This window comes from Candoia aspera, chromosome 1 (assembly GCF_035149785.1).
Source record: "Candoia aspera isolate rCanAsp1 chromosome 1, rCanAsp1.hap2, whole genome shotgun sequence".
Taxonomy (NCBI): Eukaryota; Metazoa; Chordata; class Lepidosauria; order Squamata; family Boidae; genus Candoia; species Candoia aspera.
The window spans coordinates 318839246-318911334 of record NC_086153.1 but is presented as its reverse complement, the minus strand read 5'-3'; the positions used below and the strand labels follow the sequence as shown (position 1 = coordinate 318911334).

The 72089-nt window shown below is 40.9% G+C and overlaps 1 protein-coding gene and 1 long non-coding RNA gene across 2 annotated transcripts; one reads left to right on the top strand and one right to left on the bottom strand.

Moving 5' to 3' along the window:
- Positions 1-16501: 16501 nt before the first annotated feature.
- Positions 16502-19353, bottom strand: LOC134488158 (uncharacterized). Its single transcript, XR_010066942.1, has 2 exons — positions 19109-19353; positions 16502-18864 (listed from the first exon to the last, which is right to left on the bottom strand). It is a non-coding gene; the product is annotated as an uncharacterized LOC134488158 (long non-coding RNA).
- On the top strand, positions 19308-70952 carry RHOJ (ras homolog family member J). The gene is made up of 5 exons (XM_063290440.1): positions 19308-20038; positions 67734-67792; positions 68553-68717; positions 69080-69175; positions 70371-70952. Exons 1-5 carry the CDS (start codon positions 19819-19821, stop codon positions 70515-70517), a joined length of 687 nt encoding a protein of 228 aa, XP_063146510.1. The 5' UTR covers positions 19308-19818; the 3' UTR covers positions 70518-70952.
- The last annotated feature ends 1137 nt before the right edge of the window (positions 70953-72089 follow it).

The following is a 72089-nucleotide window of genomic DNA, read 5'->3' as shown; positions in this document are numbered from 1 at the left end:
TTTAAAGCAGAGACAGAGCCCCATTTAGGAGGGGGAGTGCTGCTGAATGTATGGGGCAGAAGGAAGAGGCGCGGAGTGACTATTCAAGACCAATAGTGCAGTTTCGTAAATCAACCTAAACGAAGTCATTTGTCACCTTGATGTGTTTTATACTTTCTAAAAATTCCATATGAAGTGGGAAGAGGGAAAAGAGTAAATATTTTTCTGCAGCTTTCTATTTCCATTAAAACTGTGTTTATATACTGTGCTCACCACCACCCCGCCCCAATTAAAGTCCGAGGGTGCCAAGGTGTGACAGGCACATATGGAGTTGTCTGCCTGAGCACCAAGCAAGAACCACCCACGTAGATACAAAAATATTTCCATCTTTGAGCGGGGAAAATGCAATCAGAAATGCTCTGAGTTGCCCTATATTCTAGTCAGCAGTTTCTCAGTCTCAGAGGAAAATAAAAACAAAAACCTCAAACCCATCTCAATGATATATATATAGTCTGGACAGCTCCAAAGAGCACCATGCAGCATATTCAAGAGAGCAAAATAAAGCAAAAATGAGGTGAGGAAAAGGGAGAGTGATGATTGCTCTTCTGCATCGGCAAAAAAGCCCCCCCCTAAAAAAAAACTGAAGACATCACCACAACACAGGAGTGCACCATAATCCTAGTCTCCGTAATAGTGCCAATGGAAACATTGTAGGGACCGTTCTGTCGTGGCCTCACCTGAAGTGGGGCATGGGCACTCCCCCATTGCCAGGAAGGGTTTTGCATCACCAGGGACCATGGGTGGCCTCGTGAGGATACTAAATAAGAGTGGGGAGCACATCAAGCCCTGAGGAACCCTACAAGCATTGGCCTCATGCGCAGTCTCTCCCCCACTGGAACTGACCCAGAGGAAGGAGGAGTACCACTGCAAAGCGGGGCCCCCATTCCCAACCTCTGCAGTTGGTCCAAAAGGATACCAGATCACTGGCATTAAAAGCTGCCTAGAGATCAAGCAGGACTAGGTGACTCACACATCCCTATCCCAGTCCTGCCAGAGGTCATCCACAAGTGCAACTTGTGCCATTTTGATACTCTGCCCAAACCTAAACCCCGACTGAAAAAGACCCAAATGATCCACTTCCTCCAACAGTGAAGGGCAGAAGGGAGGTCATTGGTGGGTCACTGTGTTTGTATGTGCCTTGGTTTGTAGATGTACCCACTGAATTCTATCCCCGCCTTCAAATTCCACCATCACTAAAGTGCCCTATCTGGAGTTGAAATCACACAATTGACATCTGCTGCTCCCAAGAATCTGATACAGGCTTGAAACAGCTAGCAGGGCAGATTGTCTATAGAAGTCTGTGAGTGATTTTTAGAAACATTTATCAAGCAAAAAGCTCCACAACAGCCAGAGATTGGCAAGCAGTGATTTGGCTGGTTATTTCAAATCACTATGAGAATTTTGGCCTTCCTTTGCACTTCAGGTCCTGGCTAGGTATGCTGTTCTTTTGCCAATTCTTCCTCCCCATTAGCATTGCCAGATAATCAATTTGGCATTGTCACTCTCAGTTTTTTTCTGATTTTTCTCAGAATGGCAGAAATGATCAACAGTTCCAGCCATTAGCTACTCAATCACAAAAGTGCACTACTGCAAAGTAGAGCATCTTTTCCACCAATGGGTGGAAGCTTTACAGTGAGAGATCCAAACTTGAAGTAAGGAGGAATTTCCTGGCTGTGAGAGCTATTAAGCAATGGAACAGCCTGCCTCCTGAAGGCGTGGGTGTTCCATCACTGGAGGTTTTCAAGAAAAGAGTAGACAGCCATTTGTCCAGAATGGTATGAGGATTCCTGTACCAGATGGGGGTTGGTCTAGAAGACTTCCAAGGTGCCTTCCAACCCCATGATTCTATGAGTCTATTGATGACCAAGGCTGCACTCAACTTATGATGGTGGAGCTTAGATTGCACAGTAGGAGAAATTATCTCACAAATGTATACAGGGCTGAATTGGGGAAAACTTTCAAGGGTTTTCTTTTATCTGTGATATACAGTACATGTTTTAGGGGTTATAGTTTTCATGTGCCTACCCTTACAGTGATGAATGAATATAGAGAATCCATCCAGGGGTGAATATAAGGGAGATGTTAAAAAAAAAGACAAGATGGCAGTCATGACTTGATGACCAAAATGCCACCCCCTTTTTGTTTCTCACAGGCACCTGAAAAAGGGGCAGGACTTCAATAGTGCAGTTGTGACTGCCATATTAACTCCTTTGACTCCCCATGCCCTGAGTCCATCTGAGGCCACCCAAAGGTTCTCCAAGCCGAACTTCTTGTTTTTCACATCAACCAACCAGATCCTTCTGAGAAACATAGAAGTAGGTCAAGAAGGTAACAGACTTCCCCTCTGATGCCCCACAGGCAGTGTGGGGATATACTGCCTCTGAATACTAATGTTCTATAACAGCTCTCAGAGTAAACTTGTGCAGGTAGACCTAATCTCCATTAATTTATCTTTGTGCCATTTCAACTCAACTGAGACAGAGATCAACCCCACACACCTTCCATGGATCAAGGCACACTTTAGGAATAAGTACTTTTTTTGGTACACAAAAGAGAGTCAAATGGAAAAAAAAGCAAACGTGTCTTCACACTATCTAGGGGTGCTGCTGGCATACAAGCTCCCTTGTGCAGAATTCCACTTAACACCCCTCCCCAAACACTGTTTTTTAATATTCTAGCCTGTTGTACTCACCTGCTGTTAAGAACAAGTTTTTTTTTAAAAAAATATTCCAGCTGTGTGCATCCCTGTTATTTATTTTTCCTTGCAATCAGCTGCATCCCTGTGCAGCACACAATGTGCCCAATGGTTTGTAGCAGCTGTGACATTCCCTATCCATATTTAAATAATGTACATATCCTAATATGTGATGATGTCCCCTAACTTCAGCAACATTAAAATCCTCATTAGCTAAGCATGGTTATAGTAACACTTCCACATTCAGAGACAGTATATCCTTGAGTACCAAATACACATGTGGAAGAAGATAAATTGAGTTATTCCCTAATGAATTTGAAGCATAGTTAGAAAAAGGATGCGCTGAGCTTTAGTATCATGGTAATTGCTGGACTGGCCTCTACCTTTTTGTTTGTCTTTTCTTTTTCTTGTTATGCAATTATTTTGAGATTGTTCAGTCATTTTCTGCTGCTATTTTTATAACTGTTTTATATTTGGCTATCTGAAGTTTGATGTTATTTTAATTGTTAAAACTGCCAGGACTTTTTATTTGATTACAGAGATATGCAAACATGATTTTTTTTATATAAAGAGTGGAATTTATGGTCAAATCAAAACATTTTTTTCTTTTCTTCTTTGGGTTGTTGAAAAGGTGGTTAAAGCAAGTCTGGGCAAAAAGACTTTGAACATTGACCATTCTCTGGATGGGTATGAGCAGGAAGGGGGTCTGCAACAATGGTCATCCACTTCAAAATGGCAGGTGCAACTGGGCAATTGAAGCCCCACCCCCTTTTATATTCATGCAAGGCATGCTTAAAAGGGGTAGGGCTTTAGTCACCCAGTTTTGCCCACCATTTTGACCATCACTGCTCACACTCCTGAGTGAGAGTAAAGCTACTCCACATTGCCTCCCAAACTGGAAGAGCTGAGTGTCTCAAAAATGGTGGCAAAGAGACTGGGGAGATCCATTCTTTTCTTCAAAACCTTGCATGCCTCACTGCAGCACAAGGCTTTTTGCAGGTTTTTTGTTGGCCACACTTCCTAGAATGCTTTGGGAATGATGCCACACCAGAAAGCAATTTCCATCTCAGATACAGTCTGGGCATTTGAGGAAAAAAAAGTTTAGCTGAAAACTAAATGAGACCCCTTCTGCCAACTTTTAAAGTTAAGTGATATAACTGCAATCTACCTTGAACAAAAAACATATCCAAAAATCCCCATTTTCTTCAGGGGAGAAGCAATTTAGAAACACATTTCATCCGGCAAAATATTGTTGAAATATGTTCTTTGTAGGAATATTTTTTAAAAGTATGCTGAAACTTCAGTGGGTTGCAAAGTATGGTCAGAAGGGGCCTGTTTCTGAAGCCCTCCTTGTGAACGATTTATGGAATGAACTCTTTATGGTCTCTAGAATATCCCCAGGTATCAGTGTTAGACTGACTGACTGGTAGTTTGCTAGATGTTACTTTTACCTCTTTTAAAGACAGAAACATGATTTGTCCTCCTCCAGTCATCTGGTACTTCCCCACTTCAGGATTTTCTGAAGAGAACACACTGTCTAAAGGTACAACCAGATCATCAACAAGTTTCTTCAGGGTTCTGCAATGAAATCCATCTGATCCTGTAGATTTAAACTCATTCAAGATAAAAATAGATTCCCTGATCATATTCTATTAATCATAAATTTCACTTCTGCCTCTTCATCTTGCCCTCCACAATTGTCTTCTGGAGTGCATGTCCTCTTCTTGGAGAAAACTGAGCCAAAGTAGAAGTTGAATAATTCTGCCTTTCTTTCTTACCTGTTTGCATTTGCCATTTTCATTTAACACCTTTTCTCTTCCTTTTACTTGGAACCTATCTAAAGAAACCCTTCTTAGTATTCTTCACATTCTTCACCAACCTCAGCTCACTCTGAGCTTTAACTTTCCAGACGTTTTTCATCTTTTCTTTGGGCTGGACACACCAAAGTGTAGAAGAGAACTTTATTGTAACACACACCCTCCCCAACGATATGCTACATGGCTGTTTAAGTCGCTACATAAATAAGTCTCTGATGCTCAGGCCTTAAAGTTTCTAAAGTGGCATTCAACCTAAAGTGGCATTTGCCTCCCTCCAAAAGGTCTTGCATCCGTTGGGATGAGGTGCTGCCTCAGTGTGGTTGCCCCTTTTCTGATTGCAGCCAAGCTCCAGGCCAAGCTCTAAGCTCTGCTCTTAAGCAGTGTGGCTTTTGAGCAACCCAGCTGAGCTCCCAAGCCAAGCTCCAGGCAGGAATCACACCAAGATGTGCTGCTTACTGTAGCTTGTAGTTCTGGCAGCTGACTGACAGCCCTCTTGCTTGTCTGTAATGGTTGTGATTGGGAAAGTGGGGGTGGGAAGTGTTTCTGCCTGGCTGCAGCCACTTTAATGCTTTCAGTGCTGCTTTTCACAAGCACAGAAAGCAGTCTTAGCTTCAGTCCCTCACAGAATCCTGTCCCTGCTTTCATTTCCTATGTGTGTGCTTTTTCACTGTACAGGTAGTCCTCGCTTAGCGACCACAGTTGGGACTGGCAACTCCATTGCTAAGCACCATAGTCACTAAGTGGAAAATCATGTGACCACAATGGGCTTATGACCTCACTTCCCATTTGGTGTTAAGTGAATACTGTGGTCGTTAAGTGAGACATCACATGACCACAACTTGTGATTTTTACATTCTCCATTAATGCTGCTTGTCGGAAGTCAGTCGCAAAGCGTAAGAATAGTGATCACATGACCGCAGGACGTTGTGACGGTCATAAATGTGAGGATTAGTTGCAAAGCTGGGGGGGTTTTACACCATTGTAACTTTGAATGGTCACTAAATGAGGCAGTCAGTAAGCAAGGACTACCTGTATATTTATATACACACACATACATACACACATCTAGGTTCACGTGGGCTTCTGCTGTAATCCAGAGTGATACAGCTGCAAAAAAAGCAAATGTAATCCTGGCTACATCATAGAGGTATAAAGTCAAGAGCAAGAGAAGTCATCCTTCCTCTCCAGTATGCATTCATTAAACAGTACCTAGAATATTTGGTCCAGTTCTGGGCGCCACCTTCTAAGAATATGCCCAAGGGAGAGCCCTTTTAATATAAGCTGGATAGCCACAGGGATGCTGCAGTACAATAGTGGATTCCTGTAATGGGCAGAGCCGTTGGACTAGATGATCTCCAAGGTCCCATACTCTATGACTCCTCTAACATCTGAAGGAGAAAGTTATTAGATAATTTAAAATGTCCTGTCACTACTATTTCATGTCTGTCTGAAAGAGCTGCAAGTTATTTTTAGAAAGCATCTTCCCCATCTTCTACTTGGCTGGGCAAGTGAGAGTAGACACCTACAACAGCTTTTCTTCATTCCTCCATTTCTTTATCCCAAATTCTGTCTGAAATATGGCCAAATTCATTCACTTGTATTTCTGAGCAGGTGTGAATACGCCTCCCCATCAAGGACTTTAGATGTTAGGATGGTCTTAATCTCTTAACATTTATTATGACTTGAGTATTTCCTATTGTAATGAGGATGATTGCCTTTATTTATTTATTTAGTCAATTTATATAGCTGTCCATTTCAGCCAATGACTCTGGGCAGTGAACAATATTTAAAATAAAAATTAAAACTATTACAATCACCACCACAAAAATTAAAATACATAGCAGCTGAGAAAAACACAGCTATCACTAACACAACCAGGAGATGGATCCCTTCACACACTCAGGGCCCCCAGCCCTAGGCACAAAGCCAGTCTTTTGAGCCTTAGAAAAGGCCAGCAGGGTCAGAGCCAGCCTGATCTCTGGGAAGATGATGTTCCAGAGGGCAGGGACCATGGCAGGAAAAGCTCACCTTCTGGGCCCTGCCAGCCAACATTCCTTAGCTGATGGGACCAGGAGTGTGCCTATCCTGCCAGACCAGATAGGACAGATAGAAACAATCGGGAAGAGATGGTCCCTTAAGTAACCCGGTCCCAAGCCATGAAGGCTTTAAAGGTGACAAACAGCCCCTTGAAACACATCTGGAAGCACACTGGCAACCACTGCAGCTCACAAAGTAGTGGTGCTACAACTGGCAAGTAGCCAGCGCCATTTACCACATAGTCTGCACCAGTTAGAACTTCCCAATGCTCTTCAAGGACAGCCCCATGTAGAGCACATTGCAGTAGTCCATTTAAAAAAAAAAATTAATTAAACATTTTAAATGTTTGTGCTGAAGGCTACTTCAGTTGTTCTGTGGCTGGAAAAGCAGATTATTGATAAAAACATACACACACACACACATATATATACAATGTTACTTTCTTCTGGTGTACCAACATTATGCAAAGCACAGAAAGAGAGAAATACTAAGCAAAAATAATTAAAGGCAGAGAAAAAGTGGGAAGGGAAATACAGCTAAACCTAGCTTATACCAATAGCATTCACTATACCTCTCCATACAACTGAATCCATGCAAAGCACCCTTAATTTCACTACACCCATCTGCCACTGTATACATTCCCTTAGAACATCATCAGAAACAAGTATCCTGATGAGACTCACAGCCATTACAGATGCAATTCTTCCAAGTCACATTTTTAACTGACAATGTTATCTGTTGAAATCCACCCTTTTCTGAAAGTTGAAATACAATTCACCATTTTAAAAAGTCCTTGTATAATTGAATGCATGTAATAGATAAAATTAAGTGCAGAATGCATTAGAATTCAAAAAAATTAAACACCCAATGTATATACTAGGCAAAATTGTGAAGAAAAATGTCTGTCTTTGAAGAAATGTGTTCAAAAGTATTTACATACTGTATATCAGTACTAACTTCCTGGTAAGAATTCTTGAACTATTACAGCAAAGGGACAGTCCAAATTTAAGACTAGAAAATGAAAAATGGAGAAAAACAGAAATTGAAAAGTTTACCCATCCATACTAAATTCCTGGGATCTCCTGAGCTAATGTGTCATTTCCATTTCCTTTTTTTAAAAAATCCCTTCATCCTCTTGATGAAGTACTGTACAAGATAATCATGGGATCTCCTGATAAGTCATCTCCCTGTTGTCTCCACAGATTCTAATATGACTAATTAACCAACACAGGTAGTGTATTACATTTGCTGTTCAGCTGGATACTGAATAACATGTAAATGATAACTTACAATGGAAATATAGGCCCATAATAGGGAAGCTTCCTGTGACCTAAGTTTGTTTCTTTGAGTATTTTCCTTAATGGGTGTTTTCCTTAAAAGCAAGGAGATTCATCTCAGAATATTTGGTCTGGAATGAATATTCCCCCAAAAAATCAATAATAAGAACACCTAACCAGTGGTATGCTGGCAAATATTTAAGAACCAGGTGTGCCAGCTTCATTGGTTCTCCCATGCTACTAGCCTGTGGTGGCCGAAACCTGGCTCACCTAAAGCAACCAAATCACTTTGAAGATACAACATAATTTTATTTGCATGCATACAAGCAATAATACAGTATATAATGGATCCCCAGCAAAGTTTTGACGCATTGCTGAGCGGCCATGAGCAAAAGCAGAACCAGGGCTTATGTGCCTTTGGCCCACCACATTGCAAAGCAAGACAAAGGAAAAAAAAGGCAGACACCGTGGAAATTTTAGCGTGACACTGGAATATTTTAGGTAAACCCGTTTATCCCCTCCTACTAGGTCAGCATGCTAGCCAGGCTGTCTTTGAGATACGGACAGTGAATAGAAACCTCCTGGTTTCCTGGGCTCCAGGTTCCTGGCGGAGTCTTCTCCCTGTCGTCTCTCAGGGTCTCTTCAGCTTGCTGTGAAGGTTTTCTTACAAGGGCACTTTAAGCAGTTCAGATTTTTTTTGGGGGGGGACCTCATAGGTTTGGTAGTGAATGAAGCTCACGTGGGTGTGTGTGGGGGTACCTTTTACCACCACACCAACACCTGATTGGTGTGCTAGCTGTTGTGGCTCGGCTCTCACGAGCCACTGCAAACTGGCTCCAGCACACCTCTGCACCGAACATAATAAAGTGCTATCAAGGATGTATTTATTTATTTTGTTTTCTATCCTGCCTTTATTATTTTTATAAATAACTCAAGGCGGCGAACATACCTAATACTCCTCCCTCCTCCTATTTAGTATGTTATTTAGCTGTGCTGCTTACAATAACCCTATTATTACAATAACCCAGCCTTGTGCCCCCATACATCTCCCTTCCTGCCCACTGGGTTCTGTTCCCCATTGACTTCCTTTTCAATAAAAAACAAGGAGTTACATAGGTTCTGCCCAGAAGGGGCCGTGTTTTGCCACTGTGTCCTGTCCAAGCTGGCATCCCACCAAAGTGAGTGATCAGGAGTCCTTCTCTGAAGAGGCCATGCTATGCCCACCTCTCCTGGCACCCATAACATTCACTTACCAGAAGCAACCAAGCAGCAGAGCTACTTTAAAGAGTGAATGAGTTTCAGTTTCATACTAAGACTTGGCACCCCAGAAAAGCAAGTGGAAGAGGAAGAATTTATTTTTAAATTGTTCACTGAAGTTTCTGCATCAGTTCAATCAACACAATTTGGAGCGTGCACTAAACAATGTGGAGGCTGCTGTGCTCTCCTTCCTTCAACTCTGCTATCTCTGCCTTAAAAGAAGCGCAGGAGAAATATTTCAACAATTTAGGATAGTGAAATCCTCAACGATATTCAGCTGAAACTTGGCAAGGTTAATGCCCTCGAAAGGAGCTACCATCCCTATTATTTTCATCCGATTCTGAAGCGGCTGTGGGCCTCTTGACACCTCCTCATTATACCCTAAGGGCATTTTTAAAAATCAAATATTGAAGCAGCTTGAATCAAATTTGTTTGTCTTCAAAAATCAGATCAGAAACTGAAATTGAATCATACCTTCCTCAAATCTTGATTCTCCAGTCTGAAGCAAATCAGAGTCCTACCGGCCTAGCAAAAAGCGTGGTGTGGAGTTAGTTTGTCTTCAAGCAAATGGTTGTTTTCTGAGAGGTCATATCCACCATGGAAACCAAATGTTCCCTTAGCTCCAAAAGATTGCCTATTCAATATAAATGTGCACTCTGACTCCTAGAAGGATAACATGGCATAGATTGACTCATCCTTTCCAACCACAAAGAACAATTATAAATACTTTCTAATTAAAAAATAGGCCAGAGGGATTGCATTTTTTCCTCCTCCAACCTCATTTTCCATATTCTATTGTCTTTTTTGCACCACTGGCTTGAAGCCAGAGATTTTTTATTATTCGTCTTTGCAAGTCTCTCTGGAAACTACTTTAAGCTGAAGAGCAAGCTTTTAACAATGCTTTAATTTATTTGCCAACATATTTCAGAAGGGAAGGGAAGGAAAGGGAAGGGCGTAGCCTATCTGGGAGCCGAGGGATGGACTTTCCACTCAGGAAGCTGAACGTTTTGGACTATTATTTGCACATTGCTACGTACATGTGCGCACACTATCACCTGCTCTAGGCAGTGTAAAAGAAGCAACAGTGGATAAAACCAAGCAGGGAAATAGTTCAGAAACTGTAAAACGCTCTATATAGATACGGATGTATAGTTTGCTAAAACCACTGTATGTATCAGAAATAAGTGCACATTATTTACCTAAAAGCACTGTAACGAATAAATGTCACTGTAATTTAGAGTAGAATAATGTGTGTGTGGCTGGAAATTTCCTGTCCCTTTTCCTACCTTCCGGCACTATTTATACTCAGGGCATTTGAGAATTTCTCTTAGGGATGGTTTCAGTCCACGTTACAGTTAAGGATCACATTTGGTGTTCTAGCTGACTTTAGTCTTGTTCTCTGTTACATGCTTTTCCATTATTTTAAAGCCTCCCTGAGTGCCCCCATTTCTCAATCTGAAAAAGCCCTATGGGAGGTATTCCCTCACAATGTCTTCCTTTGGAATTTAAGGGGAATATAAAATGGTAGAGGTTTTGGGCTGTGGGGGGCACTGAGAGAGAGGATGTTCATAAACACCCCTTCACTACCTCCTAATTAAAGAAATGAAATCTCTCAGAATTTTACCCAGAAAATCCAGTGAAATCTAGATAGTCTCCAAGGTAAAGACTGAACTTGACAGATCTGCAACCAAGTTGGAACTTTTTGAAATTACATTCCGCAGTAACAGAGTTTCCATCAGTAATTAAACCAAATTTCTCCCATTTTTAAAATAAGATGATCAAGGAATGGAGGACAAATATCAAGAACCAAATATGGTTTCCATCTTTTTCTTACTTTTAGAGTGAATTTAAAGCCTGGGTTTGAAGTAACAGATACTAATTTCTTAATGCCAGACTAATATCGTCCCAACCAATGGAATCCAATGTAACTCATTTTTTAAGCACTGAACATTATTTGAATTCTTAATGATATCATTAAGGGCTTTAATGAAAAGGCATCAAAATAGTATGTCATATTTGGTAAGCCTAAATTTTCTTTATAGTATATCTTTGGATTTCCATTCATTGTTATAACTGAAGCCATCGTAATTAATGGGCTCACAGCTCCAGATAGATATTACAGATGTACTTGAGCAAGAATCAGTGTGCTCATATCAATGGCACATTTGCAAGATGAAGGGACCAGCATGAGAGGTTCAAGAAATCAAAATTTGAGCTTAACAAAAATAGAGAGGTTTTTCATTATTCACAGGAAATGAATGTATTGCAGCATGTTACATGTTTTTCTTGTGTTCAGTTCCAGCAAATCCACTAAAAGTGATGCTATAACGCAAGTGTACTTTTGTGCATATGTGTTTGTAAAAGACACAGAAAAAGACCATATCTCAATAATAATGTTAAGTTTTCTTCTGCAGTTTTCAAAACGTATTCATTGATGTATACAACAACGGGTGTGATGTTGGAAGCCCTAAAGGACCAAGCTGGGGACAGATCATCCTGGACAAAATCTATGTGTTTACTAACAGTTGCCACAGATTTGATGGCACATAATCAATCAATCAATCACTCAGCAAAATTGTGCTGCTGAAATTTAGCATCAAACTACAGTGAGGCAATTTTTCACTTAGGTTTTACAATAATAATCAGTAAGATAGAATTGCAAATTCTGTCCTTGTTCCTTTCAGTAACCTCATTGCATCATTACGTTGCCCACAAAAGTCTTCCAAGGCCAAAATAAAGTAGAAGTAATCTTACTGGACCCAGAGTTAGAGCTGGAGCTAAGAAGCTGCTGAGAGTGGCACCTGAAAAGGAGCTGGACGTTTGGAAGAAGGCATTGGTGTTGGTAAGTTCTTCAGCCAGTTTTGATAGAATTGGAATAAAGCAATATAGATTTAATATATGGAAAAAGAAAGAAGAAATAAGCATAACAGAGAAAGAGAAATAAATAATATAAAAAATGCACATACACATACACCAGAATACAATGTGCCACAATCATGCTCCACCTCTAAGCTATAATCTTTTCCAAATCTTTGATCAAGAAAGGGGTTTCAGCAAAAGCACAAAATAATTATATGGGAAATAATTACAGATTTCTCCTTACAACCTGTAAAAACTTTCTTCCCCCCCTACCCACTTGATTTCATTGGTTTCAAAGCAGGAACCTCTGGGATTGTTCAGAATTTTCCTTATACAGAAAGTGGTAGCAACTGAAGACTGCATTTTACTTTGTGGTATTTATTTATAAGGCTTCTAACACACTTTTCATTCACAAATTTCCCTTGAGAAGCTTCTGTCAAGCTTGATGTTCTCTCAAGAGCACACATTACCAGCTCTGTTTCAATTTGTGGAAATTACCAAGGTCAGATTCACACACTTTATTAAACCATTATTCCTTCCCAATTTTTTAAAAAAGTATGATAATGCCAAAGAGGTAGCAGTGACTTGGTCATTGTTCCATCTTATATCTCTGAATGTATACCATGTTGCACATGAGATCTACAAAGAAAATTCAGGTTTGGGTTCCAAAATTTGTAAAAACAAGTTCTTACAGTTTAGAGCTGCATTTTCTTTTTGTTTTTGGTTGAAAGCAGAACATTATCAATGGTAGCAGACTGTGTACATAACATGTTTCACATATCTATTTATTTAGAGATATGAAATTCTGAATAACTTATGCCTTGTGGCTTGGAATATTTCTTTTTAGATTGAATTTTTTCAATAAAAACAGCATTTAAATTAAGATTTTAGAGGTTTCCTAGGAGGTTCTTTTCTGCAGCTATCTCTCTGGCCACAAGGGGGAGGAAGAAAAAAGTTGGTCTCCATGATAGGATCTGCATAGCTTACAATATTAAGCAAATATTATTTTATATTTCAGCAAATAAGTTTGATCAAAGTCAAGGAAAAGAGGCTCATCCAGCAGGACAAAAAAAAAACCCTTGTTGATTTCAAATATTCAAAATAATTCTGGAAAATAGGCAAACCCCTTTGAGAGCAGAAGTCCTCTAGAATTTCTACTCCTTTTAAAAACAATTGCATAAGAGCAAAGGCTCAGTCATATGCATCATAGAGAAAAAGTCAATGTCTGAGTCATTACAGTGAAGGCAGTTCTCATGTAGCTTTTGAAGTTCCAGGTAAATGAACCCCTCTTAAGCTCAGTTAGTGCTTATTATTCCATTGGCATGATCCCAGTTCCCAAGCAAGTGATTACATCTAGGCCCACAATCTGGCACACTTTGCTAACTTGGATTCAAAGACTATAGAGCTGCTTCAGGATCACGGACTGGACCTGTAGGGTCCATAAACACTGAACCCTTTCCAGACTCCATGCTGTGACCTGAGTCCTTAGGCAAGGTAATATACTTGGCTAACTATAATATACTTTTTCTCTGACACCTTATCCAGGGCATTCATGATGCTTAACTCCTGCTTAACTCCTGATAATGAGTGGCCTAGGAAAGTAAGGCCTTACCCACAACACAGGGAGAGGACATGATGACTTTCATGTTCCGCATGAACTGAAATGCACTTCAGGTACTCATAATGTTCAGCAATTACACACCTGAAAAATGTAGTGTAAATCATATGTAGTGTATGTGTATGTGTATGTGTACTGTATATAGATTTCAATCTATTGATCATGTCACCAGATTCTCAGAGTCTGCCTGGACAAGTCCCTGCAGTTTTCTTGAGAGGCTTTTCAGAAGTAGTTTGCCATTGCCTCCTTCCTAGGGCTGAGAGAACGTGAGCTGCCTTTGTGCCTAAAGCAAGTCTAGAACTCCCAGTCTCCCAGTTTCTAGCCTGATGCCTTCATCACTACACCAAACTGGCTCTCAAATCTTATTAACTTAATTAATTAATTAAGCTTAACCTAATTGAAAGAAATAAAGAAATCTCCCCCAAACCAAGGGGAAAATACTACCAATTTTACTTCGTTCTCATGCTCACTACAGCTCTCAATTTTCCAGAAAACGCTGAATGCAACCCCTGGCCTCCAGAAGGTTGCCCACTCCTGCTAGAAGATAGATTTGAGTCCATGCTGGGGCTTTTTTGACAGCAGTATAGAACTGATTTCTCATTTCTTTTTTCTGATGATGTTACTTCTCAAGGTCTATAGCCCTTGGGCATCCTAGTGGTCTTTCATCCAAGTACTACCTAGGTTTGATTAGTTTCTTGAGATCAGCAAAAACTGTTGTGCATTATCATCTCAGGAAAAGACATTGCTTTTTAAAGAGTTGCAGACAAGCACTATGTTCACACTGGAAACTGAAGCCAGTTTAGTGGCCTGCTAGAACCACTGAAATGGAGCAGAGCTTATAGCACAGCTGAGAAGCCGGCACAGAAAAAGAAAATTATCTTTGATAGCTTCAATTAGCATGCCAGAGAAATACAGGTTATTGATCTTACACACTCAGCCCTCCCAAGCATAAAGAATCACATGCTTAGACAGATTAGGTTAAGATAAGTAAAAGAATTTCTTACTGACTTTATTGTTGCTTCTGCTACATCCATCTTGGTGGAAAAGATGAAGTTCCTTTGTTCTTCTTTTCTTTCTAAATACTTAGTTTTGCCCTAAACTCTCAGCCCTACAGCTGCCAAGAGCTGCGTGGAAGAAAGGAGAATTCCAGGCCCACCACATGGTGCCCAGAATGGAGATGAGCAGCACACTCCCATGTGCTTGCTTCTGGCGGAGAAGAAGGAAGGGGGGAAAAGGAAGTGGGAGTGGCAACAAACAGCTTCCTCAGAGTTGCATTGTGGGACAATTTAATTTATATGTTAATTCACATGCAAATGAGGCATGCTGGATTTGCCAGAACTTCCAACAGAAATGAATCTAAAGCATAGCACAGCACTAATGCTTCCCATCCACAATGGATTTCTTCAGTGTGTGAATGCTGTAAAGCAGAGAAGCTATCCACTTATTCCTGTGGCTTTTTTTCATGGGTAATCTTTTGAAATCTATAGGAAGCCTTCTATCTGTATGCACATGGAGGCAAAAATCCACAGAGAAACAAACACTTTTCTTCTCATGGAAAGCAGTTACTATTTCCAAGCCTGCTCTTTAAAAAATTAGAATCTCTGTGAATGATTTAAATCAGATGTATGCATATGTTTTGGTCACAAAGCCAACTGGGCAGTTTTGATGCCAAAAGAAGGGATTGAGAGAGAGTGAGAGAGAGTCTGAAGTAGTAAAATATTATATATTTTTTGCCAGACATTTACTTTAGAACCTAGTTTACATGCATTTAAAACAGCTTCCCCAATCTGGCATCCTCCAGATGTTTTGGGATTATAACTCCCCAGACTCCCAGTCAGCAGAGCTTTAGTCCCAACACATCTGGAGGGACCCAGGTTGGGGAAGGCTGCTTTACAACATCAGCTAACAACTTCCCTCGACTGATTAAGAAGAACAGCACAATCCATTGCAAACTTTTCATGTTGTGTATACACAAATATGTGTATCAATGAAGTACAGCACATTCCATTTTTCACTTTGCAGGGCAGATTTCCATGCTGGCAGATTCATGTCTTGGCCTTTCAGCAGAGTTGAGAATGCTGTATAATCACAGCTGATGGGCCCAGTTTTATTGCCCTGTGCTACCAAATTTCTTTATCAATAGGTAAACTCTAAAAAGCAGAGACTTTGGCATAAGTGCTGTTGCTAACAAAGATGACCAAATTTAAGGGGAAAAAACACATCTGAGAATATAACAAAATAGAAAGAGGAAGCAAGTCTGAAGCTAAAATGGAATTGAGAGCTCTGGTGGGAATCCAAGAATATGGACATTCCCACAAATACTGTGTGCACTCAGAGATCCCAATGTGTCATCACATCTGCCATGGAAAACTAAAATTAAAACTGTGAAGCTATGAACAAAGCAGCTGGAACTGTTCTGCTCAAGGGGCAACAGCTGTATTTTGTGAGCAAGTAACCTGACACAGCTCATGGTCAGTATAATTCAGAAATAACTGCACATTAATAAGCTAGGTTTTCTTTCCTCCCTACTGGTTTCATGCCCCTTCAATCCCCACTCAAATTCGTATGCAGTCATTTTGCAATTCACATTATGCAATATTTGCCTTTGGGAGAAAACAACATACTTTAAAGATGAAGGTAAATCAGATGTGTTGCCAAATGACATTATTATTCCACTCTATGAAGGGATTCTAAATTATTTGCCTGCAAGTATGACTTGGCTGTTGTAGGGGGTTACTTACTTTCCTCCGTAAGACTAGAGTCATCAGGCTGCATGAATAGCCAGTGACCGGCAGGCCACATGGCACCCCAGCCTCTCTTGTGCAGCCCCAGAACCCTTCCACATTCCCCCCCGCACTCACAACCATAGATAGCAGGGTTTTCAAAATTAGGAAGTAAAATGTCAGAATTCAGCAATACGATGTTTCTTTCTTCTTTTATTAACAGAAATCAAAAGCAAAATTAGTGTGCAGCCTTGCCTAAGCCTTCCCCTAAAAGATGAGCTAATACTACACATGGCCACAGAAACTTAGTTTTGGATGTTACATTCCATTGTAATAATGTGGTTTTGGATTAATCTCCCTTTCAAAGGCCCTGCTTGAATTGAGAAGAAAGTTATTCTCTGCTACACAGTGAGAGAATTCAAGCTTGTTTGAAAACACATTTCTCAGATCATAAGTGGGTTAATCACCCAAGAACAAGCAGCTTGAACCTAGTGAAATAGAAATTCCTGATTACTAAGAAGCATTGTTTCTGATGAATGGGTTTATGGGTTTTTGTTTCTTTTCAGTTAATGGTTAAAATGATTGAAACCTTGATAAAGTAAATAATCAGAGAAATAAGAACTCTTTATTCAATATTTGGGGTGAAACTTTACTATCCCTAGAGAGTAAAGGAGGAATAAGAAATCTGCCATGAACTCCTGTGGGAAAAAAATTCTAATTTTTGCAGAGAACTGCACTGAACAGAATCTTAACCTCTGTTTTTCTCAGGTCAAAGATCCATGCACACACAAAAAACATTTTGTTTGTGAGAGAAACATCAGAAAAGCCTGTATGTTTCTGAAAGCTGCATTCAAAAAGTGATCATTTCTGCAGCTAAACATAGGGGAATTTTATGTTCTAGGGTTGGAAAATTTCCTTTAAAAAGAATTACATCATAGAAATTTGGATTTAAAAAAATATTTCTCAGTGAATTCACATTAATAATTAAATACATTTTGGAAAACTGTAAAAATTTCTTATATATGAGGAGATACATGATGAGAAATGAAAATGGCTGCATTGGCATTATAGGCATTTATGCTGCAGGACTGTATAAGAGAGGCCTTTAGTATAATCCAGCAAAGTTTTTCTTATGGTTTTATGCTGTTATATTTATACTGTTGTTAGTCATGATTTCTCTTTTATCATGAAAGAGGAAGGGAGAATTCTTTAGTTAGACCAATGCTGTCTGATGTGTACCTCTATCCCTGAGAGTTTGGGAAATTCTTTTAGAAAACTCTTACAGCCTAGTCCAGACCGGAGACACCAAAGTGCTTACATCAAAACTGACTTTTAACAGATGTATGGATTGAGCTGGTAAAGAGCAATTTAATTTTTATATACTGTTCTGTTTTCAAAGGGGAGACTCCCTTTTCAAACAAATGCCTGGAAAAAAAATACCATAATCTCATTTAATGAAATACTATCCTAAATACCCAACTCTAACATATTAAGTATGAACACTCTACTATATCCATACACATAGCTAACGTAGGAGTTGTCCTACTGACTGTGTTCATATGAAGAAATTTACTGGCGGGTGCTGGGCCTGTGAATCAATTCACTGTGCAGACATCAGCCGAAGTAAGCCTGTTTCTTGACTCAAATGGTAAACTGGGGAATTGTCTAAGCAAACATATGTTTTTCTTTCACTTTTATGCTGCTTAATAAAAGAAGTTCTCCTATCTCATACCACACCTACAACAAACACTTCCACATTTAAAAAGCAAGCATCCCAGAGCAAAACTTAGGACCTTACCAGATGTGGCATGAGAAGCAAACTGAGGAACTTCCCTGTCCCACCAATCAATTGAAAGCTTTGCTGGTTGTTTTCCGTTGCACTTCTTCCTCCTGTGATGATACCAGAAGCTTTAGGAGTAACCTGCTATCTCGTTCAATGGAAAGTACCCAGTAAAGTCAACAACTGCTCAGAAGGGGATTCAGCGTACATCCATGAAAGGTTTAAAACTGCATCTGCCTTTAGATCAGAGAAAAAGCACCATATTGGAATAGCTTCTAAAAGCTTTAAAGATTTCCATCTCTGATAGTCAGTGGCTACTCTGCCATGGAAGTTTGAGAGATGTATGCCCAACACACTGACAGTACCAGATTGGAGAAGGCTGCTGTGTGGAGGTTAAGCTTTAGATGCATCTTAATTTGTTCCCCCGATTTTATATCTTTCTTCATGCAGATAAGAAATCACAATCCTTGCTTTCTAAACACAATGTAGCTAGAATAGGGTAACAGGTACCTAATTCCAGAGGAAGTTTAACCTGGAATGGACAAGAACAAACAATTAAAAGGTCAAAGTCATGTAATGTCAGTGACATATTAAGTTCATATTATACTACTTGAAGTTTGGTTCTTAACTGCAGAATTGTTGAACATAAACAATAGCTGATAAAATGTCACATATTTGCTTACTCGGTGAGGGCAGCTGAGCGTTTTCTTCATCCCCATGCCTGTAGTTTAACAAGGAAATTAGAACAGCCATTCAGCATTCCTGGTAGGAAAAGGAGAAAAAGCAGAGACAGATAATTGTGGCCAACTGATGGCAATTGGGGAGGAGATAAATTCACAGTGAAGTTTGAGGAAAGGCAATCTGTCTGAGTAGTAAAAATTTTAAGAGTTCAGTAGAAGTGTCTTGAAATAGAAATGATGACAACTATTCTTAATTTGTCCCAGATGCTGCCAATCACTCTCACAGAGGTCAATCCAGGGGTAGCTCAATATAACATAGATCTCACCAAGAATTCTTTTATGTGTGGGTGCTCCTCAGAGAAGGGTGACGATGATGTCCAGATGGTTCTTTTGGAGCAGGAAGCTGGTGAACTGCAGTCTGCAGTGAGACCTCTAGTGTTTTTCTTCTTCCACATCCTGGCAGAGTTCCTGTAAAGTATAAACACACACAGAGCTTCTATTGTTTGCAGCCCTTCACGAGCCCCACTGATCCTAATATGGAATTCAGCAGGAAACCCATGATTTCCTGACATACAGCAAACTGGAGAAAATAAAAGGATTGCATGAAATAAAAAGAACAAGAGACAGAGAGACAGAGCCCCTCCATTAAATTGTCCCAGTTTCCACTTTCTCTTTGGAAATGCAATGGAAAATGGAATGGATTTAGCACGAATCCCTGATTTTTCAGGCCAAACTGGAGCAGAGGAGCAGACATTCAGCTCCTCAGATTGCAGCTATTTTTAAGCCGTGTGAAATACCACAGTCTCTGTTTCCAAGATGAAGATTTCCTGACTTGAACTAACGACACGCGTGTCGATTGTCTATTTATTCCCTCACAGAGTTCTCTGTGGCTTGAAGAGATCAAGTGTGCAAATTGAAGTTATGATTTTGTGATTGTCTACCATGCAGCAGCAACAACAATAGCAACAAAAAACCTCATTCAAGAAGAAGCCTGCTATCAACAACTGCAATCTTCCTTTGGGCTCTGTGCTCTTTCATGTGTGCTTGTGAAAGCTGGAAGGAAAAAAGAAAAGCAGGAACAACCAGGATGAGTGGCAAAGAGGAAGAGCCCGGCTATTCAGATGGCAGCATAAAGAAGATGCTCAAGTGTGTGGTGGTTGGTGACGGAGCTGTTGGCAAGACCTGTCTGCTGATGAGTTACGCCAACGACGCATTTCCAGAAGAATATGTACCAACAGTGTTTGACCACTATGCAGGTAAGAAGAACTCACTCTGTCTTATAAATATGTAACAGAAGTGTACAAAGACTAACTTATTTCCTCCCCCACGTATGTGCATTTACATACATTCACAGACCCTATCAAAACTAAGTATGCCTTACACAGCGAGAGTAGACTGAGGAGCTAGAATTCCTAAGGGGCGTAACTGTGAAGCCTCCCCTCTGCAAAGAAGTTCAGCGTGTAATAAATTAGCAGACCAAGGCTTTACCATGCCTTTCTCTACGAACGACAGGTAGAGATAAAATTTGGAAGGAGAGACAATTCTAAAATACCACCACTCTTATCTAATGGTGTTGGCTGGCTCTAAAATTCTACACTAGTGATAACTATTTTTTTTCCTTTTCTACCATTTGAAGAGGTGACCCCAGCCTAGGGTTGCCCAAGGCATGAAGAAGTCCAGCCTAGCGCCAGAGGATGGTTGCCATGGTGATGGAAAGTCTCTCTCTCTCTCCCCCCCCCCCCCGCCCACCCTCCCCACCTTCCCCACCAGACTAATCAGTGTTTTGTTTGGTCTAAAGCTTCATTTGTCTCTTGACTGGTTCAGAGGCAGTATGCCAGTCCTACACCAGTGCCCTCTCAATAAGACAAGCTGTCTGCAGACATCATGAAATGATTTTATTTATTTACTTATTTATATTTCCAATCCACTCAGTATCAGAGATCCTGGCATATTACAAAGCTGTTATTAGAAAACAGTACCAACAGAGTGTGTGTCTATCTGTCTTTGTACATGCATGCACACACACACCATATATGCTATAAATCCAAATGTATCTCAGACACAGTTCTGCCACCTCTTTAGGAACGGGATCTAAAGGAAGCATGGCTATTTGTTTCATCCAAAATGAAGATTAAAGGTGTGGTGTCATTTTGCATAATCTTCGCATATACTTATTAATATATATGCATGCAAAACTAGATCTTGGTGCTAGGACTGAAATAGAAATACAACCTATTCTTCATAGTAGGGAAACCTATAACTGTGATTGCCTATTGCTCAGTCTGGTATTTTCCCTGTTTATGCTTTAAACAGCCCTTGAAACAGAGGAAGGCTTCAGGGTATTGTCCCGTTAGGCAGGAAACTCATCTACAGTACTGGGGAGCTAAATTCTATTTCAAAGCTCAAATTATATATCAATCAGAATCTATCATTTATAACCCAACTGGGATGCTTCTGATTCCAAGCCATTATAAAACATTAAGAAAATCCATTACAAAAGGACTAGCTAAAGTATCTTTGACTTCCCCTGAAAACTTAGTTCAGAGAAAAGATCTGATTTTCAGTGTATGAATCATTTTCCACAAGGGATAAAGAATGGCTTTAATAAAGAGTGGTTTCGTACATGGGTATTATAGATTTCAGGGGCTGCTGGGAACTAAAGTACTGGCCAGTTTTGAACTAAATCTGATTTGAAGGGTAAATTCATTGACCTTGATTTCTCTCTGGGTTGTACTTTTAATAGGTGGGCAGTTGTACTGAGAGATAAAAGAATAAAACTGGGGTAAGAAATTGGAGATTTTCCTGAAATTATTGGACTACAGGTTATAGATGGGACTTCGATGGAATGAATTGTCAGAACTCAAGTCATTATTTGAAGGCCATGGTTTTATGGCTAAATGTACTGGGTAAACCAAGCCAATTAGGGCTTATTCAATAAACCATGGTTAATCAAACCATAGACTATCCAATATGTGACTTTAGTCAAACTCTCTTAGCCTAATCTACTTCCAAGGGTTGTTGGGAAGAAACAGAGAGTTCAGGAGCAAAGAAAGAACACTGCCCTGAGCTTCTTGAGGGAAGAATGGAATAGAAAGGTTGTTATAAATTAGCATTGCAATTAGAAATTAGACTTGCTTAAATGGATAAATAATTCTGCAGCTGCTCACATAAACAATTTATATAGGTAAATACAACCAAAAACAATCTCATTACTAGCATTCAACTTAAGAGAGCAATCTAAACAAACTGTGTAGTCCTGCAATTTCGATAAAGCAATATAAAATCTTTTAACAAATACAACTCAGCACCATATGTCAGTCAGAAAAAAGAGTGAAGTAGGAAGTTTTCTTAAATGCAAACCAAGATTGTCCCAGCATTTCACTTAGGGTGGAGCTACCACTGAACCTTTTGCTGTCTCCAAAAAGCATCAAGAACAGAACACAACTTTCTAAAACCAGCAGAAAAGAGTTGTGGCCTCTTCAGCATGGATGTTCTTTTACAAATATCCCTGTGAAATAAGCAGGCGCCCCAAAGAATTGCTGTTATCACAAAGGAAAAGGCAACTTGTACCTGCAAAAGCCAATTTTATAAAGCACCAAGGGATAATGATGATAAATGGGAACTTGGCCAACCATACATTTGGGAGCATTATGAACTGTGCTTCTTTCAGCCATGCTAAAAATTACAGATTGGCAGATCTTTCTCGGATCATTCCACTCCAAGTTCACAAGCATTACCATCTTTTGCATTCCATAGTGCAGAAGGAGTTACATAATTACATTTTCCAGTTCCCAGCTTGAATTTTGAATTCACAGTATAGTTTACATGAAAGATTTCCCTGGTGGAAACTGCATATTTCACAGAAGTAATGTCATCGGTAAACTTTTGCACTTTGGGGACAGTATCATGGAACTTGTTGCTGCTGATATAGTTATATCAGTTCAAAGCTATCCCTAGTGGGGATGCATCTATTCTTTAGCTTTGGTATATTTATTTATTTATTTATTTAATTTACTATTCCCTTATATCTAAGTTCAGTGCAAAACCTATTTTTCCCGCACAACAACCCCATCAGGTGAGCTAATCTGAAAGTGAGTGACTGGCCCAAAGCCTCCCATCTTCCATGGTTGAGACTAGAATTTATTTATGTGTTTATTAAACTGATATGGCTGCCCATCTCACACAAGGTAACTCTGGAGGCGTACAATAAAACCAGCAATTAAAACATATTGTAAAACCACTTAAAACACTTAGATAATTAAACATAAATAAAAACAAGATTGCAAGAGGGTTAAAATCAGAATGTTATACATGGAGCAGCCAACACATGGGCTCCCTGCTGTCAGGGGATCCCCAGGCCTGATGAGAAAGGCACATTTTGAGGGCTTTCTGAAAGACCATAAGGGTTGTGGCCAGCGTCACCTCAGGAAAGATCATGTTCTAGAGGCCGGATGCCACAGCAGAAAAGGCTCACCTCCTAGGTCCTGTCAGATGGAACTCCTTAGCAGACAGGACCCACAACATGCCTCTCCTGCCAGATCTGATGGGATGGGTAGATGTAATCTAGGAAAGGCAGTCCCTCAGACAACCTGGCCCCATGCCATGTAGGGTTTTAAAGATCAAAACCATCACCTTGAACTGCACCCAGAAGCAAACTGGTAACCAATGCAGCTCACACAGAAGAGGTGTAATTTGTGCCCTCCTAGGGGCACGCATAACTTCCCATGCTCCTGCATTTTGCACCAGCTGAAGCTTCCGGATACTTTTCTAGGGCAGCCCCGTGTTACAGTAGTCCATTCAGGAGGTGACCAGGGTGTGCGTAACTGTGAGAATCTAGGCCTTTACACTCCCAGTCAAACACTTTAACCACTACTCCACACTGGTTCTCATAACGAAGCAATAATTATTGTTACTATAGCATAAGGCTGAGCAAGCTTCAAAACTAATTTGAAAGAAGTCCTTAGGATCTCACATGAGCACAATATTTCTCCTATTCATTAAACAGGCTGACATTGTGTTGCCTTAATAGTAGCATAAAGAGGTACTATCTTGTGTCACTTAAGGGAGATCCAAAATGCTGCTTCTGAATTGTTTTCAAAGTCTACACATCTGAAAGTGGCATGGCCCCAAGAATGCATATATTATATAGACTGAATAAAGAAAATAAAAAAGCTCTCTGACTTTGAGGGACTTACAATATTTGCTGACCATGGGAAACAGTGGAAAGAAAGAAAGAAAGAAAGAAAGAAAGAAAGAAAGAAAGAAAGAAAGAAAGAAAGAAAGAAAGAAAGAAAGAAAGGTCAAGAATTGAGGATTCAGATGCATGCAGATAAAACTTCATGTACCCTGAATGGCTAACAGTTGGAACAAAGGATTAAGAGTTTGACAAACTTCTTCAAATTGGTGCCCTCCAAAAATACTGGAACTGAATTCCAAGCGTGTTGGCCATGTTACCTAGGAAGTTTGGAAGTTGTAATCTCAAGACCTCTGAAGAGCACCAGATTGGAGAAGGCCAGGTTAGGCCAAATCCTTTATGCTGGAGATGTAATTGACACAGAGTTTAACAGAGGAAGAATGGACACCTATAGACATGGCTGGGAACCTAGGCAGAATCTAGGCCAAACTAGATGTTTGAGGCAATGTTATCTATATCAGTCACATTTTTGTATTATTCAGATGTAAAGTAGAAAATGGAGGTCAACACCCAAGCAGAGAATGTGTGACAGGGGAGCAAAAACCATTCCCCATTCAATCAGATTTCACTGCACTTCATAGTTTTTATGCAGTCTCCTCACTGTCCACCATCTTCAGCCTAGTTCTAATATTGGAAGGGATTCAGCTGGGGCAAAAATAAAAAACCACAGAGCTCAGTGAAGTAAAATGGCAGAAGATTTTGTTCTTTGCCCCTATTCTATATATGTACAGAGCAGGCACATACCCAACATGTACATATTGTGTAGCATCATTGCATATATAACTTGATCTACATTAAGGTTGGAACTTAAGGTGGATGATAACTATGATGGAAGATTATATGGAGTGAGCCTCAGTCTATGCAGTATTCACACCTACTAGCATCAACTGAAAACACTCCAGCTAGCTTCCCCATTCTACTACCCTTCAGACTGAACTACTATTAATTGGCAGGAATTAATAGGCATTGTGGTCCAAGACATCTGGAGAGCACCAGAGTGAGGAAAGTGGTATTATATATATGTATTATTTCTTTGTAGCATGGAAGAGAGAACCTTGTTATTATAAAAATTGAAAACAATGAATTTCTGGGTTTGATATGAAGGCACCTGACGCAATTTTTCTCTGTTGGTTTTTGGTGGGAAATAATTGCAGGTATGGTGTTGTGAAACTATAAATCCCATTCAAATCAGTAGGGCCCTTCTCACATGACCATTTTAGAGCATATAGTTCACAGGAAAAATCTTAGCAGTTTTGGTTTCCAGCTGTAGTCCAGTTCTGTGTATTCATCAATATGAGTCAGCATCTGGCACATTACTGCAAGTTTAGAGCCAGTAAATGTAACATACTGCACGTAAGCTTTTCACAAAATTAACCATGGGAGTAAGCTTCAATTTCCCATGTCCTTTTGCCCATTACAAGTAGAATGAGACAATGTCAAACATGTTGCATGCATTCTTATGTATATGTTTCAGGTGTGCTTTTGAGTACCAAAAAGATCAGCCCTGGTCTGGGTACTCTCAAACATTTTATTCATAAGTTGGATAAGGAGATAGGGCAAGATATCAAATCTGCAGGTAACAAAATAATAGGTGGCAGAGTTAATGCCCAAGAGGGCAGAAATAGAATTCAGAGTGATCTTAACTGGCTAGGGAAACAGGCGAAATAATAGAAAAAAATTTGACACAGACAAATGTGAAGTTCTTCATTTAGGAAACAAGATCAAATGCACAATTATAGGATGAGAATAGGTGGCTTGGCTGCAGTACTTGTGAAAAAGAGCTTGGAATAATAATTGTTTACAAACTGAGTATGAGTCAGTAGTATAATGTGGCTGTGAAAAAGGCAAATATAATTTTAGACTCCATCAATAAAAGTTTGGTTTAATATAGTTTTACTTCACCGCACGCTAGTCAGATCCCATCTCAAATATTGTATCCAGTCCTGGACACCAAACTTTCAGATAAAAAACAGCTTCAAAGAAAGGCAACAAAGACAATAAAAACTGTGACCAGAGACTGAAAGAATTGGAAATAGTTAGCCTTAAAGATAAGAAGATTGTGGGAGGCACAATAGCGTTTTCCAACTGCCTGAAACAATGACACACAGAAGTTCAAGACCATTTCTTCTATTATTCCAGAGTGCAAGATATGCAATAAAAGATTTAATTTACAGAAATGCAAATACCAAATATTCCCCAGTGGTAAGGGAGTTTTCAGAAAGGTGATGGGGTCCCTTTCACTGGAACTGCTCACACAGAGGCTGGAAATCCACCTTTCAGGGACACTTTGATTTGAATTCCTGTATTAAACAGGAGGTTTTGTGACTACAGTTCACATTAAAAAAAAAAAAGAAGCTAAAATGAATATATTAAAGTGTGCCCAAGGAATTATTAATTATGATTAAGAATAAAAAAGGAAAATTGCTTGCAAAAAATTTTCACCCTAAAGAAAGCATATATAAAAATGCACTGATTCCAAGACGTGCATTTGAAAAACATATACACATTCTTGCGTGAGAAACTAAGTAAAAACAACCCTGATTGCTTTGTCCCTCCATGTTGTTCTCAGAAGTGAATGGAAGCCAATACATGCTAAAATGCACAAGGATTGACACAGATAGTAACAGGTTTACATCTAGAAGCTGCAATCCAGCCCAGACTTAAATCATTTCCAAACTCATTTATTTCAGCAGGTTTCAGGTCTCCACAAACAGCTATTTTGTTTTAATGGATGGTTTATTTTAAACTACCAGCTTTACAGAGGGTCATGTTAACATCTAACACTCACCCCATTAGTTTAAAAACTGTATGTATTTCTGAAGATTTAACTGTGTCTTTCCTAATTATTTATCTAAAGAGAGATTTGGGAAGTTAAAGAAACCAAAGTATAAAGAAGTTACAGTGCAAATACCCAAAAGGGTGTTAGTGTGTGGGAAGGTGAAAAGTTAACAAGATGCACTTCCTGTCACTTAGAGGGTAATGAAAAGACTTCAAAAAGAAAAGAACCCCACAAATTTGAGGGGACAGAATTGAGGAAGCAGGTTCTGCATTTTTCATTCAAATTAATGGTTCTTTACTAAAATCATACTCGGGGAAAAAAAAGTCTAATTCTTCAAGTTTGCAACTGAAACTAGCTAGCTGCTTAACCATCCTCCTATGATCATACAGGACATGTTTTTAACTTTAAAAGTGTTGAAAAACAGATCAATATGCAAAAACTATTCATACTTCATTTTTTAAAGAAGTATTGAAAATCTCATAGAAAACTGAAGAAGAGGGTAAGGCTGAATCAGTACCTGAGTCACTGATAGGTACATCTGTTCTTTCAGTTGCAAAGATAGGTTTATACTATCCACAACATGAATGTAGTGTCTGGGAAAGAACGTAAAAGTTTAAGCATCCATTCCATCTGGAATGGAAGATTAGCAGGATGGCAAAAGTTAACAGTGATTAGTGCAGAGGGGCTGAAGAAATTACTACAGAAGAATAGAGATCATTTAATCTGGGGTGTCCTCCAAACTCAGCTATTCAAAAGATGGAAAGATCATGTTTTTGATTTATATCTCTGACAAACTGATAAAGTGGTCATGGAACAAGCTCTCAGAATGATGGATTTGTCTTGCCTGGAAAGCAGCAGCTGGATCACAAGGCTAGAGAATCTGTAGATATTAATAAAGCCTTAGAAATGTTTGTCCTTTAAGGAATGTAATAAAAATATCAACCAAAAAATTATCCTGACACTGAAATTGCCCTTGCTACTTATGTGGGTGTTTTAAAAAGCATGCAAGTCTCCATAGGATCTCCCAGCAGTGGAAATCAGTAGGAGGCAAAGAGGGGTTAAGTTTAGGGAACAATCTCCAGGTTTCCAGAATTGGGGGCAACACTTTTATTAACTATTGATGCATTTGAGGAACAAATTATACAGTACATGCAAAGACATATCAGAGACGACTAAAAGCAAGGTATATCTATGTAAGCCCCTGTGAAAGAAGAAAATTGAGAGGAGAACAAGCAGCAGATAGGCAAAGGAGTTACTACATGGCTAGCCATTCCTATATTCCAAACAACCCCTCAATGCCCCACCTTCCCCTTGGGATTCCATGCAGGGCAGAGAACAACCTGAAAGAGATGATTGGCAATTAGCTAGGGCTTCTTCCCGTCATTCATAGGTCATCCCTAGTAGTTCAAAACTTCCATAAGCCTTTTTGGTTTGTTTCCTCATATAAAATTTACAAGAGGATTACCTTTAAACAAATGTTCATCTTGCAAACTGACAACCTATCAGAATGTTAAACAAGGTTAGATAAGTGTGAAGTTGTCCCATGTGCATCAACCATAGATTTTTTTTTAATATGACCTGTTATCAATTCAATCAAAAAAAATTGGCAACAATTCACACATCTACACATTCTGTTGTTGTGGGGAAAATAGGAGGAGGAAGGAGTATTTGTTATGTTCATTGCCTTGAGTTATTTATAAAAATAATAAAGGCGGGATATAAAATAAATAAAATAGAATAAATAAAATAAATAAAATAAGTCACAAAATGATGAGATATTGAGTAAGACAAACAGGTGGGTTTTACCTTTGGGTCATCCTGAGGAAGCAGACCTTCATAAGACTACTTTCTGCAAGCCCCACTAATGGGAATAGCCCCTTCACAACAGCAGGCTTCATTTGATGCTCTCAAGTTATCCATGACTTCCAGAGATTTTGTTAGCAGTCTGAGCATTTTTTTTTCCTTTAATTTCAACCAATTAATCTTCATTATTAAAATACTCATTTGGTACATTAGCCATTCATTATAACCATATTGAGTACAGCACTCCCCAATCTGGTGTCCTCCAGATGTACAGTATTTGATTTTAAACCCCATCATTTCCAATCCTAGCTGGGGATGATAAGAATTGCAACCCAACACAACTGCAGGAAATGAAGAAGAAAAATAATGGATATCAAGAACTTAAAAGATACTAGTATCTTTCAACACCATATACCATGGTATCCTTCTGGATCAGGGCTTGGAGCTTGAATTGCAGTAGTTCTTCTCCTTCCTCAGTAGTTGGTTCTAATCAGTGATAGTGGAGGAGTAGAAAACAGCCAAGCAATCTCTCCTATGTGAGGTACTGTAGGGTTCTGTCTTCTTTCTCCTTCTTTTAATATGATATGATGATATCCTACTGTACGTTGTTACCCCAGTCTGATTGGAGATGGTGTCAATGTCTTGACCCAGTGTCTAGAGGTGGTAAGGGTCTGCTTGGGATAAGATAGGCTGAAGGTCAATCCTACTGTCTGTTCATTGTCTTTTGTATCTCTTGATGGGGTGGCACTGCCTCTGAAGGAGCAGGTTATCAGCTCAGTAGTCCTCCTGGATTCACAGCTTTTGCTGGATGGCCAGGTGGAGGCTATGGCCAAGGAGGCCTTTGCCCAATTTCAGCTGGTGTGCCAGTTGCAACCTTAGCTGGAACAGGAATATCTCACAACAATGGCTCATGCCCTCACCACTTGTCTAAAGTACCACAGTGTCTACATGAGTCTGCCTCTGAAGATCACTCAGAAGTTTCCATTAGTCCAGAATGTAGGAGCCCACTTGTTGGTGGGTATGCACCAATTTGAGCATGTTACACAAGTGCTCTGGCCTCTGCACTGGCTGTCCATTGGCTTCCATGTGCTATTCAAAGGTGTTAGTTTTGACCTTGAAAGCCCTACCTGGCTTGAAATTGATGTATCTCCAGGACCTATTTCCTCCATGTGGTTTCAATACCCATTACGAAGTTCCTGGGACAATCTGTTAGTAATGCCCTGCTTTTGTAAGGTAAGGGGGATGGATGCCCTCAAGCAACCTTATCGGGGGTTGCTCAAATTTCATGGGGAATAGTACACCAAAGTACAGGTTCTGTGTCAGAAAAACAACTTCCTGTAATTTAGGAAAATATTACAACATTAATAACTGACTTGTTTAAGAGGGCTTTTGAAGTTTGAATGCAATATGTCCATTAATTAATTAATTAACTAATTGTTGTTTTCATTTGTTTTAGTTAAAAGTTTTTGATATTACCTGTGATTTTAAGTTTTGACTATTTTTTATTAAACCATGGATGTTTTATTGCAAATTATTGATCTGATTGTTTGTGGTGGGCTAAAATGAATAAATAAACAAACAAGGATTGAGCAAGGGGCTATTTACACAATTACTGAATATAGTGTAGCTGCAAGAAAAATCCAGCAAATAACTGCTATTGGGGTACTGGTGCAATCAGTTAAGTCTGAGCCAGAGTATATCATTTGGAAACTTATTTCGAAAAATAAGTCAACCTAGACTGTTGATTTCTGCTCTGTCTGGCAGCTGAATGGCATGAACCAAGTTCTACTGCACACCTGTCATTGAGATAGTGCACTCAGACATCACACTTTCAAATGATGACTATTCAAATATGTTGAATGAGCTTTTAGTGAAAGTAGTGTACTACCACCACTTCTCCCAATAGGCTAAGCAATTGAACCACCAATTATTTTACTGAACAGAATAATTTTGTACAGTAAACTCTAAACCAGATTCTTAAAGTCCTGGCAAATGTTTCATCACAATTAAGGCTTGGAAGACAGATGCAGAAGTAAAGAAGGTGGATAATTTCCATAATGCATTTCTCTGGAAAATGCTGTTAACCTCCTAAGAACAATGCAGTGATAGATTTATGATGCCCAAGAATTAATTCATCAAGAAGAAAAAGAAACATCTTCCTGCGTACAGTACATACACTTTCAGGAGACTCTAAGGACATCGCTGGTTATTAATTACTGTGTAATTTGTTGTGTTAACGTGCAGAAAGATTAAGGTTGAAATGGGATGGCATGGATGGATTGATGAAATGACATATTTGGTCTCTTGCCCAGTGGCACTGCTAGTCAACAGGAGCATGGCACGATAGAGGATATGCAAGATTCTAAATGGCTCATTTCAAGAAGAAGATGTTCTTTCTCGGGTATAGCAGCATCAGCGTAAAACTGTAGAGATATTAGGACTGTTAAGTTCCACAATTCTTAGCCAGTTAAGACTCATTGTGGCTGGAAATTCTGAATGTTGCAATTTCAATACATCTGTAAAACCCCACCTTGTGGAATTTAAAGAATAGTAAGACTTTGATGAAGAATCAACAGCAAGTAGGAGCTGAGCTTGAATGTTATTTTTAGTTGTGCATGCTTTAAAATAATTCTGAAGAAGTACTTTGGACCCCACCCAAGTGCAAGCATAGCACTGTTTTGCTATTCATTAAAAGCAGCCCATCTTTTTCCAGGCTGCAGCACAAGTCTGAATATAAGATGCAGCTGCTTTATGGAGTTGACTCTTCACACATGTGAACAACTCTCTATATTCTACCCTCCAACTGTAAGGACAATTCCCAGAATTCTCAACAATGGTTGTGCTGATTCAGCAACAGTCATTCTGGGAGCTGAAGTCCCTGGGTAGGAGAACATAGAGTGGAGAAGGCTGTTTTAATCATTACTTTTCCAGAATACTGAGTGCTATAATGTGCACTGGGCAAAATCACATAAGTCTGCTGAATCAGATCCAAAGTCCATTTAGTCTTGCTTCATACAAAAGCTAACCTGGTAAATGCTGGAGCATACAAGCTGAATCTGAAAGTTACAGCCAGCCCCCTGTCTCACAATTACTTATTCAGAGGAATGCTATCTTCAAGCACAGATGCCTGCTGTAATTACCAAGATTTTAAAAACCAGTGGTAAGATTTCTTGCCTATGAATTTTTGTCCAGAAAAGAGTTTTCTTAGGGGAAGATATGATTCCAATGAATCTAGTGCTAAAGAAGGTCATTGCTGCTAGTAGGCAGGGTGATGTAGCTGCCTCAGGTAAGATGCTGAGGACACAGAATATAATGAGATGATGGAAGCCAGAACTCTGTGTTTGAAAGGCCTGAGATGTGCTTCTTAAGTAAGTCAGCTGTGGAGTGGAGGATGCTGTCCAGTCTCCAGTGTTAAAGGAAGATTCAGCTGTTGTCAGTGGAATGGAGGAAGCACCATCTTGTCCTTCCCCTCAAGAAGCAAGATAACCCTGGGTAACCCTGATCCTTGATTCTGCTTCAATGAGTTGGTATAGACTGCATACAGTTGTCCCTTTCATAAGTAAAGGGTGGAAAGGCAACTGCCAGTGGCAAAAGCATGGAAATAGGAAAGAGTAATCACGTGGCTCAGGCATGCAGTGGGCTAAGCATTTTTCACCAACCATGCATCACTCATTGCCTAGTGGAGGTGCTTTCATTAAAGAAGCTGAATGAGCATATTATGGCCACGCTTTGTCTAGCATGCTTCAGTATTGCACTTACTCAGGGCAGAGCTGAATGCAGGCACAAAAAGCCAACACTAAGACTGTACAGAGTTGCGGGGAGAGTAAGAGTAAAGGGTTCCCTTACATAGGAGATCTTATGCCCATATTCCCAAATGTGTAGCTGTGCAAAGGAATACAGTATAATTTTTCAAATCAGCTTAAATGGGTAGGTGAGAGTATCAAATAGATTTTCAGTAGTATATACTCATGGCAGTTTCCCTACCTCCCCACCCCTCCTTCCCATATTGTGTCTTGGTATCATTTATTATACTGTTGAAAGGGCTTGTTTAGGCATAAGAAAAACTGCTGCTTCAGGGTTTTCACTGCAGTGGAGAGCCACTTTCTTTACAAGTGAAGCCTGAAGGTAGCATTTGCTGTCACTTTTCAAAGGAGACCATTGAATCTTTTAGGGGAAATCCGCTGGGAACTTCTTCCTTCCCACTGAGCAAAGAATGAAATAATGGTAGTCCTGCAAAGATGCTTCAATGATTTCATGGGGCCTGTGCAAGGCCTTCATCTGAAAGCCATTGTGATCATCCGTGTGGATATAAGGAAACCTGTGGAGCTAAGGAATTTGTTTAGGAAGTTGCTGTCTATCCTGTAGTCCAGCCTTACCTCCTCTGTTTTACTCTACTGATTAAACCTGGAGGTTTTCTCAGGTATAAAGTGCTTACTATGAAGTAAAGTATATTGTTTTTGCTTACACCAACCTTTTCCATGCTGGGGCCCTCCAGAAGCATTGAGACTTCAACTCCCAATAGTTCTGCTGGCTGGACATTCTAAAAGCTATAATCCAAAAGAAGTGGAGGAACTCAAGATAGAAAAGTCTGGCTTTTGCAATGAAACGGACTGTTCATTTAGGATATGAGAAACAGTGCTCAAAACCTGTGTACATTAAGAAAAATTGCTTGCAAATAATATTGCAGAAAACTGCATACAGAAATGCATGCAGTTTGTTTGTTCATTTATCTATTCATTTAAAAGAGTTGCATGGCTGACCATCTTAAAACACAACTCTGGGCAGCCATACATACAGTAGGGAAAATGTGTGGATTTTTATGGAGATTCCTCCCTCCTACTCACAAATTTATGGAGAAAAAGGAAAGTAAAAAATTCTGCAGCAGAAAATAGGCAAATTGTAGAAAGCAAAATGGACAGATTCATTCAGCCCTGACATTTAAGCACTGGAATTCTAAGGTCACCCCTATAGTGGCTTGGGAAACAATCATCCAGCTATAATATAATGCATTTGGTATGTTATTTTTCACCCACATATAGGTATTTGTGTACACTTTTCTATACTACATACATTTTTATCCATAATTTTAAAGCTGTATTACAAAATTCAGTAAAGTGTAGGTTACAGAAGAAAGCTGCATTATGGTTCAAAGTGTGGATTGCGATAAATTTGCATTAATTGTACTTTTATATCTATACCTCTGCATCCCTACACATGTGCCTTTGAACTAAGCCCTTGCCAAATCTCCACTGACTATCTTCTAATGTGAAATCTGATCATAAAGAGTAGTTAGATGGCACTCCAATGAACCTTTAATCTATACTGCAGTTCTTCATATCCAAGCAGGCTTTGTATAGCAAAGACAATACTGGTGTTTGTATCAAGTGTGAAAAACCAGAACACAACAGAGCCATTTTCTAAAGGGCCTTTTACTTGGCTCCAGCAGAAAGAACATTCTGTAAAGTTCAGCACCAGCATAAGCACGTTGTATTTTACGTGACTCTGCAGAGCCAACAAAACTGGTTCTTGGCAACTGTGTTCCTTCACCAGGGTTCTCTAAACAACTTCAGCAACAGTAAGAAAAGACTAACCCAAAGCTTATTGCTAATTACAGTCATATTGATTGGAGATTGGCCAGACACAAACTCAATCTAAGGTAGGGAACATGCCAGAATTCTATGCAAATGCTGAAAAGCCATATGGCTGGCTTGGATGTAAGGATGGAGAAATTATAGCACTATTCAGTCACTTCCTCATTATGGGGATGAGGCAGAGCCATGTCTTGTTAGCCATACAGTATCCCAAGATGTATCTGTTGGAGTGATAATGTCTTTTGGGTCAGGATGCTAGGGCTACAGAAGCTCACAGCATGTTGTATTAAGTGAGTTGTTACATCAAAGACTGAACACAAGAATCCAAACCATACAAGAAGCAACCATGATTCAGACTCTGAGAGAGGGGGGATTTAATTTTTTATATCCATGACATTGTATGGCATCACAAATTGCCAATCTCTGCTAGTTAAGGTTCAGATAAAAGCCTCCAGATGGTAAGTCAAGTAACCAGACTGCAAGGCTCAAGCATTAGAGGTTGATAGTCAAGTTATAGCAATCTGAAACATAGGGACCAAATAGGAGATAATTTACTGATACTGTTCCCTCTCTGTTCTGTTGTGAACCAAAGACTTCTAGGTTGCAGGCTGTAGAACCCAATCAGTTCATTGATCAAATGGCTTGTTATTCTTGAGGAGGCTTTCCTGGCATTCAAGCATTTCCTGGCATATCACCTCTGATTTCCATACTTATCGCATTCTTGAAGACACAATGAAGGCTGATTCTCAGTGTTATGGACTTCAACTGGCTGGGGAACTCTGGGAGTCAAAGTCCACACATCTTAAAGTTGCCAAGGTTGAGAAACTCTGGCCTAGACCAAAAGCAACATGCCCTGAATGGAAATAACCTGCCAGCTTTATTTAGGACTTCTACACCAGCCAGAAAGCCATCTTGGAAATCAGTCAATCTGGGTAATTTTGCAGTAACTGAGGAAATAATAAGTTTCAGCAACTTAAATAAGGCTTTAAACTGCTGGTACAATTAACTCAACATCTACCTCCTAAAGCATGTGAAGGAAAGCACTGTAGCTATTCCATTCTGTTGCTACCTGCTCATTCCTTCTAAACTATAGTGTGTAGCCCAGCTGGAGACCCCTTAGCCATAGCAAAGGGATTAGGAGACAAATAACTAGACTGAAAATGGTGAGGTGAATTGTGACTGCAAGTTCTTAGCATGTGGCAACCTATGGTATGATACAGCAAAATCTGAGTTCTGTAGTTATTTCATTTTACATATGTTCCAGTTTTGGCTGCAATACAGAAGGGCCTTCTGTTAATAGATGACTATTCAAAAAGGCTTCCTAAGTTAGAAAATATATCACAAGTCTTTGCCTCTTTATCTACACATAATACAGCAACAGGGAGGGTGGCCAGAAATGATTTCATTTTTGTCTGGTGGGCTGATATCTGAAATAAGTCTGACTCATGTGCAGAATATTTCTTGTCAATCAGGACTGGCTCAGAAGAGAATGATATAAAACAGAATACCGAGCTAGCTTCTAATGATGATGACAGCATACCATATGAAAAAATGAAGAGGAGGAGGAGGAGATTAGCAAGCAAAGGTTGAAACACCATTTCTTAGCGTAGTATTCCCAAACCTATTGTCCTCCAGGTATAGGTCTCATAACTGCCAGCCAGCAAGGTGGCAGCTAGGTTGAACAAAACAGCTTCTACACCATTCTGTCTTGTCTCCAAAATGGCTATTGCTACTGTGGTCTAGCCCAGTGTTTCTCAGCCTTAGTAACTTTAAGATATATGGACTTCAACTGGCTGGGGAATTCTGGGAGTTGAAGACCACACATCTTAAAGTTGCTTAGGTTGAGAAACACTCATCTCTCCACTCAACTTCCTTTATTTTTTTTCTGCTCTGGTCCTTTGGGTCATTCTAACTGCTTGCTGCTATCCTGTCCTAATGTACCAAATCAAGGAGGAAGGGCATTGTGTAATTTTGTTTTGTTTCTAAACAGAGCAAGAACAATTTTGGGCAGGGGTTTACAGGAGATATTCAGTGTCCTTTCTCTCAGGGCAAAAGTTCCAATCAGAGTCGACTTCTTACATTAGGTGCTTTTTACCAAAATGTAAATAATTTTTTAAAAGAGACAAAAGAATGGAGCTTCAGTCCAACTTGGATTTGCTCTGAAAAGATTTCAGAAAAGAAGAAGTGCATACATATGGAAATGGTAGCTATTTTTATATCCACTCTTTAACCATCAAGGAAAGAGAAACTTAGGTCTCTTTCTTTGCACCAGAGCTGCCAACCAGGACTGAGTCTTACATTCTACTTCTACTTTTGGTAGCACTTCCCACATAGTCTTCAGTGAGGTGGATCAGAAGACTTGCATTCCTCTCTTTCTGTCCTGCAGTGACCCTCATCTGATTCTCTCCCCAGTCTGAACCTGCACTTAAGACTGAATGGATCAGAAAACAGATATCCATCGAGTACAGCTAGGCAGAAAAAAATCCACTGCAATTGTTGTTGTTCTACCAATTCTCATATATTTTGAGGGAGGAAAGAATTTGGTTTAGAAATCCTTTCAAAAGAGGGAAGAATGTTGTAAAAATCATCATGGGCAGGCCCAACACCCTAGTATTTATTTAGCGATGAGTCAGCCCAGTGATTATCCTGACTTCACTTTACAGACCTTTCCCCAGCTCCTCATGCTTCCAATAAATCCCAAGAAAAGGTATCATGAGGGAAGGAGCCAAGCAACAAAGAAGCCTTCTCCAATTGGACATCCCCTCCTGCCTTCTGATACTAAAAGTTTGCTTTTTAAAACTTCATTTATCTTTTGTTTATTTATTGCAGGGCTTGTATCCCATCCAATTCGATACATTTCGGGTGGCTCACGTAGGTCCAATAGTAAACAAACAATGTACTTCAAAATAAAACTGAAATACGCAAAACGAATTGGCTGGCTGAGGAATTCTGGGAGTTGAAGTCCACACATCTTCAAGTTGCCAAGGTTGAGAAAAACTGTTTCAGACTCTGTGCTAGACTAGGTCACTACACTATTACAAATATTTTTCATGGGTTTAAAATACAGAAGCTATGTAAAGGCAATCTAGGGTTTTACTTGTTTTCTCCTTTCAGTTCACACTGTTTGTCCTGGGGATGCTGGGTTCTGAACCACCAGAGAAAGAACTTTTTATACAATTTAACAGGCAAGGAGAAATCTTTTAAAAGAAACAGCAGCAGCCTGTGCAGCTTTTCAGGAAAGTTTTGCTTGTGCAGATAAATTATCTTGCTTAGGTTGGGAATAGAGTCCATTTTAACACAGTGTCGGAGCACATCACAATCTCAGAGGTATTTTTAGCAGCCTGGCCCTAGTGAGATAAAGAGAGTTGCCATTCATTCTTGGGGGAGGGGGGAAATCATGGGGGAAGCTAGCACATTTTTTAATTTATTTACTTGCCCTTATTTATTAATATATTGCATTTAAAGCCTGTCTTTTGGCCCAAACAAAAGCAGCCCAAACAACAGTGCCAAAAAATAATTAAACATTAAAAAAGGTTAAAATGGAGAATCTATCCGTTATTGAAAAAGCATTGAAAGTCAAATCGGACCAAAATCTCCTTTTTTGGTCTAAAACTGAGCAAAGCTGTGTCAGCTCCTTGCTCTCATTCCCAAAATAATGTGCTGATCTGCACATGACAAAAGGCCTGGGGTTATCCATGCAGAACAAGTATCAGTTTGGAAGAGGTTCTGTATCCGTCCTCCCAACACTACTCCAGGCTACATCAGCTTTTTGGGAATATATTAGATGCATCTTCTGATATATCCATGCTTATTCTATGCCTTGCCTAATCTGTACATTTTAAGTGGCTTTTTCCCTGATACAGTGCAGTTCGTGTACAAATACATAAAGGGGGGGTACCTCTTCATGTGCTTCTTAACTGCATTACAATATTCAGAGAATTTCAGTCTGCATATTGGCTTGAAGGTTTGAAATTAGATAGGTAAAGGTAAAGGTTTCCCTTGACATTAAGTCCAGTCGTGTCCGACTCTAGGGGGCGGTGCTCATCTCCATCTCAAAGCCGAAGAGCCGGCATTTGTCCGTAGACACTTCCTCCGTGGTCATGTGGCCAGCATGACTACATGGAACGCTGTTACCTGCCCGCCGAAGCGGTACCCATTAGTCTACTCACATGTGCATGTTTTCGAACTGCTAGGTTAGCAGGAGCTGGGACTAGCAACGGGAGCTAACCCCGTCACGCAGATTCAAACCCCCAACCTTCCGATCAGCAGTTCAGCAGCTCAGCGGTTTAACACATTAAAGTATGAAGTGTATTATTTTTACCTGATCACTGGACTCTCAATGTACCAGGAAAGAAACAGGGTAGCAAGTATTTCAGTCAGGATTTCTCAGTACCAGGCTAAGGGATGCCATTCCCTGCCAATAGGTGGAGCTTACTTCTTGGATATGCTTACCAAGCTGGCAATGGAGAGCGGAGATCACATTCAACCCATTCATGACAAGACTCAGATGAGGCTGCAGCTACCACCACCACAGTTCTCCAAATGCCTCTGAGCCCCAGTGTAGACAGTCCTATATTTGACAGACAAATCATCTGACCAGCATAAGGCAGCAGTTTCCTGAGTTTTTACTTTCAGTTATGTGGGCAGATCAAATACTGTGAATGATAAAGTATCAAAATTGAGAATATTCCTTCTGAAGGGGAATGATTAAAATAATTCCTTTGAAATACGCATTTGAGTTCCCAGGAGAGAAAAAGGTGCAGTTTGTGGCTACTTCCTTTCCATTGCCACTCTGGTTAACCACAAGCCATTGCAAGCACATAATGTGGTTGCTAAATGCAGACTACAGGAAAAGAAGCTAAGTATGAACATTAGGAAGGAAGGAAGCTGTCAGGTTTGATTGTCCTCCAGAAAACAAACTGCATATGACTCTTCAGTCAGGAGTCACTGATCCTTCAAACCCAATTCTTAAGCTCTACCTCCTTGTCTCTCTGCTGTGACTGAAAGACCAGGAAATTAAAACTGGTGGTGGTGTGTTGCTGTGTAGAGGTGATCAGGGGCAAGTTCTGTTCACAAGAATGTGGATCTTTAGATAAGGAGAATATTTTGCTCCTAGCACAACAGTGTCCCTCACACTTATGGATTTTATCCCATAGAAATGCACAGCTGCCATTCACTCCTGAGGCAAAAGAATATAGAGTTGTTGGACACATTATTGAGATGAGAGGAAAGCCTTCACTAGATGGCCTACTGTCTTCTATGAGAGACTGGTAGGGAAAAAATGAAACATAGGAGTGGGAACCTCTAGCCTTCCTCAGATGGTTGAATTATACCTCCCACCATCTCTCATCATTAGTCATGCTGTCTGGGATTGATGGAGTCATAGTTCAACAACACATGGAAGATGACAGGCTCCCCCAGCCAACAGAATGTTTCAGCTGTACAAAGAGGTGCATTCCATTTCCCTCCAGGAGTTCCTGCTTATCCTTTTCCTAACCAGAGTCACAAGCGTTTCAATTGCTGATAACAAATGTGCTGGTTGTAAACCACAGTGCTTTCCTCAGGGGTGTTATCTGACCAGTTCAGTCCAGTTCATGCAAAATGGTTGTTAAACTAGCAACCTGTGCCTGCCCTCAGTGGACAGGAGGAGGACATCTACCTGGTGTTCCTGTTCATGAGCAGGAACAAGCCACATGCAGGCTCCCAGCAAAGAATTGAGCCCCTCCTCAATCACCCTTTGAGGGGATGTGACATGCCACACGATTAGAAGGCAAAGGGGCAGAAGCAAAGGCCCATCAAAGGAACCTGGCAATGCCAGCCCAGAAGCACCATCATCCCCACCTGAAAAGCCAAGCAGGAGTGACCCTTCCCTGACACTGCAAGTAGATGGTTTTGAGCATATACTTCCCACTTACCCAACTCCTGCTGTTCAGCTTGCTTCACCTTTTACCTATTTAGAGTCAGGTTGTGGCCTAAATTAGGTAACATCACTTTACATGGTAGTTATCCTTTTTAAGGACAACATGCTCTAAATGTTATGGAGATTCTTCCACTCTAGAAGAAAAGGGCAGTTTCTCTGTGTTTCCAGTTAATTTAATGATTACCTAGAGCAGTGTTTCTCAGCCTTGGCAACTTCAAGATGGGTGGACTTTGACTCCCAGAATTCCCCAGCCAGTCGAAGTCCACCCATCTTGAAGTTGCCAAGGTTGAGAAACACTGACCTAGAGGCATATGTAGGAATAAATAGTCTCCGTTAATTCATGTTAAGAATCTAGTACAATAGTAGAGCTCAAACATGATTTCTAAAGCCTGGTGAAGTAACTACTAGTTAATACAAGGATCACCGGATGTGGAAATGTCCTCAGCAATATAGACAAGTCTGAAGTCTCACAACTTCTCCCCACTTCAAAGGCAAGGCTCCAGAAGACAGTTATGAATCAAATCAGAGAGAGAAGCTAGTGAATGATTGACTCAAGGAAAGAAAAAAAATCCCTCCATTCCTTCATATTTTTCCAGTGTACTCCTTAGATTACAGATGGCATCACGACATGCTGACTGCTGCTGCTGCAATCTGAGGAATTCAGAATCAAAAGAAGACTTACCTGAAGTGGGAAAGCATTTTTTCATAGCATTATTTTGCTGAGGTGGCTGTTCCACTAAAATTCTGGCTTGTAAACAGATTGCAAGATTGGATGAGAAAGAAATTATATTCAATTGCAGAAGACAAAACAATGCAAGCAGACCAGACGCTTTAAGATGCTATTTAATTGGGTGACTGAGCTTCTGACAGAGTAATCAGAATTAACTTATGGAGAAAAAACTTTTTACTTAATATTTATAAATGTAGTATCCAGGATATAAATCACTCCTACTAATGCTGAAATCAAGTGGCCTGTGCCAATCATTTTAGAGACCAAAAAGAAAAAACAATTTCACTAATATGAAAAGTTGCTACATATGAAAAGAAATCCTAAAGAAAGCAGTTACAGGCAGTCCCTGCTTAAGAACCACAACTGAGACTGGCATTTTGGTTGCTAAGTGAAGCGGTCATTAAGTGAATCTGATCCAATTTTACAGCCTTTTTGCAGCAGTTGTTAAGCGAATCACTGTGGGAGTTAAATGAACCATGTCATTGTTAAGTGAATCATGCAGTTCCCCATTGAATTTGCTTGCCAGAAGCTGGCCAAGAAGGTCAAATATGGTGATCACGTGACCACAGAACTCTGCAACAATCATAAATGCAAACTGGTTGCCAAGCGCCTAAGTTGTGATCACATGACCATGGGGATGCTGCAACAGTTGTAAGTGTGAGAACTGGTCATAAGTCATTTTTTCCCAGCACCATTGTAAGTCCGAATCATCACTAAACAAATGGTTGTTAAGTGAGGACTACCTGTATGTATAAATTCTGAAGGAAATAAAGGAAGCAAAAATTTGCTCCAAAACATTGTTCCTTATTGGACGTGACTAATTGCCAACTGCCATCCTTAGTAATTTATGTTCTTTGCATTTAGTATCCAAGAGGAGGGAAGCTGAAAACATCCCTCCTTCCTTCCTTCCCACTATCCAGGCCTACTTGTTGGGTTTGGTTGTATGTGACCTATTGTCTTGGAGAGCAATTAAGGCTAGAGGTGATTTATACAAATACTAAACTAAGGTGTTTTTGAAAAATTGGAGCTTTGGAAGTTTATTCTATTAGGAATTGTTGATATTCTTCATATTGTGTGTCCTTAGACAGTGGAGTTCACTACCATAAGATGTAGTGATGGCCACCAATTTTAAAGGGAGGATAGACATATTCAGGGAGGATAGAATAACCAATGGCTGCTTGTCATGGTCCTTATGTTATCTCCCTGATTAGAGATAACTGACTATAGAAGAAGAGAGATCTCTTGTAGAGTGGTGTCTGTTTGGCTCCCTTTGGACACACGTTTCTTGACTAGCAGGCCATACCAGCAGGCCGAGCGAGATAGTTGTCTCAAGTGGCAAATGGAAGGCACGGCTGGGGGAGAAACCTGAGTGCTGTACAAGTTGTCCTGTGTCCTAAGCCAGTCCGCTGCCTCCAGGTGTGATAAAGGAATCTGCCCCACCTGCACAAAAGAGCTTTTTTTTTTTTACATATAACAGGAAGAAATAAGGTGTTCCTTTCTGACAGCAAAATGCTTTGGACCAGCTCTAAGCCAGACTGTTCTATGTCGTTACAAAGATACCCAGTAGCAGGTCTAGATTAAATTTCTGAGACCACTGCCAGACAAACACTGGCAGAGATAGATCAATGATTTGTCATCAGTCATCAGTCATCACTGAAAAATAACTTTATGTATCCAGAAGTGTCCTGTTGCATTTCTGTGGTGTTAATTGGAGGGTATTTTTCCATATTCCACATTCTTCTACCCTTAATCATCTTTCATTATGACCGAATTGTGGAAAACATTTATGTTCCCCTCCCAACCCCTCCTTCTATGTCCCTGCCTATCAGTCTCCACAGTCTGTTTCCTTTGTTATCTCTATTAGCAAGATGAGAACACACACCAAAAAATCCCCCTTTCTCTTAGCTGGATTTGGTAACAGCTGTCAAAGGAAGAGCAACTTGGCAGAAATGGAGATCCCCATTTATCTTAAAGTACCAGAAAAGCCAGACATTTCTGCCAAGGTCTACCAAGTCAGATTAGTTTGTTTTGCATAATGCAATCAGTTTGCAAAGAGATAAGACAAGAGACCTTTGATGCGTCAATGCCTCGATGCCTGCCTGAAGTCTGCCACAGACGTAGTAAGAGTAGCCTGCTTCTGTGGTGTTCTGTGAAGACTCACTGTGGCATGGCAGTGCAACTCCATGTCAAAAAATAGTGGGAGAGAAGATGTCTTCCATCAGCTGATGCCTCAGATGGAAGCTACCAGTAGAGGGATGACATACTGTATACACACACACACACACACACACACACATTCATGCCTTTAAATATGCTTTGTGATGACCCAGAATTGTTCTGAAGCATGAATGGAAATAAAATGCAGCTGTTTTAAGTAGCAAAGAGCTGAGGAGTATTGCCTCCTTTGTGGAAATACCTTCACAAAATGCCAAAAGACAGAAGTTTTATTCCCTTTTTTTCCTATCACATCTCATCAAATCATGAAATTTGTCCCCCAATGGGAGGAGATGGGTGGGGACAAATTGAATGAATGAATGGATAGATAGATAGATAGATAGATAGATAGATAGATAGATAGATAGATAGATAGATAGATAAATTGGAAGGGGCTATGAGACCATCAGTTCAGTTCCCGTTTTAGTACTAAGGCATCTCAGACAGAAGGCTGTCCAGCCTCCACTTCAATACATCCAGCGATGGAGAGCCCATCACTTCCCTGGACAAAAGGGGAGCCCATCACCTCTCCCACACACCCCTCCCCAATGCAGTGTAAACTTTATTATTAACCTCATCATCCCATCTAGTCGGGCTCTATCAATTTTGCTCTGGATTTGTTTTGTTCTGTTGTTGTTGGACACTGTTTATCCTTTAGGCTCATTAAAATATTCCAAAGGAGCAAGTAATGTATGTGTCTCCTTTTGGAAAAGATAATATTTTAGTTTCCTGGCAAAACACTTCACAGGCATTGAACCCACACTCCACACTCATTACTGATAAATACAAAAAAATAGTTCCAGTCCTACTTCTTAGTTAAAGTAATAGGAAAATTATGCAGAAGGGTGGGGAAACGTCCCTCTATTCACTTTTTGCACAACAGGTATGATTTGTTATGTCTTTATCCTATTACTCACCAATATCATCATTACTGATTTTTTAAAACCAAAAATGTTCAAATAGTTAATCCTTCTCTTGCAGGGGAGTTCCACCAGATCAGTTTCTCAGCCTCAGCAACTTTAAGATCTGTGAACTTGAACTCCCAACTGCTGGAGAATTCTGGGAGTTGAAGTCCACAGATCTTAAAGTTGCCAAGGTTGAGAAACACTGCTCCAGATCACTGACCATTTTAGTTGCAAGAACATTGTGATGCTGGTAGTTTTATTATCAATCCTTTTCAAGGTTCTTAGGATGAATTTTATATTTGCAACTGCTGCGGCCACCCAGATTATTGCAGCATCTCCTATGGGTGGTATGTGTCGTCTTCTTCAGGTCCTCTACCAAAGGCCTGGGAGTTTGAGGGTTCTGTGCAGTATCTTAGCTGTTCCTAGCACTGCACTCTTCTGGACAGAGAGCTCTGATGTTGCTCCTGGGATCTGTTGGAGTCACTCTCCCAGCTTGGGAGTCACAGACCCAAGTGCCCCTACCAGCCCTGGGACCACTTTGGCCTTCACTTTCCACATCCTCTCTAGTTCCTCCTTCAGGCACTGGTACTTCTCCAGCTTCTCATACTCCTTCTTCCTGAAGTTGCTGTCACTTGGCACCGCTACACCTATCACCACTGCTGTCTTCTGGTCCTTGTCTACTACCACGATGTGGTACTTCCACATTGGCCAGTACCTGCCTGTCTGTCTCAATCTGAAGGTACCACTGGATCTTAGCCCTGTGATTCTCCACGACCTTCTGTGGAATCTCCCATCTGGACTTGGGTGGGTCTAGCCCTGGGATGGTGAACCTATGATACAAATGTCAAAGGTGACACTCCACAACGTTTTGGGTGACACACGAGCGTTCACCAACAACTGACAACAACTCTTCTCCCTGTTCGAGGTATCGAAGAAACCGAACAACAAAAGGCACTGCAACTCCCCCCCACCTATCTCCCCCCATCTCTGCCCTTTTGGCTGCCCTGCACCCTGCCTTGTGGGGCGGCAAGCAGCCCCAGAACCACACTGATCTGGGGCTGTTTGTCACACCCCAGGAAGCCGCAACTGCCCCAGCCCAGTCCCAGCCGCAGTTACCCTTGCCACTCTGAGCCCCCTGCTGCCCTGGCCTCCACTGCCCCAGCTCACCTGGCCATCTTCTTGCTCCCTCTTGCATGAGCCAGGTCCTGCAGAAGCCGCTTGCAATTTGGGCAAAGGGGCACAAAGTGACTTGGTGTGAAGGGGTGCAAAGGGGCGCCTTGGCATGAAAGGGTGTGCTTTTGCTGGCTTCACTCAAAGCCAGTTCCTGGAGAAGCCACCTGTAATTTGCAAGCGGCTTCTCCAGGAACCAGCTTTGCGTGAAGGGGCAATAACAGTATTTTTTTTAAAATAAATGACTATGTAAAGAATCGTTTCTCTTTCATTTGGAAGGGGGTATGACATGCCAGCAGAGTCAAGTTAGGCATTTTCCGAATTTTTAACACACCAAGCCCAAAGATTCACCATCACTGGTTTAGCCCATATTCTGTGCAGATGTTCCTGTACACGATGCCAGCTACTTGGTTGTGCCGTTCAGTGTATGCTGTTCCTCCCTGCATCTTACACCCTGCCACTATGTGTGTCTCTGAGGCCTCTCTGCACAGTCTGCATCTCAGGTGCTGTCTAGTGTGGTAGACCCCTGCTTCTATGGATCCGGTGCTTGGTGCCTGTTCTTGTGCTGCTGTGATCAGTGCCTCAGTGCTGTCTTTTAGTCCAGCCCTTTCCAGCCACTGGTAGGATTTCCCAGTGTCAGCCACCTCAGCTCTCTGTTGATGGTACATCCCATGCAGGGGTGCCATGGCACTTCCTCTGCTTGGTCTTCCTCCCATGTCTGTTGCTGCCTCAGGCATTCTCTCAGCAGCTCATCTTTGAGTGCCATCTTGCTGATGCACTCCTGGATGCTCTGGGTCTCATCCAGGACAGTGGCTTTGACACCAGACCCCGCCCACTCTCTTTCTGGGTGGTGTACAGTCTCTGGGTGTTGGGCTTGGGGTGGAAACCTGCATACATTGTGAGGAGCTTCTGGGTCTTCACATCAGCAGCCTCCATGTCCTCCCTTGGCCAGCTCACTATACTGACAGGGTATCTGATGACTGGCAGGGCATATATGTTGATGGCATGGATCTTGTTCTTCCCATTGAGCTGGGTCTTCAGGACCTGTCTTATCCTTTGGTGGTACCTGAGCAGCATCTCTTTAATTTTAAATGCATACACACACGTGTGTGTGTAATATAGAAAGATTAATTACATGTTGGGGGCGTGTTTTAAACTAACCATTATAGCATGCAAGTTATATATACAAGGAGAGTTAAACAGTCAGTGGGGTCCAGCATAGCATCTAGAACATATGGTTTTATTGCAAAACAACAAAAATGGATGAAATGTTACAAATTGAGATTGATACTGAAAGTTCCTTGAAGGCACAGCAGGCTGTTTGAACAGAGTTAATTCTAAGGAAAAAAATGGACCTGAATGCTAAATAAAAAGAAAGCACCCAATTATGCATGCAAATCCAACTTGAGTTAGATCAGCTTTAAAGCTCCCAGAATTCCCCAGACAGCTTGGAGAAACCTGGATTAGAGAGAGAAAGAGAAAATTAAGCAATGTGGTACACAGGGTTGTTACTAGGTGAAAAAAAAGAAGTGTGAAATTATTTTCCTGGGGTGTGGGTTGCTTTGATAACTGAATTGTCCTTGGCCCCAGGACATTTGCTTTTTTAGCATGGGGAAAGCCAATGACAAGCAGGGTCCTCTCAGTCCCTTTACTTCAGAGGACCTGGAAGCCATGGTTTCATTGAGAATTCCTAACTAAACAGAATGTAACATAATAAAAGGGACAGAATAACTGAGGATCTGTGAAAAAAAAAGGCACCACCAAGGAAATGACTAGAATAGCTCAAGTTGTTCTTGAAGTTTTTAAACCTGAACACCACCCAATGCTGAATTTTCTCTTATAGGGACAGTCAGCTAAAGGGAGGAGAAGGGCACCTAGTCATGGTGGAATTCTTATTTTCTCTTCCTGGGTGATGGCAGGCTTCACACCAGGACTCGACTGTCTTTCTCAACAGTAAATCAAAGCTCTCCTGATATTTAATTTCTTATTTAGCACTTAGTTTAACTTGCCAAATACTTGGCTGGTCTCCTGATGGCTAGCTGCGGTAAGTTTACATAATGGTTCTCTTCAGCCTGGGAACTGCTGATTCCCATCTTACCAGGTTTAGCCCTTACAGGTGATGAGTATATGGTTATGACCTGCAGCCCTCCAAATGTTACTGAACTACAAATCCCAGCATCCCTCAACATTGGTCTCAGTGACTGGGGCTGCCAGAAGTTGCTTCACATCATGCACCTGATGTAAGATATGGGTCAGGTGAGTTCATTTTGTCTTGAATGAGAGCTAATATGCCAATAGTACAGGGATGATTCTATCCCTGCCCACCCCAAAACATTAGATATTCCTAGATGGAGATAAAATGTTTAAATATAAGTACAATGTTCAAAGCAGACTAGTTAAGATAAAGACTGCAGGGCAAGAGATGCTGGTATTTGCAAACAGCTTTATTACTAAAGGGGGAATTTAGACTGACAGCCCACAGGTTAAAGATTGCCCTCAATGCAGAAAACCAAAAAGGATGTTAAACTGGGATTGTGACTTTGAGCCAGATTTTTTAAAATTTCTCATTCCATTTCCCCAATTAAAACCAGCCTCCAGTGCTGCTATTTGTCCTGCAGATGAATATTTACAAATATTTACAAACAGTACCATCCTAGGTTTTCCTCTCTATATCAGGTAACAGCTGGAAAGAAGGTCTTAATCTATTGTTACATAACATGTATAGCTATAAAGTTCAGTTAACTGTCTTGCATGCTACCCTTCCCTCCTCCTCCCCCCCGCCCCCAGCTTATGTAGATTTTAAAATAAGATTTGCAGTTTACTGTGTTGTTGAGCTTCAGCAAAGGATCGTTACCTTGTCGTGGTGCTGGAGCTTGAGCACCTCAAGGATGCCATGAGCTAAACCGTGAAGGGCCACCCAAGACGGGAAGGTCGTGACAGAGAGGTCAGACTAAAGGCGATCCCTGGGGAAGGTAATGGCAATCCACCCCAGTATTCTTGCCGTGAAAACTAAATGGACAGTACAACCAGAGATATGTCGGTATACCATCGGAAGATGAGACCCCCAGGTCAGAAGATGGTCAAAATGCTACTGGGGAGGAACAGAGGAGGAGTTCAACTAGCCCCAGACGTGATGACGCAGCTAGCTCAAAGCCGAAAGGACGGCTAGCAGCCGACGGTGCTGGTGGTGAACGGCGAATCCGATGTTCTAAGGATCGACACACCATTGGAACCTGGAATGTAAGATCTATGAGCCAGGGCAAATTGGATGTGGTTATTGGTGAGATGTCAAGATTAAAGATAGACATTTTGGGCATCAGTGAACTGAAATGGACTGGAATGGGCCACTTCACATCAGATGACCACCAGATCTACTACTGTGGACAAGAGGACCACAGAAGAAATTGAGTAGCCTTCATAATTAATAGTAAAGTGGCTAAAGCAGTGCTTGGATACAATCCAAAAAACGATAGAATGATCTCAATTCGAATTCAGGGCAAGCCATCACAGTGGCTCCAAATATACGCCCCAACCACAGATGCTGAAGAAGCTGAAGTAGAGCAGTTCTATGAGGATCTGCAGCACCTACTGGACCACACGCCTAAAAGAGATGTTATTTTCATCACAGGAGATTGGAAGGCTAAGGTGGGCAGTGAAATGACACCTGGAATTACAGGTAAGCATGGCCTGGGAGAACAAAACGAAGCAGGACACAGGCTGATAGAATTTTGCCAAGACAACTCACTCTGCATAACAAACACTCTCTTCCAACAACCTAAGAGACGGCTTTATACATGGACTTCACCAGATGGACAACACCGAAATCAGATTGACTACATCCTTTGCAGCCAAAGGTGGCGGACATCTCTACAGTCGGTAAAAACAAGACCTGGAGCTGACTGTAGTTCCGATCACAAACTTCTTCTTGCACAATTGAGGATCAGACTAAAGAGATTAGGGAAGACCCACAGATCAGCTAGATATGAGCTCACTAATATTCCTAAGGAATATGCAGTGGAGGTGAAGAATAGATTTAAGGGACTGGACTTAGTAGATAGGGTCCCGGAAGAACTATGGACAGAAGTTCGCAACATTGTTCAGGAGGCGGCAACAAAATACATCCATCCCAAAGAAAGAGAAAACCAAGAAGGCAAAATGGCTGTCTGCTGAGACACTAGAAGTAGCCCAAGAAAGAAGGAAAGCAAAAGGCAACAGTGATAGGGGGAGATATGCCCAACTAAATGCAAAATTCCAGAGGTTAGCCAGAAGAGATAAGGAACTAATTTTAAACAAGCAATGCGCGGAAGTGGAAGAAGACAATAGAATAGGAAGGACAAGAGACCTCTTCCAGAAAATTAGAAACATTGGAGGTAAATTCCAGGCCAAAATGGGTATGATCAAAAACAAAGATGGCAAGGACCTAACAGAAGAAGAAGAGATCAAGAAAAGGTGGCAAGAATATACAGAAGACCTGTATAGGAAGGATAACAATATCAGGGATAGCTTTGACGGTGTGGTCAGGGAGCTAGAGCCAGACATCCTGAAGAGTGAGGTTGAATGGGCCTTAAGAAGCATTGCTAATAACAAGGCAGCAGGAGATGATGGCATCCCAGGTGAACTGTTCAAAATCTTGCAAGATGATGCTGTCAAGGTAATGCATGCTATATGCCAGCAAATTTGGAAAACACAAGAATGGCCATCAGACTGGAAAAAATCAACTTAGATCCCCATGCCAAAAAAGGGAAACACGAAAGAATGTTCAAACTATCGAACAGTGGCACTCATTTCACATGCCAGTAAGGTAATGCTCAAGATCCTGCAAGGTAGACTTCAGCATTTCATGGAGCGAGAATTGCCAGATGTACAAGCTGGGTTTAGAAAAGGCAGAGGAACTCAGGACCAAATTGCCAATATCCGCTGGATAATGGAAAAAGCCAGGGAGTTTCAGAAAAACATCTATTTCTGTTTTATTGACTATTCTAAAGCCTTTGACTGTGTGGACCATAACAAATTGTGGCAAGCTCTTAGTGGTATGGGGATACCAAGTCATCTTGTCTGCCTCCTGAAGAATCTGTATAACGACCAAGTAGCAACAGTAAGAACAGACCACAGAACAACAGACTGGTTTAAGATTGGGAAAGGAGTACGGAAGGGCTGTATACTCTCACCCTACCTATTCAACTTGTACGCAGAACACATCATGCGACATGCTGGGCTTGAGGAATCCAAGGCTGGAGTTAAAATCGCTGGAAGAAACATTAACAATCTCAGATATGCAGATGATACCACTTTGATGGCTGAAAGCGAAGAGGAACTGAGGAGCCTTATGATGAAGGTGAAAGAAGAAAGTGCAAAAGCTGGCTTGCAGCTAAACCTCAAAAAGCCAAGATTATGGCAACCTGCTTGATTGATAACTGGCAAATAGAGGGAGAAAATGTAGAAACAGTGAAAGACTTTGTATTTCTAGGTGCAAAGATTACTGCAGTTGCTGACTGCAGTCAGGAAATCAGAAGACGCTTAATCCTTGGGAGAAGAGCAATGACAAATCTCGATAAAATAGTTAAGAGCAGAGACATCACACAGACAAGAAAGGTCCGCATAGTTAAAGCAATGGTGTTCCCCGTAGTAATAAATGGCTGCAAGAGCTGGACCATAAGGAAGGCTGAGAGAAGGAAGATAGATGCTTTTGAACTGTGGTGTTGGAGGAAAATTCTGAGAGTGCCTTGGACTGCAAGAAGATCAAACCAGTCCATCCTCCAGGAAATAAAGCCAGACTGCTCACTTGAGGGAATGATATTAAAGGCAAAACTGAAATACTTTGGCCACATAATGAGAAGACAGGACACCCTGGAGAAGATGCTGATGCTAGGGAGAGTGGAGGGCAAAAGGAAGAGGGGCCGACCAAGGGCAAGGTGGATGGATGATATTCTAGAGGGGACGGACTCGTCCCTGGGGGAGCTGGGGGTGTTGACGACCGACAGGAAGCTCTGGTGTGGGCTGGTCCATGAAGTCACGAAGAGTCGGAAGCGACTAAATGAATAAACAACAAACAGTCTAGTACATCTCCTTGGTAATAGGGTCTATTTTCTCATTTTGCTCTCTGTCCTGTCTCAAGATCATTCTTCTTGTCTGTCTCTGATATCAAAGATCCCATCCCTATATATGTGAAGGCTGGTTCCCCTTTGCCAATCTTTTGCAAAGTCTGAAACAAAAATGGATCAGGTTGTAAGGGTAAAGCGTGCAAGATGAAAGAATGCGGTATGCTCCCAGTTGCTTCAGCTGTCCAAAATTTGGGGAATAAATCTTTCACTAATCCTTCAGGCCAAATAAATTCATGCATTGATTTACTAAGTTATTCTTGACAAGATGGCACCGCCTTATAGCATATTAGAAAAGCTGTTTATGCATGAAGGAACATGAGCCAGTTGCTTTATCATAACCATAAAACCTCACTGCAGCACATGACAATATTTATTTATAATGTATTTTCTTAAGGAAGAAAGCCTATGTTGTGAAGTGGTTAAGGTGTTGAGCTATCAGGTAGACCCAGGATCAAGTCCATCTCTAGTTTTGGGAACTCGCTAGTCATATCTCTCAGCCCAACCAACCTCACCATGTTGTTGTTGAGGGAATAAAATGGAGTTCCCCATGGAAGCTGTCTTGAGGTCTTCTTAATTTATACCTGGAAAGGCAGGTATAAATATAGCAAACAAATACATAAAATATTGTAATCCTGGGGGCTATGAATGGGTTTTAAATGCACTTCTAATCAGATTAGACTAGAGTGTTTCTTAACCTGAGCAACTTTGAAATGTGTGGACTTCAGCTCCTAGAATTCTTAGCAATGGACAGCTGGCTTGGGAATTCTGGGAGTTGCAGTCCACATAACTTAAAGTTGTCCAGGTTAGGAAACACTCTACAGTAGTCTAATCTGATAGGAAGTGCATATTTGCCTTTAAGATTTTAATTTTCTTTCTACTAAAAGTTGGGTTGCTCAGGACCCTTGGCCTAGAGCCGGTATAGAGATCTATTATGTATGCACTGCAAACATATGCACGCCGACCTGCACACACTAATGATAATGAGCATCACATTGAAAAAAAATTAAAACTACATCCTCATGGTCTTTACTCATTGAATGCAGAATAGGCTTTTCAGCAATCATGAATAGGTCTGAATAGTTAAGAAGTATCATAACTTCATTCCTTCCAAATTATATTCTTTTTAAAACAAAACATTTTGTCCACTGTGAAGGCTGCTCTGCAGGCTGTTCAACCTCATTTATCTACAGTCCTGAATTCAGAAGTCAGCTTTAAAAGTGGAGGGCAGGGGCAAGTTTCTAGTCCTCCTGGCAGCTGAAATGAACCTAGAAACAACCTGACAGCACTTAGAGAAATTTCAGAAATGGAAGGCAGCCCTGGAATGTTTTCAACTGATTGGGGAGCTTCAGAACTCTATAGGACCATCATCCTGCCTATAGATCCAGTGTCTAGTAAGGCCATCAAAACCAATTTTGTTTATTTAGAGCAGTGTTTCTCAACCTTTCAAGGGACGCGGTGGCGCTGCGGGTTAAACCGCTGAGCTGCCGATCGGAAGGTCGGCGGTTCGAAACCGCGCGGCGGGGTGAGCTCCCGTTGCTCGTCCCAGCTCCTGCACACCAAGCAGTTCGAAAACATGCAAATGTGAGTAGATTAATTGGTACCGCTTCGGCGGGAAGGTAACGGCGTTCCGTGAGTCATGCCGGCCACATGACCACGGACGGGTCCTTAGGGACAACGCCGGCTCCAAGGCTTAGAAATGGAGATGAGCACCGCCCCCTAGAGTCGGACACGACTGGACTTTACGTCAAGGGAAACCTTTACCTTTTACTTTCTCAACCTTAGCAACTTTAAGACCTGTGGACTTCAACTCCCAGAATTCCCCTTGCTGGCTGGGGAATTCTGGGAGTTGAAGTCCACAGGTCTTAAAGTTGCTAAGGTTGAGAAACAGTGATTTAGAATAGAGAAACTAAATTTTCTTGGCGAAGAAGATGTGAAAGCATATCCACTGCTCCAGATACGACTATGACTTAATGAAGATTGTGTTTTGCACATACCCATTTTACATTAAAGCTCTCTCAATATGACTCAGAGGAGGCAAATAGACTGAAAGAACAACATACTTTCCTGCTAACAAAGCTGTCTGGAACTGTGCTGGTAGTAGGAAGAGAGCCAGGCAATTTGTTCTGTACAGATCTGAAAATAAACCTAAACCTGATTATTTACTTATCCATCCACCCCGGGTCCCCAGGTGTATACAGCATAATGAAAATAAAGATTGCCAACCCAATGCTGGGTTAAGATGGCAAAGGCTGCAGTGCGAAGTTGCAGGCAGGGGCTGCACGTTTGACAGTGATGTATCCACTGATCTCGGAGTCATAAAAGAGCAAAGGGAGGATTAACTCTGAGTCTCAGCCAGCTTTGGCTTTATATTTGGAGGGGCTTTTGCACAGAATGTCCTCAGTAAATCCTCCTCCTCCTCCTTGCTAATTTTGCTAATAGATCCTTGTTTACAGATGCCAGCAAAAGAAATGTTGAGTTTGAAAATGGGCCAGATCCTGCTTGGGATTGCAGAGAAAAAAAATTTCCCCCAATGCCTCTTCTTGAAAGAGGCACTAGCTCAAGATGCAAGGGACTACACCATTCTAAGCCTCTTCCCTCTGAGTCATGTGACTACAGTCCTGGGTCATGTGACCCAGAGCAGACTATATGTAGGTTGCTCTGAGCTGTCCTGTGTACCCATATACCAGGGTTCCTCAACCAGGGTTCTGTGGCATCCTAGGGTTCTGTGAGAGGTCACTAGGAGATCACAATTTATTTAAAAAATTATTTCAAATTTGGGCAACTTCACTTTAAAGAGATAAGTTTATTCTTTATTTTTAATTTAAGAACACTGTTAGAGCATATATACAGGCCTACACATGAAACTAATATAATAATTTTGTAACTTGTGGCCTATATTTGAGCCTGAATATGCAGGTGTTCCCCGAGGCCTGAAAAATATTTCAAGGGTTCCTCCAGGGTCAAAAAGCTGAGAAAGGCTGACATTCACACAAAGTGGTAACACAAGGGGAAGGCAGTAACACAGAGAAATACCACATGCTACCTCATTACACAAGAAAAAAAAATACAGAGGCCTCCTATGGCCATTGTTGGGAAAGAAGTTGGAAAGAATTATGGAAGTTGTGCCCTGCGTGCTTCCTCGGTCTTGTTTTGTATTGCAATAAAATCTATATCTCTGGCAATCATTTTAAGGAGACAATGAAGAAGGAAGCAAGAGGGCCAGATATTTAGCCTCAGACTCCAAATCACATTGCTGCTTCTACTCCTGATGTCTGACATAAAATCTGATGCATGCAGACTGATCAATTTCCCACTTTACCTGTCATGTTCGTCGTTGCAATGTTTAATGTACATCGTAACGTTTTGCATGCCATGGTGCTGACGCGTATTCCCGTTGGGAGGGAACTGCTGGGAGATCTTGTACCAGGCTTTCTATCTTTCTTCACTGGGATGGAATGTGTTTGGGTTATCGTTTGTGTTCAAGGTCCTTTTTACCCGTTGATTAGCAGAACTCGTTAGGAGCACCTGGGATGGGGAATTTGAAACAGTTGTACGAGGGGGAGGGCTTACATTCGCACCGAGGGTTTTTAGTTTGTATTTGGCGCGCTTTTGCTCATTCTCAGCTTTCTTTGTACTTGCATACTATTCTTAAATAAACCAGATTTTATTCAAGCTCTGGCTTGTGAGTCTGAGAATACTTTAAGATAGGCAACCATTACATAAAGCTGAGAATCCTTTTGTGATACCCGTTAACTCCTTCCAAGTGCAATTCTTGTGAGGAAAATAGTTAACGATGACAGAGCTGAGACCAACGTCCGGGGTGCTGGAACCGCAAGCTGATCCAGCACCAAAGAGCCCCCTTCCCCCCGACATTTCGTTCTACCCGAGGGGCTCCAGCTCAAGCCCTGAGCTGGGGGGATCTAGTGATGAGGGAGAACCCAAGGCAGAGATGGCTGGTGCTTCCTGGAAGTACCGGTTCCCGATGTCATGAGTAAGGATGGCGAGCAGGGGGCTCCCATCCAGACTGTTAAGCGCATGCGTAGCACTGAGGAATTGGGAAGTCATTCAAAGAGACACAGATTGGGACCGCCTTAACCTTTGAGGTTTATATGTCTGGGTTTTTCCCACGCTTCTTCAGTTTGTTAGGATTCCTGTTATGTACTAGCAATAAACATTAGAGACCAGTTCCTTGTCTCAGCGTGGTTCCTGGCTGTTAGGACACCCACTGACCCCAGAGGGGGAATCGACCAAAGTGGCACCAGAGAGACAGCCTGATGCCCGATGGAGGGAGGAATCGGTGACCCCTGAGAGGATGAATTGCCTTGCCCCTCACCAACCTGCTGCGCATGAAGGGGTTGGGGGAAACACGCAAAGTGAAAAACCCTGGGGCAGTGTTCAATTGGACACCAGAATGCCAGGCTGCATTCGAGAAATTAAAGACTTTCTTTACCGCAGAGCCTATTTTGAGGCACCCTGATCCTGAACGCCCCTTCGTTGTACAGGTCGACGCTTCTGACTTTTCTATTGGGGCTATACTGTTGCAAAAAGATTCTGACAATGTCCTGAAACCCTGCGCTTATCTGTCCAGGAAATTTTCTGAGACTGAGCGCCGGTGGCATGTTTGGGAAAAGGAGGCTTTTGCTGTTAAAGCCGCTTTAGAAATTTGGCGCCACCTATTTGAGGGTGCTTCCTGCCCGTACGAAGTTTGGACAGACCACAGGAATTTAGAGGCTCTCCGCTTGTGAGTCTGAGAATACTTTAAGATAGGCAGCCATTACATTACCCATTCCAGGAAGTCTCCAGCTTTGGAAAATGCCACAGTATTAAGCCAACCTTAAAGTACAGCTTTGAGAGCTAGTTTGGTGCAGTGGTTAAGGCACCAGGCTAGAAACTGGGAGACCTGGAGTTCTAGTGCCACCTTAGGCACAAAGCCAGCTGGGTGACCTTGGGCCAGTCGCTTTCTCTCAGCCTGAGGAAAGAGGCAAAGCTGGTAATCATACTTTCTTGAGCTGGAAAGAACTAGAGCTATACTGAAGATATTTTAGGTGGTTTCCTTGCAAAAGACTCAGTCATCTTGGCTTATTAAGCTGAGATATACAGTATTTGTTCTAAGATGCCTCCCTCACCTCTCTTTTAATCCACAAATACAAATGGTTTCCTTGAATCCAGGTAACCTGCTAGGAAAATAAGTACCTGAAGCAGAATATATTTCACAAAACCTCTTATTTTCTTCTGTGATCTTGAAACTGCCCAGCTTCCCTAAGTAAAATACTCCCTGCGTAGTTCAAATAAGAATAGAGTTTCTAGTCTTGTCATAATTCTTATTCCATTTAACCAAGTATCAAGTGCTGGAAATCTCTACAATGTGCACTCAGAGACCTGCATTTGTTGTGGGCCTAAATTTGAAGCACAGAACTGAGAAAGAACAGACATGTATTAAGAATACTATTTCCAGAAAATGATTTGAATTCTTGAAACACTTGCAACAACAGAAGATTAAAAACAAAGGTCAACACTTTCTTTAAACCTAACACAGGGACATTATTTTGTGAAAGTGCTATAATTTATCTAATTCACCATTTTCAGTGCCACCATTTTCTAACATGTAGTATCCTAATCAGGCATCTGTTTGTTTATTTATTTTTCAGGGTACGTTTCAGAATGAAAAAAACAAGCCCTGTCATTTTCCTTGTTTGTTTGCTGCTTTGCTTGTTTAAAGCATTTGTAACTCATTCTTCAGCTGAAAAGGCTCCAAAATCGGTTTAAGAATCAATAAAAATGAAATAATTTCTGCTGTCAGGCTTACGCTCTTAAGAACCTAAGGTGGCCACTTATGTAGGCTAATATTTAAATGAAGATGAATATGAGATATAATAATTCCTGCCAGCGGAGTGCCATATGTGCAAACATCCCACTTCTAAGAGTAGGCATTTGAGGGCTGCCATTTATCTATGGCTTAGTTTTTTAAAAATAATTACTAGACACTTAGCATATACTGGTATCTACACTCCTACACACACATACATCTACATGGAGGCACACACATACATAGCCTGAGTACAAAGCATCCTGAGTAAGTGTCAAAGTCCTGCATATACCTACTAGCAGATGGGAAATGGGCAACAAAGAATTCTGGGTTTTTTTTTATGCCTTTACTCAAGGACATGGTGGAGGAAAAACAGCATCCAGTTAGTAACTATTTTTGGATTCTCTAATAAACATATATATGGGGACGTGGTGGCGCTGCGGGTTAAACCGCTGAGCTGCCGATCGGAAGGTCAGCGGTTCGAAACCGCGCGGCGAGGTGAGCTCCCGTTGCTCTCCCAGCTCCTGCTCACCTAGCAGTTCGAAAACATGCAAATATGAGTAGATTAATTGGTACCGCTTCGGCGGGAAGGTAACGGCGTTCCGAGTCGTCATGCTGGCCACATGACCCGGAAGTGTCTATGACAACGCCGGCTCCATGGCTTAGAAACGGAGATGAGCACCGCCCCCTAGAGTCGGACACGACTGGACTTTACGTCGAGGGAAACCTTTACCTTTACCTAATAAACATATATAGTCTCCTGAATTAATGTGAGTACACCACAAGCATCTCTTAATTGGTGGAATGAGGACAATTATATGTTGCCTTTCCAGGTAGTCTATACATAGATTGACAATCCTAGCTTGCATAGAACATGCTGCAGAAAATCTAGCTTTGATTGCTTGTAGCATTCTGAACAAAATATGCTCAAACTGGCTGGTACTGATACTGTCCTTTCCCTCCTAGCACCTTGAATTCGCACCCCTGAAACTTGGGCCAAAGGGCTGATTTCAGTGCTGTGAATTCCTCTGTCCAAATTGTGATACCGAAATTTGGCAGCAAAACAGACTAATTTTGGCTGCAATGTTGGGCAATTGGGCAGGTGAGGATTTTAAGAATAGAAAAGGGAGCAGTTTACCTTCAAAAGCCTCTTGCTCCTATTCCCACCTTAAAAACAATCAAACAATAAGACTGAAAAACTGGCTTGCTTTCTCTGGTACTATGTCCCCAGAAGTCCTCATGGAGCTCTTCAGAAGGCTGAAACTGCAACCCCAACCCTTCCATGTTTACCTATTTCTGAAGCATCTATTTGACCCCATTTTTGCCACTCTTCACAAGCTTTGATGAGCAGTATCAGCCACAGAATCTGCAGTACCAATGCTCCAAACAGTTTGAAGTTGACTTCTCATAGCACACTTAGCAGAACCTTTCTCATATGAACTCCTGTTCTTAGGGAAAACACACCATCCTCTTCCTACAATTTTATCTCTGAAATTGGACTCGCTTGCTGCTCTTTCAGTCCACATTACCTACAGAAGCTCTGAATCCACCAGACTCATCAAGGTTACTGGGTTTCATCCAGTTGGTCCCTTGACCCCTGTTACACTTTGCAGTTTCTTTTTATCACACTGCACATTAACATTTGTCATTGTCAAAATTCACTTTAATGCTCTTGACCCAAGCTCTTGGGTATGTCAAGGCAGGTTTGAATCCTTCATGCAACAGCCTGATGAGGACAAATATATGCCATGAAATGGGCAGCCTCATAAAGGCCTCAGGAACCTCACCCAATGGGCCTGCCTTTGGTTTCTATCAAGCCCTGCAAGGCTGCCAAACTCAGAAAACAAGAACTACTTGGATTTCTGGAAAGATCTTTATTGCTAGTAGGGTAATCTAACAGAACCTTGAAAACCTGTCAAAGCAATTCTCCTTCTCAACTTATACTAATGTGATTAAGGTAAAGTTATTCTGAATCTCTTTCTCACATTTTTACCTTCCCCAGACCAAGATAGTCCAACTCCCTCCTGGAATAGTTTTGCTCCATCCTCCATGTTTACAGAATCTGTTATACATTCCATTACAGTTTCAGATCCTGCATTACTGACATTGTTCAAGGTATTCTTTCTATCTTCCAGATTTAATCAGTTCAATAAATAGATAGCAGGTTAATGAGCTGGAGCAAATTTTAATCATGGGCCATGAATGGTGTTTATTTTTGAGCCTAATTGGTTCTGCTGTATTGCTAGTAATTATTAGTTTAGATTATATTTTCCTAATTTTATTCAGCAGATTAATCTGCAGGGAGTTGGCTTCTACTCTCTCTGCTTAGTCTGAGTAAATTGCCAATTGCCCTAAGAGTGCCAAGGAGAAGGGAAACATGCTCTGGCTTCTACTACTGGTAGGAGATAGCCTGGTAGATCCTTTAATAGTTGAGGCCTGTGTATTCCTGCCCTCTGACCCTGAGGTCTTTGCCTTGTACCAGGTACTAAGTCCTCTAACGTGCCCCAGAGTTCCAACTTAATCTTAGCTTGGAGGCCACATTAACTTCTTGTCCAGATTTCTTCTTTGCAGGGTGTCCATAACTCTTAAGAAAAACATTATCCCAAATGGTCATTCAGCTGTATCCAACACGTTCCTGTTCTTTGTTGTGCATGAAGACCTGTGCAGTCCAATGTTTAGAGGGTGAGAAATATGTCTCACGTGCAATTAAATATTTTTTAGAAGGATGGGAAGAAGGGATATTCATGAGAATAGGAACAATTTTCAGGACATTAAAATCAGCTTAGCAGCTTTTGCTTAGTTTTCTCCTCCTCAAGCATCTCTATTTCCTAAGCATGTTCTAACTATGTCATGCTTTGCTGGAGGTATTTAAGCTAAGGACCAAAGAATTATAGAGTCAGCTGAGATCACAACAAGGGGGCTTTGGGGCCATAGATTCAGCAGCATCCATGGGGGTGGGGGGGTGGAGTAGTGGGGTTCAGAGTGATGTAAGCAGTGTTGTGGCACCACTTGCAAGTCTCACCCCTTTCCTATGTATGTCATGATGTCACGGGCATATCCAAAAGGGACAGAGTTTGTGGTATGATGTCGCAATACTGCTTTCATCATTTGGACAAAAGCAGCCCATTTTTGCACCAGACATTGACAACACAGGGTGGTGCAGAAGATCAGCTCCCATAGTTTCCTTTAAGTCCACTCCCCAAGCTTTGAGCCAGGGGAAAATATTTTGTATCAGCAGACTTTCCAGTCCATTTCTTGAATGGGGAACCTGCATCCTTCTGTAAACAAAGCCTGCAGTCTGCCACTGAGTGATGGTCTCTTCCTGCAAAACTAAGTTGGAAATGTCAGGTCTCACTCTTGCTTAAAGTCCTTCCAGGGTCATTTCCAGCAATGTCAATGGGAATTCCTTAATCAGAGTTGCTAGGAAATGAAACTGTACCTCTGCTGCATGGAAAATCATGCCCTCCACATTGGGTTCTGCTCAGATAAAATCATACTCTCCATCGGAACAAAAAAAAAAATTCAAAAAGGGAAGGGCTTATTCTTTATTTCTTCATTGCTGGTCCAGTTTCAAAGAAGAAAGCAGATGAAAACTCATCTGGACTGTCTTCTTGGTTCATGTATAAGCCTTTCTCTTTCAGAACAGTGGAATTGTTCTCTCTCTGGACTGTTGGGGAAGGGAAAGAAAAAAATCTCTGACCCACGCTGAAGTTGACAGATTAAAATAATAAACACTTCCCACATTGGTGAGGCTGTAATAACTGCCCTACTCAGCTTCCCATTAAATTCAATTCATACGTGTTTAAAGTAGAAATCTCTTTAATGGAGCGTAGTGTGCAGTACAGTGAAAAAGTTGCAAACAGAAATTCCCGCGCTTTCCCCAGGTTAAACAGTCCACTGAAACCAACCCATCCCCCTGTCGGTATGCAGCCCCCCTTTCCCATGCCAGTTCATTCAGCTCCATGCAGATGTCTCCAATGGTTCTCTACAGCCTGACCTTGAATGCCAGAGATAGTCCAAACAAGATGGTTTCACACTCCTGGCTTGCCCCCTCCCACTTCCAGCAACTCGCAAGGTTTGACACGTGTTGATTCTATTCATGCATGCGAGTTTGATCAGATGCTCTGGGAACATTTGTTTGGGGAGCATGACAGAGGCCTGTGTCAGCAACCGCCTGATGGAATGGTGGAACAGCTGCTAAGATACAGTCAAAGGCCACGTTTTGCATGGATATAGGAATATATATCTAAGCCTGTCAATCAGCATTGTTCTAGGCATTTAACAAGTCAAGATTAGGCTCCTACCTTGTGCAAGATGTCAGAGGGCTGTTGTTCTTTTTATCTTCCTCCTTCACCTTTTTTCACCATTTAAAAAACAGACTCATTGTATTTGGTGTTCCTATTACCAACTTGTCAACCTCCAGCTGATTAAAGTTAGAAAGAATCCTTTCTCTGGGGACAGGTTGCTCATACTGTCTATCACAAAGTCATGTGCATCTTTATTAGAACCTATTTATATTGACTCTTGGCTAGATAAAATAGCACATGTCATTGTTGGTAACTAGATCTACTGCCAGCCCATTTTAATAAGAGGCAGAGATATCAAACTCATTGATCTCCCTCAATGATTGACTTGTTTCATTGGCTTGCTTACAATGAAATAGCTCCATCTTGCTGGAGCCTCCCACATATTTTGCAAATTATCTGAAATTATAAGACAAGCAATTCTCTTCCTGCAATGTTTTGATAACATTTTGTGGATTTGGTCAGTGCAAACCAAAGTATAACCATTTAATGCCCAATGACTCAAATAACAAGTGTAAACAGTTGACAACTGCTGATTGATACACATTGACAGTCTTCAATGCTAAGCAGCCCGAATGTGTAAATAAATAATTATTGGTATCAGTTTCAAAATGGATATTGAGTGAGTTCCTCCCAGGTGGTGAGAGAGGCAAGTACAGTAGCTCCAGTGACCTTGAGTAAACCTGGCAGAAGCAGGATATCTTCATGGGTAAAGTGAGGTAAGAGTAATCCCCAATGAGGCTGAGGACAGGTGCATGAGGAAATCACATGTACCAATCGAAGAGAAATCACATATAGAGGAATATGGAGATAGTCTTGGAGAAGATATGTGGCAGTTGTTAGGAAAACATGAACTTAGCCCAGAAAGACAGGAGAGGGTGAAGAAAAAACTCAAGATTGCTCTGCCTTGACTTTCTTTGGTGATAAAGAGAGGGAGAGAAAAACTCTTGTCAGGCTCTCAAGATTTTGTCTTTACATCCTGTAACAATAGAGCCAGTCATTTATGTGGTATCTGTATCCTGGTTTGACCCACTTTGAAGGGCTGACAACAACCCACATAAGAGAAGGAGCTCCACAATTAACCCTGGGAAAAGGCAATGGCAAACTATTGCATGGACATGACTGAATATTTAGGCATGTTTGGGTGCCAAATGATGAGACCTTCCAATTGAAAGGCACTCCTCTAATTACTAGGAAAGATCATTGAACTTCCATGAGTGAATCTGGAAGTGAAGAAATGGAATGCATCTAGGTAGCACATAGAGATAAGATCCAATCGTTGAACACTGGGACATCATTCTCCCATTGAAATCAGACTGGCCAGTCTGATATAGCTGGGAGAAGCTGCTATTGGTTCCCCACTTTAGGCAGGTAAGGATGACCAAGGCTCAGAGGTGCTGCTTTTGGGTAGTAGTAACAGTCCTATGGAACAGCTTCCTGGTGGACATTGAGTTAGTTCCATCTTGGCTGGGTTTACAGATTGGCTTGGTGTATATACTTTGTATTCTGCGTCTACTGGATTGGATTGTGGATATTTTAACTGTGTATTTTAATTGTGTACTGTTTATTGTATATTTTTATCTTTGGGAATTGCTGGAAGTCCTTGAGATGGCAGTGGTCTATAAATGAGAGAGAGAGAGAGAGAGAGATTTGTATTTGAATCTCCCTAGAACATGTTAGGCTGAGTACGGCTTTACAATGAATAGGCTGCTGTGCATGCTACAGGATCATTGGCATTTGATAAGATGTCTCACCAAAGTGCTTTGTCCATTGCTGTGATTTTAAATTCAGAATGGGCCAGATTAGTTTCAATCTGCCATACTCAAGTTTTTCTTGGTGCCCTGAACTGAATTTTCCATTCATGGGATTTTGGTTTCCAGAGTAACTTGTATGGTAACAAACTAGATCCATTCTGCAAATGTGCCCAAACCATCTCAGCTGCCATTTGGGGATGTTATAGTTATTAAACAGACTAAAGCAGTTCATCAGGAGAATAAAGAAATGCCTATGTTTGGTGAGTAGAGCTTTAATATTCAAAATAGGAAACTAATCAGGTTGATTTTTCATTTATATAGAAAGACTGCTTACACTTTGATCATAAGAGCAGTTTGCCAGTTGAACTAATCACCCAAAAAGGTGGTGAGCTCCCTTTTGCTGGATATATTCAAGCAGCAATTAGACAGGCATCTATTAAAGTTAATTTAACAAAGGGCTGGATTTGATGGCCTTTCTAATTATATGATTCTGTGACTCATAACAATGTACGTAACTGAGAATTAACATATCTCTACAGATATAGATATATTCCTTAATATTGATGTATTTAATAATTTAGAGAAACTTAGCATAAACCAGAAGTGTACATCAGATTCACTTGAAACCCAAATTATGAAGTAGACTGGGGTAATACACTTTCATTGGCACTGAATTTAATCTTGCCTTCTTCTCCCCACTGTGGTGTTCTACATAAATCACAAAAGAATTTTCTTGTTTTTTGACAAGGCTGCCATAGTGCCCCAGAATGTGGTAGTCTGTTGCTCTGGAGAAACAGAGTGGTTTGTTTGTTTCCTTTTTCAGTTCTTGATTATATATTTTTAAAGAATATAAGAGGTAAATGACACAAAAAAGAAAGTCAAGCACAGATGCCAAAATATGGGTGGATAAACAACAAATCTGAAATACCATTAAAAAAATGTATTCCCATAGATCTTTAGAAATTTGTAACATTATCAGATAGTTCAGTGCTAGTGACACTCTCTATTTAATGTGCTACATGGAGAAGGAGAGGTGAATCAACTAAATTTGTCTCCCCTTCCCCCTTACTCCAGCAAAATGAATACAGATGGAATTGTATCTTTGGATAGGCAGAAAGCACACCACTGAAGGGCAATATATAAATTTATTAAAAACAACGGTAAACAAGTATCTAAATCTGTTAAACATCGTCACCTGTGAATAAGATGGAGAATTATTGTTGGTTTGGTATAGAATCTTCTGGCACCATGGATATTCCAACTATTGCTCTGGCAGAGTTGTCCTGCTCCTGAAAGAGCTTGTTAACAATCTGGGACTTCTTCTGGACTCACATCTCTTGCTAGAGCCACAAGTGGAAGCCATGCCCAGGAGAACCTTTGGCCAGTCCACCAGTTATACCCATTCCTGGATTACAAGGCACTGAAGATAGTGACTCATGCCCTTGTCATCTCTCATTCAGACTACTGCAATTTGTTCCTTGAGGATGACCCAGAAGCTACAGCTATGCAGAACATAGCTGCTTGCCTGCTGACCAGCACTAGCCAGTTCAATAGAATAATGCCTATTCTGTGAGAGCGGCATTGGTTTTGAGTAAGCTTCTGGATCCAACTCAAGGTGCTGGATGTTACCTATAAAGCCCTATCTGGCTTGGGCTACCTGGAGAACTCTCTTTCCAAGTAGAACCTGCCTGCTTTACATGGTCTTACTGGCAGAGGATGCTATAGGCACCTAACCCTAGAGAAAACAGGAGTCTGGGACACCCAAAATAACATCCTGAATGGCAACATCATAACTCTGGAGCAGCTAATCCACAGGAGTCTGATCAGCTCCCCCTCTTAATATTTTAGAAGCCAGTTAAAACTGTCCTCTTTGGTGAGGAGTATTTTAGCTGATGGCAGGAACAGAAGCGGTTTTATAGTTTTAATGTAAGATTGATTTTATGGATATATGAATTTATGCACATTGTAAAATGCCTAGAGTTACTCAAGTAGGTAGCATACACATTTTAGTAAGTAAGCAAATAAATAATAGACAAACAAATAAAACATGATGAAGCCATTTTCAGTGTTTCATTTTGCACCAACTAAAGTTTAGATTTTGGTTTCAGTTTTCCATATCACAGAGTATACACTACAGGATCTGTTGCAAGAACGTCTAGCTGAGCTCCAACCTTTTCTTTTGTACAACAGACTCCTTCTGGTCCTTTTGCAAAGGAGGTGATCTAACCAAACAATGAGTCATATAATGTCAGCCAAATGTAATCATTAATCAGTAAAGCTAAGCAGACTTGAGTTGACTTTTTGGGTGGGAGGCTGCCTAAATCTCCATTTATACTTCCATGGTCTAAGCCCCTGAGAGAGGAGGTATTACCATCTGAGGCCTGAGAACTGCATGCAACTCCAGAAATTTGGGTGAGGCTCCCAAAGATCTCCAAAAGTGGTAGCCAAGTACTTTGTAAGGTGACATAAATGGAAAATGATTAAATGCATAACTGCAAAGTAATCGTGTAAATTATCATTAGTTTTAATTAAATGTAGTGCAAGCAAACTGCAACTCAACTTGGCATGGCACTCAAAAGTCAACATGGTTCTTGACCCAGTAAAAATCATGCAGCCCTGCCTTAGAGGAAGGACAAAACACACACCAGAACATTTCAACAATACCGAAAAACTTAAATGTATAAGATAAGAGCATTGCTTTGTGACCACCTATCATATCTCATTGAAATAGTAAGACATTAGGAATAGTCTTCCTTTCTTCTTCTTCTTCTTTGTTTTTTGCATTTAATTTTTTTTTAAAAGTCATCCATTCAAGTGGGGAAAAAAAGAAAAAGAATGTGGCAAAGGCCACTCCAGAGAGAACTAAAACATACTTATTGGGGAAGAGTCATTAACTGACTCAGGACCTTAAAGAGGGGACAGTCAGTGCAGGGCCTACAATACAGGTGTTACATGTTCCCAGCAATGACTGTCACCCAGGGTTTTTGGGAGTTAGGCAGCCTAAAAACTGTATAAATAAATAAACCTGGTGGGGTCCAGGAGGTGCACCTTCTCTGCAGTGGCTTCCACCCCCTGGAATATCCTTCCCCAGAGGTAAGACAGATTCCATCTCTTGAGGCCTTCCGAAAACAACTAAAAACCTGGTTCTGGTACCTCGCTTGGGGCAGGAGGGGGAGTAATCACCCCTGGAGATGGTTAGCACCCTAAAATGGCTTCTTAGATTCCTGTGATATTCCAACTGGTATCGTCATCTGGATTTTATACTGTATTTATCTTCAATATTATATTTGTATTTATGTTTATTTATGGTATTTTAATGTTTTTATCCTTGTTGTAAACCTCCCAGAGTCCCCCCTTTTTGGGGGAGATAGGCAGTGGCTCGAGCAGGAGCTGTGCATAAACCTTCTCCCTTAGGGCAATGCCTTTTGATCCAGAGTAATCACTGCAGCCTAAAGAGGACCATGGTAGACAAATGCAACTCTAGCTTGCTAGGCTTCAAGTATCTGCCAGCTGGTGGTCTCTTCCTGATCCTAGTCAGCCCCCTTCTAGCCAAAGAGCGAGAATAATGCTAGCCAGGCTATGTAAGCTGAAGGTTAGCTTTGTGCAATAATTTAATCCACAGTGTCCTGAGGATGGCAAAAAGAATTGTTACACAAGGATCCCATGCTGGGAAAACATTCCTAACTGTAATCAAAACCTAAATCCATGGAATTATACTTCTTTTCACTATTATCTTTGACTCTCCCAGTTCCCTAGTTATCTTACTTCTGTGTAACTTCAAAGTTTTGGGGACATGTCTAAGGAATGACAGCAAAAAATGTTACCCTATATATCTCTATGTGTGGTTTTCCCCAACGTAATATGCTTCAATTGTGTTGGACAACAACTGTCAAAATTCGCATCCAGCATGGGAATTTCTAACTGTTACTAGAAATAAAATACGGTTTTGTGGTCAACTTACATTTATATACTATGTGTTCACTGTCACAATGGAAATGTGCTAATGATCATCACAGTTAGATCTCTATAATAAGGACCTGATAGATTCATAAAGATTCATGATCAATAGAATACAACTATATTGTAGGATAAAATACTCATGTTCAGAAGCAGCATCATGCCCTATTTTTCAGTATTTAGGCTATGAGTGTTTTTGCCTATTTAGCCAAACTCATGATCAACAGGTAGGTTTGGGAAAATCTCTAGCTTGCAAATGGACCAAAAGAAGAAGAAGAAGAAAAACCACCAGTGAGATGCTCATTTGCCTTCATTCCAAACTTGTTGGCAGGGTTGGCACACTCCAGGTTCCTTCAAACAGTGCCTCTTTCAGGACCCCAGAAGTGTGCTTTCTCTGTAGCAGTGCCTGCCCTCTGGAATGAGGCTCCCCCAAGATCCAAATGGCCCCTGCCCAGCTGGTGTTTCCAAGGGCCCTGAAGACCTGGCTCTTCACCCAGGCCTTTGGCAAGCATGACTGAAGCCCCCTTTTCTTCTTTTTCTTTGTTCCCATCTGGGTTTGTTACAGTATCTCTGCCATCTTTAACTTTTTTACTGTCATTTTAATGTCTTGTTTTAATGTTTTAAATCATTTGTAAACTGCCCAGAGTCACTGGGAGTTGGGTGGCATATAAATTTAAAAAATTATAAGAAAAATGTTCTGTTCTTCTTCTCCTTCTTTTACAGTTACTGTCACAGTTGGAGGCAGGCAACATTTGCTTGGACTTTATGACACTGCAGGACAGGTAATATATCTCCAGTTTATTTATTTATTATTGTTTTTCATGCCATTACTTTTCAGACATGAATAATGAAGTTTTTTTCCTTTCCTTTTGACATTCTGAAATAGACATTTTTCATTTCTGTAAAATTATGGAAATATATACCATTCTACAAAACCACCATATAACTGCCACCCTAAACTTATAATATCAAGTTTCTTAGCCTGGTTTGAGATGGGTTGCTATATAAATTGAATAAATAAATAAATAAATACAATAAATGATCAGAGCAAATCCAGTTTTCCCCATCTCAGAGATGTTGCAGGTTTCTCTTGGCATAAAACTTTGACTAGGTCATCTTCTTTTTTCATTAAAAACAATTATCTCAGTCTTATTGTCTTATTTTATCATGCTAGCTTTTTTTCTGACATTTTTAAAATGATTCCAATTTTTGCCTCTCAGAATGGTAGCAACTTGAAAATTTGAATCTTTCTATAGTTAGGAAACCAAAGAGCCAGTCTCATGGCTTACACTGGCAACTACTGCCACCTTCTGGTTAATTTAAGAGACTTTTTATAAAGCTATATTTCACAGAATACCAATGTTCTCTGAAGATCTTGAAGAGCTTTGAAGCATCTTCAAAGACACTGAAGTCTTCCTACCTTTTCCTTGTATAAAAAGTGGGTTTCCAGCACTCACTGCAACCAAGACCAAATATCAAAATAAGCTGAAAAATTTGATAGTAATTCTCAATTTCATCCTGTGTACTTTTTTGCTCTGACAGGAGGACTACAATCAACTAAGACCCCTCTCATACCCCAACACAGATGTGTTTTTGATCTGTTTCTCTGTGGTAAACCCTGCCTCCTACCACAATGTCCAAGAGGAATGGGTGCCAGAATTGAAAGTCTGCATGCCACATGTGCCTTATGTTCTGATAGGAACACAGGTAAATAACAAAAAAGAAACAGCCCTAATGTCTATCAGTAGTAGACCATGGAAGTCTGTAAAACACAAACAAGTCTAGAAATGTGGATGGTTGGGGAAACTTTCCTACAATGAATTGTGTTTCGTCACAAAAGACTTCCAAAAATTTCCAAAAATGGAGGTGGTGTGTAGGTATGTCTCATTTTGGTCCACTTCTGTGATTTCAGATGTACTGTAGAATTCGGTGTGGAAGCAGTAACCTCTCACCTACTGTATGAGATGCTCAAATAGCTCTGAGCATTTTGCTACTGATGTTTATTGTTTGGGAATTAGAGATGGAGGTGTATGGATCTTTAAGTTTTGTGTTTGTCTGTACACTTCTAGATTGACCTTCGAGATGACCCCAAAACTTTGGCTCGTTTACTATACATGAAAGAGAAGCCCCTGACTTATGAACATGGCATCAAATTGGCTAAAGAGGTACTGTTATCCTTCAACAACAGTAGTCAGTAGCTAGATTGGTATGATCAGAGCTAAGCCAAAGGCCTTTTTGCTTTTCTCAGGGCTAAGCACACCAGAGATTTTATTCAGTCATCATTGTCCCCTACGAAATACAAAACAATAGAAATCTCTAAGGGCACTGACTTTTTAGATCTTGCTTTTCTTTAATTCATTCTATACTGTAATTTATTTTCACTATCTAAAGACTTTACTATGCTGGCTGTTAAGAAAGCCTTCCGGAAAATAGTAGCCTTCAGAAATAACTCCCAGCATTTCTAGCCACTATGGTCAATAGCTGTACTACTTGGAATTTGGGTTGTTGTTATCTCAATGCATCTGGAGGGCACCAAGTTTGGAAAAACTTCCTTACACTTAACATTGGCCTCTCACTTATTTTAATTATGTGAATAGCCCCAGTCATGTTGCCATTATTTTAGACTTAGCTTCCAGCTTGATAGATGCACAACTTTTAATTATTTTACTTTTTTACATTTCTTCCATTGAAGAAACTGATGGAACCAGTTCAGAAACAATGGGCCAGTTGGGGCAGCACCACAAACTATGGTGCTTAGATAGAAACACTTAAAATAAAATTCCTGTATTTTTAACTGTAAAGTGTATGGTAGCCTAAGAATTACTCTCCTGTTTTTGTCATGGCCCTATAGCAGACATTCTCAGAGGAGGAGGAGGAGGCAGGGAAGCCCTGGAGAATGATGGGGGCCAGGAACCTTGGCTCAAGAGGACAAATGGGGAAGAACAGGCTCCTATTGTTAGAATACCTGCCTGTATTCTCAGATGCAATGGAGGGTGCTGTCCTGTTGCCCATGGTTAAGTAAAATTCAGTAGTCTTTATCTTGACCACAAAATGGTTTGGGCCACTCTTCTTCTTTTTACGCTAAGCCCTTCTTACATCAATAAAAATGCTTCATGCTATATCTAACAGAAACATAAGTACAATTGGGATCCAGCACTGAACAGCAGTGTACACCTTAATTACATTTTGATGGGAAATAGGAACAAAAAGGGCTAACACCCATGTCTTGCTTTTGGGCTTCCTAGAGGCATTTGGTACAGGATGCTGGACTAAATGGACCTTCAGTCTGATCTAGCAGGGTCTCTTCTTCTCCTTTACTTCTCATCGTCAACATTCCTGCCTCTTTCTCTTTCATTCAAGATTGGAGCCCAGTGCTACTTAGAGTGTTCAGCTTTGACCCAGAAAGGCCTGAAAGCAGTCTTTGATGAAGCAATCCTCACAATCTTCAGCCCAAAGAGAAAGAAGAAACTTTGTGCCAAGTGTTGCAGCTGCTGTTCAGTTCTATGATGCCTGGATATCAAAGTGGACCAGTGCTGCCAGTTAATAGTCCAGACCTGCACAGAGGGACATGACCAGAAAAAAGCTGCTTTGTAAAGTGGTTCCTCCTAATCTGTGATACCTCTCAAATGGAACTTTATAGACTTTTCATGCCTTGCTTGTTTTTTTTTCTAATCAGTGTGCATCTGTATATACAAGCTCATGTTGAGATAACTTCACCCCATTCAGGCAGCAGATAAAGGAAAAAACTTAAGAAATTCTTGATAGAGTCAGGATCCATGATGCACCTGGAAAGAAAATAAAGTATCTAAGGATCCTAATACTACAACAGAGCCAAGAAGAACCAGGTTTGTTCTTAGCAATCCACAGCAAGAAATTAGTAAATTCCAGTATGAATATGCAATAATGATTGAACTTGAAACACAAAGTGTTTCGCATTTAGACTTTTTTTTAGGAGTTGACCATGTTAATAAATGGAGAAGATCTGTATCAATTCAATTGTTCCAAATCAAATGCAAAACAGTGCTTTTGAAATAGATGGCATGGAATACAAAGTCATCATACTTGTCTTCCTTTTATAAACTAAGCATAGTCCAAAGAAATACTGTCAGGATGTATTGTCATGTTGCCATTGGATGTGTGGGAATCCTTCTCTTCCTCTGAAGCCCTCAAGTTGTGTATTTTTCCAAGTCATTTGGAAATGGTAATTGTCTGGATTTGAGGGGCCAGATTGGGTGCAGGGAAGAATGCACATATGTCCTACCTGCAAATCTAGTCCTCTCCTCCCAGAATTTATTTTTTATTCTAGCATATGGAGCCAACAAAAACTCCAACAGCTCTTTCAACAATATAGATGCTCTCAACTCAAATTCAGTTCCTGATTACTAATTTTCTTGACATTTTGGGAGTGGTTGGCCATTGTTTTCTTCTAGGATTTTTTTTTTAATTCCTAGGGTAGTCTGTAGGCCTGGTATTATTCCTGGTAGTACTTCCATCCAAGTAGTAAGTAAGCCTGTACATGTTTAGCATCTGAGCCCAGAAAAGTTAGGACAGGTGGGGTCACCTGCTGGAGATGCTATATGCACAATCCAAGATCAAAAGGCAGCTTGAGGATAGAATACAAAAAATCCTGAGAAAATCAGTATATACATCTCATGCACATGGATGTGTTCTCACACACTCACATACCATTCTTCCTACCTCTTTCCCCAACCTGGAAAACTAATTAAACCACCAGATGCTTACTGAATGCAGGATTTTTAGGAGGAGCAGCAAGGTAGACGCAATGTTTGCTTCAGATTTTGGGAGGAGGCAAATGCAGAATGAGAGCCAGTTTGGTCTAGTGGTTAAGGCATCAGGCGAGAAATGGGGGACTGTGAGTTCTAGTCCCACCTTAGGCACAAAGCCAGCTGGGTGACCTTGGGCCAGTCACTCTCTCTCAGCCCTAGGAAGGAGGCAATGGCAAACCACTTCTGAAAAACCTTGCCAAGAAAATTGTGGGGACTCATCCAGGAGGTCTCTGAGAACCAGACATGATTGAATGGGAAAAAAATGCAAAATGGCTTCAAAAGCCCTCTTTTT

Excerpts from the sequence above, each read along its gene's own strand:
- RHOJ (XM_063290440.1), top strand. The coding sequence starts at position 19,819 with ATGTGTGCTTGTGAAAGCTGGAAGGAAAAAAGAAAAGCAGGAACAACC. Across the intron at positions 67,793-68,552 it reads TTTATGACACTGCAGGACAG|GAGGACTACAATCAACTAAG; the intron begins GTAATATATCTC and ends TTGCTCTGACAG. Across the intron at positions 69,176-70,370 it reads GCATCAAATTGGCTAAAGAG|ATTGGAGCCCAGTGCTACTT; the intron begins GTACTGTTATCC and ends CTTTCATTCAAG.